Here is a 72,089-nt window from a genome sequence, read left to right on the forward strand (position 1 = left end):
TCTTTTGGTGCAGAAGGCAAATGTTCAGGGTTCAAAAGAGCAGTTTCAGGAGGAGAGTCAGAATTTGGTGAATCCGTGATCAGTTCTGCATCGCTGAAAGGTATGAACCTGGGGACTCGTTCCGTTTCAGAGGCACCGATTCCTTTCTTTACCCAGTTGTCGTAAGGAAGTGGCAGAGGCACACGTTTAGCATGTGTCGTGTGGATCCAATGTTTCCTTCCGGCCACACGAATAGCAGTTCTCGTTGCTAACAGGACCTGGAAAGGGCCAATAAATCTGGGCTGAAGATTTTTCGTTCTTGCAAAATTTCGGATGACCACCTGATCACCCGGTTTCAGCTGATGGCCTGGACTCTCCGGTGGCTTTGGCAATGCGTCGAAAACCTGTTGGTGAATAAGACTCAATTTAGCAGTCAAGTCGAAAAGGTAATCAATTAACATTGGGTATTCCAGCTGCTTAAATTCTTTCGGTCTAGGTACCCCCCAAACATTTGCAGGACGACCGAAAACTATTTCGTAAGGACTAAGCCCTACTCTAGAATGTACAGTTGCTCTTGTTGATAGCAATGCCAAAGGCAATGCGTCTGGCCAGGACAAACCCGTGGATGCTTGTATCTTAGCGAGTTTCAGTTTAAGGGTGCCATTGTAACCCTCGACTAAACCCGCGGACTGGGGATGATTCGCACTATGAAATTTTTGCCTAATCCCTAGGCCGGCACACACACTCTGCATAACTTTCCCTACGAACTCACTTCCGTTATCTGACCATACAATCCGTGGCATTCCGTATCGGGGGAAGTATTCTTTAAGAAGAATTTTGGCAGTGGATAAGGCAGTATTGTCCTTCAGTGGGTATGCTTCGATCCATCTGGAAAAAGCACAAACTACCACTAGGACGTATTTCAGGTTATTACAACGGTCCATGTGAATGAAGTCTAGCTGGATCACTTCAAAAGGGCAGGAAGGAGGAGCGAAGTGACCTGCAGGTGTGGGGATTCCCTTGCCAGGATTATGCATCAAGCATACCATACAATTTCTCACCACTCTCTCTGCACACTTACTAATTCCGTCATTCTTCCAGACCGGAGCCAACATCTTACAAATCCCTTTTGAACTGATGTGCGCTGTTCCATGCGCCATCGTCACTACTGCAAGCACATACGCATCAGGCAACATCCAACGCTGTTGTTCCGACAAATCAATCCAACACCCACTCGAGTCCAATTTACCCGTGCTCTCTCTCCATGCACGTTTTTCCTCCTCAGTCGCCTCTTTCTGGATTTCCTTCACGCTTTCCACTGTGTCTTCACACATTCCAGACTCAGAAATCCATCTTGCAGACGTTGCAACATACATTCTACTCATCATATTTCTAGCTGTCTGTTTTGCGATCTCATCAGCAAAAGCATTCCCACGACCAACATCATCCGTGATTGCTTTATGAGCACTGCATTTCACAATCGCAACTTCAGTCGGTAAGGTTAGAGATTCCAACAAGTCATTAACTAGCTGACCATGTTGAATCTTAGTCCCATGGGACGTAATGAAACCTCTCTCTTTCCACAAGCGGCCAAAACTATGGGCCACGCCGAACGCGTACTGACTATCTGTGAACACATTCACTCTCTTTCCCTTAGCTAAAACGCACGCTCTTGTTAGCGCGATCAATTCTGCAGCCTGGGCAGAATTCTGACTCACTCTTGCAGTCTCTACAATCGTACTCAAAGTCGTTACTGCATAAGCAGCAGTCACATCACCATTCTCCAATTTGAAGCAAGACCCATCAACATACAACGTGCCATCTGGATCTGACAACGGAGTATTTTTTAGATCGATTCGTCCTTTTGTTTCTTCCTCAGTTCTGAAACAACAGTCGTGTGGTTCGGAATCACTCGACTCTTGGCTAGTCGGCAACAATGTTGCTGGATTCAATACATTGCATCTTTTGATCTGAATATGACTAGCTAATAGTGTCAATTCATAGCCTGATAATCTAGCACTGGTAAGGTGTTGCGTCTTGGTTCGGTTCATGAGTGTATCCACAGCATGAGGAACCATAACTACTAGCATGTTGTTCATGACTAAACCAGCAGATTGTCGAATGGAAGCTGCAGCTGCGGCTGTAGCTCTCAAGCAACTAGGCAACGCTCTAGCTACTGGATCTAATGTTGATGAAAAATACGCACAAGGGCGTTGTTTATCACCAAATTTCTGCGTCAAAACACTTAATGCACAACCTTCTCTCTCGTGGACATAGAGCGTAAATGGCTTACTGTAGTCGGGTGTACCCAATACAGGTGCTGAACACAGTGCATTTCGTAACTCAGAAAAACTCTGCTGACATTCAACAGACCATGGTACCGGGCTCGGAACACCTTTCCTAGTCAAGGCTACTAATGGTTTTGCTAAAAGAGAAAAATTTGGGATCCATTGCCTACAATAGGAGGTAATACCCAAAAAGGCACGCACTTCTCTCTGCGTGCTAGGAACATTCATCTGTGTAATTGCTTTTATTCTCTCTGGGGTCAACTTCCTTCCCTCCTTTGACAAGAGATGACCTAGGTAGGTCACTTCTTGGCAGCAGTATTGCATTTTTGAAGGTGACACCTTGTGATTCAAATCTGACAAGTGATGCAATAAAGAAATCGTAGCTGTTTTGCAAGTTTCCTTGTCATCGGCAGCCACTAGAAGATCATCGACATATTGTACTAAAGCAGAACCACGAGGAAGTACGAAGGAATCTAACTGACTTTTTAATGCTTGACTGTAAATGGATGGGCTTTCACAATAACCTTGTGGAGCGCGTTTAAATCTAAAACTTCGTCCTCCTAGAGAAAAACCGAAAATATCTCTGCTTTCCTCGGCTATCGGAATGCTGAAAAAGGCATTTTTCAAGTCGACAACTGAAAACCATGCTGCTGTAGCGGGAATTAACGTTAACAATGCAGTAATGTCTGGTACCACAGGAAACTGTGGGATCACAATTTTATTAACCTCTCTAAGATCAATTACGAACCTATATACTGGAGGCTTTGTAGGGTCAGTTCGTTTCAAAATAGGCAGTACAGGACTATTACAGACATTACCTCTAGTCTCTTCTACAACATCTTTCTTGATCAGGTCTTGTACTATCAGTAGGAGCGCACGCTCACCTTCACTAGAGATTCTGTATTGTGGAATTCGTGGAAGTTTGACATTTGCTTTCAAAGTTACTACATAGGGTGGGATTTCCAATAGACCTACATCATTAGGACCAGTCGCCCAAAGAGTATCAGGGAGTGAACGCAGCTCTGGTGGGAGCGCATCCATCGACAAGTACATCGGGGAGATGATTCTTTTACCCAACGTAAGCTGTACTCCCGCTGGAGAACAGTACAATGTCGCGTACAGGCGTTTTAACAAGTCTAAACCAAGCAGATTTTCGTTACAACCTGTCGTCAAAATCAGGGGTGCTTTCAATTGACGGGGTCCAACAGAAATAGACAAAGGACCAGAAACAGGGTTGTGAACAGGGGCGCCCGAAAAACCTACTGAAACGTTTGTTGAGCCAGACAAAGGTGCGCCAGGGAGTTTTGCATGTATGATAGAACTTTTTGCTGCACCAGTATCCAACAGAAACGGTTCGACTATACCTGATGTTGCTACTGCGACATAAGGCCCACTCTGATCTACTGGTACTGATACTACTCCCTCTCTTTGTCCATGGCTGTCCTAGTATTCACTTTGCTGACCTTCCTCACTAGCTTCATAATAGTCTTCAACATGATACTGTGGAGACCTATTCTGTTGGGCAGATTGTCCATTTCGCTGGTCGAAATAATTAGAGGGGCGATCGCTTGTCTGTGGAGGCATAGCACCTCGTCCTCGACCTCTAGAGTTTTGCATAGAACTACCACGACCTCTCTGAGCTGCCGCATCATTATTTTGTGTTCGAACTGGACACTCACTTTTGTAATGACCTTCCTTTTTGCAATAAGCACATTGATTCCACTGGTATTGTGGCCTTTGAAAGTTATAATCCGTTCTTTGATATGACCCCTGCTGCATATTAGTTTGATTCATGCGAGGCGGATAAGCTTGTTGTAAAAGTACTTTAGTTTTTAAATCTTTCGTCTTTTTATCTGATTTTTCCTTCTCTTCTTTATCCCTATTTTCATAGTACTGAGCAGTCGCAAGTATTTGCGCAGTCGTAGAGACAGCCCACGCACTTTCAGAATTCTTTAATTTACTACTAAGTTCTGGCAACAGATTGTGCACAAATTTGTCGACAAATAATCTCTGACCTCCTTCTGTGCTCATATCCTGACCACTATGATCCACAAAAGTCTCCTCGAATCTTGTGAAAAAGTCGGAGACGCTTTCGTCTTTCTTTTGTTTGCACGCGGACAATTTGTCCCAGTTAACGCGCAATGCTGGCATCAAGGTTTTCATTAAATCGATTATTCTACCAGGCAAATTAGCAATTAGGGGTTCTGGTTTGGAACCACCTATTTGTTGACCATCCGCTGCAATTATAGCTGCCCAGTCACCACCTAGGGCAACTGGATGATTCTCTTTACGAATTTTAGCCCAAATTGGTTGTGGTACTACATTACCAAATAGCAGATCTATGTCAGCCAAATTCAATACACAAGCGTCAACTGTCTGAGCCAACTCTTTGTAGTACCCTGCAGGATTTTTACGCGGATCTGGCAAAGCCTGTTTTACTGCTAATACTTCGGCTCGCTTCCATGGAATATGTATCCATACTCTCTGGAATTGGGCCGGAGCGGCTGCAATACCAAGCGGTGCATTAGCTTGCACAGCTTCGCGCCAAATTGGTGGAACCTCTCTCATTGGATATTGACGATTTCGTTTCGTACTACGTTTCTCTAACTCTCTCGGTGAAAGAAGGGATGAGTCGGATCTATAACTTAGAACCAGTTCCATCGCTTCTTTTATATTTTGTCCAACTATCATACCTGTAGCAAACTCTTTCTGAACATTAATTAATTCTCCTAGATTTGATTCAGGGTCATCCTCTTCCAATTCCTCACGTAGAAGGAAACACATTTCATCGAACACATATCGTTGTGTCGGTTCGTTCCATTGCATAAATGTATCTAAAACATTTTGTACATTATATCTTCCAACTTTCGAAACCCATCTAAGAGCAGTGGAATCTAGTATTCCTCTTTCTTCAGTACTGGGAAGCTGACTACGTCTCTGCACAGAGTCAGAGGTAGGAGTCTTAATCAGAGTTTTATAGAAGGGAGATAGAATATTAGAGACAGAATCAGTGATTCTTCGACGAACAGAAAGCGGAGTCATAATATTAGCAGAGGCAGTGAATAGAGTAGCAGTTGGAACAGATAGATCAGGAACAGTAGGAGTAGCAGGAAAATTAGCTTGTGAAGTAGCAGGTGTGAGCGACACAGGTATAGGTAAAGAAGTCGGCAACCCTAGAAGAGGGGTTGTCGAAGGAACATTAATATTGACCACAGGAGGTACAGGAACTTGATTCAGGGGAGCGAGAACAGGGACACCAGGTTGTCCAGCAACCGGTAATTGAACATTCGGTATAGGTGGAGCCGTAGCACCTTGTGCATACGGTGGGGGTGATCGTAACAAGTAAGACAACAGGGGATCCTTTTCAGGGTCCTCTACTATCTTAGCCGTACTCGATGGCAAAGCAGGATAGCACTTGTCTATCGCTAAATTACGCTCTCTATCGGCCACCTCCATCGCTTTCTCAGACTCGTTGAGTTGCAGCTGCCTAGCAGACTGTTCTAAAGTCAACTCTTGCTCTCTCTGTTCTTTCTTCAACTTTTTAATTTCTCTCTGTTTAGATTCTTTTCGCCAATAACGGAAAGAATCAAACATTGCCGGCCGGGCTTTCTTCTTAAACAACCTTCTTTCTAGATTATCGAGAATTTCAGGTTCAAAACTACCATGTAGTGGCCAACTAAGGACACCATCTTTTTCTGTATAGCGGATCCATATCTCGTTATAAGAGATAGGGCCCACACCAAATTTGCAATATAGATCATAAAGGGGAGTTCCAATCGGAGGAACCAAACACGAGTCCTCCAACTGGGAATCACTGTTGCAACTAAAACAAGACAACATACAATTTTTCCGACTTACCATTTTATAATCCGGAACACAAGACAAACAAAACACAAAAAGATGCGCACTTGAACCGAGAACTTAGGCCTACCAGAACTGATAATTGTATCGATACCTGAACTGAACAGAATGATTATCGTAACCAGAATAACCAGTGATAACCTTACAGAACTGAACTGAACTGAGAACTAAAAGGATTATCCAAATAGGAGCAACCCTCACAAAATAACCAACTAGCAACCACTAAATACTTAACTGAGGCACTGAAGACGTCACCAAGGAGAAACCCGTCACGTTTCGCCGTACTGAGGACTGCACCTCGGGTCCAAGACAGGGCGACGGTCAAGGCAACGGACCACTGCAGCCGTCTGAACGGGAACCCTCGTGGAAGAGGACGTCGGGGCCACTTTTGCGATATGCCGGGATCGATGAAGTGGGGCGCCTCCCTCTGAAATCTTCACACGAAGCTCCTCGAATTCTTCAGGCTTTTGGACCGGTACCGAATGACGTCGCCCCACGTTGGGCGCCAAATGGAGTTCTGGACTTTTTAGTACCGTCCAGAGGTGTCAGGGACAACACCCGAAGACCCCGGAGTTCAACCTGTCTTGGTACACAAATAAACAGAAACACGGGCTTCTCGATGGTGGCGTCAAAGACCAAAGGTTTATTACTGCAGGGACACAGAAGTCACAGAAACTACACATGGGCAGTATCTAGGAGCCTGTTCGATTTGTACAAAGAGGGTTGTTCCTTATATACTAAATATTAGGCTTCAGGCAAATTCTTTACAGGTTACCACAGTTCTAAACATTCGTGTCTTATACAATAAATATTTGGCGTTGCACAGGAATCGTCAACAGTATCTGATGTCAAAACATTGCACATGAGGGGTTCCCACTAGTCCATCATAATCCCATGTCAATTCTTCATTCAAGACCCGGACCGCCTCATCGTAAATTTCGTTACCACCCCCTACTAAAGGCCCAGAAGGAAAGGAGCAGAGCCAGGTGTGGAAGATAGAAAGACAGGATAAGAAATGTTTGTGGGTCGTAAATGGGCACGGTTACCAGCTTCGGCCGCCTAATCATGATCAGGCCAACGAACACGAGAACCAGTATAGCAGGACTGGCCTCAGGCTGGGGAGGCAGCTCTTGCCGAGTCATGCTGCCACAGCGTTGCTGGCCTAAGGTGCACGTGTCACTTGCAAGGTGAATCGCCGGCCAAAGCCTACGTGTCCTTTAATAAAAAGAGGTCATTGCGTGTCCATTGACTATGTGAGGGCAAGGAATACAAAATGGCTTCCGCGTTCTAAGATGGATGCCATGGGTAGATCACAAATGTGTTGGTAACAGGAGTGCTCTTGCTCGTAGCATAGCGAAAACACCAGGATATACTGAATGGATCATTTGCGGTTCACCGATACCAAAATTATGTATTTACGACAATGTTACAAACACGAGTAAAATCGTCACGGAACCTCAGAGTTCATAAATGTCCCTAATGTGCTTAGAGTTTCTATGGGGGACATAATTAAGCAGAATATACCTGCTGATGATTGGGCTGTCCAGGCCATAGAGGCTTTGTTTTCAGATTTGAAATATTATGCTGCCTTTGATGCTGAGGATTTGTATTTAGATTCTGCTAATTACGGTGATTTGTTACCAACACTTTGACAATCACTACCTGCATAAGGCAAACAGAAGAAGGAATACAGTGAATTACACTCAATGGGAACATTAACCCTTCCCTATAGATGGCAGCTCTAATGCTCTTTTAAAGAGATTTACATATTTCACCGATTTCAATCAGTCAAATCCTAATTCATTTTATTTTCAGTTGACAGAAAAGTCCTCTTCCAAGGTTAGACTTACCCACACAAAATGATTGTATTCCAAGTACTTTGTTGACCAATTGGCAATTGGGGGCTATGAACTGTGGAAAGCTATGATTGATCTTAAATCTATTTGGGGTTCTAAAAATTGGCAAGTGCAAGGCACAGAGGATTTGCATCGTGCATGCCTCATCCCGAACCATATGTTGTTTTTGAATTTGACAATTTCTCAAACGACTTGCTTTGGATTGGCTACTTCAAAAATGATAAATGCTCCATCTTTTCCTCATCTAGACGAATATCCCGGCTGGGATAATTATACTAGTATTACCATTTGAGAATTACAGTCCATGTTACTAAATTCTTATTTTAACATATCCGCTTTGGATCCTAATGGTTGGTTGCTTTGGCACAAAAGTGCTGATTCATGTCAATGTCGTTTTCTGGGTTTGTTCCCCAGGGTTAATACAGGTTAGAGTGGATCCCCGGTTTGAAAGTGACCATTCCGTGACTACCTATTCTGTAGGTAAGTTATGCCAGAATTGGCTCAAACATACCACTTTAGCGTCAGTTAAGAGACATCTGTCTAAATTGTCTGACGATGTTTATCTGAATGACTTTGTAAAAGGTCCTTCAACTGGCAGATCCAAAAGATGGATGTATGCTGTTTGGATCACTGAAAGAATATCGATTACACAAACATAGGCTTACCAAAATATCGAGTAAAAAATATAGAATGCAAAAATATCGTTGTGAAAAATCTAGTCAAAATATCGAATTTTTTAAATGTCTTAAAATTAATAAAATCATAATTATAACTAACTTAACATACTTAAAATACTTAAATAACCTTAAAATTAATAAGTAATAAATATAATAAACAAAAAAATGTAATACATATATATATAAACATAGCATTAATGAAAACAATATACAATATATTTACCGTAGGATAGCGTAGCAGTGAAAATTACTATTCCCACTCCAGTGAGTGCAACAGTAGGGAAAGCATTGGATAGTAGGAGGGTAAAAATTACTATTCCCACTCCAGAGATTGCAACAGTAGGGAAAGCGTAGGATAGCGTAGGGGTAACAATTACTTTTCCCACTCCAGTGAGTGCAACGGTAGGGAAAGCGTTGGATAGCGTAGGGGTAAAAATTACTATTCCCACTGCAGTGAGTGCAACAGTAGAGAAAGCGTTGGATAGCGGGAGGGTAAAAATTACTATTCCCACTCCAGAGATTGCAACAGTAGGGACAACATTGGATATAGGGCTGGTAAAAATTACTATTCCCACTCCAGAGAGTGCAAGAGTAGGGAAAGCGTAGGATAGCGTAGGGGTAACAATTACTATTCCCACTCCAGTGAGTGCAACAGTAGGGAAAGCATTGGATAGCAGGAGGGTAAAAATTACTATTCCCACTCCAGAGAGTGCAACAGTAGGGAAAGCGTAGGATAGCGTAGGGGTGACAATTACTATTCCAACTCCAGTGAGTGCAACAGTAGGGAAAGCGTTGGATAGCGTAGGGGTACAAATTACTATTCCCACTCCAGTGAGTGCAACAGTAGTGAAAGCGTTGTTTTGCGGGAGGATAAACATTACTATTCCCACTCCATACATTGCAACAGTAGGGAAAGCCTTGGATAGCCTAGGGGTAACAATTACTATTCCCACTCCAGTGAGTGCAACAGTAGGTAAACCGCTGGATAGCGGGAGGGTAAACATTACTATTCCCACTCCAGAGAGTGCAACAGTAGGGAAAGCGTTGGATAGCGTATTGGTAAAAATTACTATTTTCACTCCAGAGGGTGCAACAGTAGGGAAAGCGTTGGATAGCGTAGAGGTAAGAATTTACTATTTCCACTCTAGTGAGTGCAACAGTAGGGAAAGCATTGGATAGCAGGAGGGTAAAAGTTACTATTCCCACTCCAGAGGGTGCAACAGTAGCGAAGGCGTTGGATAGCGTAGGGGTAGAAATTAATATTCCCACTCCAGTGAGTGCAACAGTAGGAAAAGCACTGGATAGCGTAGGGGTAAAAATTACTATTCCCACTCCATAGAGTGCAACATTAGGGAAAGTGTTGTATAGCGTAGGCATAAAATGTACTATTCCCACTCCAGTGAGTGCAACAGTAGAGAAAGCGTTGTATAGCGGGAGGCTAAAAATTACTATTCCCACTCCAGGAAGTGCAACAGTAAGGACAGCGTTGGATAGCCGAGAGGTAAAAATTACTATTCCCACTCCAGAGAGTGAAACAGCAGGGAAAGCGTTGGATAGCGTACGGGTAAAAAATAATATTCCCACTCCAGTGAGTGCAAGAGTAGGGAAAGCATTGGATAGCGTAGGCATAAAATTTACTATTACCAATCCAGTTAGTGCAACAGTAGGGAAAGCGTTGGATAGCAGGAGGGTAAAAATTACTATTCCCACTCTGGAGAGTGCAACAGTAGGGAAAGCATTGGATAGCGTAGGGGTAAAAATTACTATTACCACTCCAATGAGTGTAACGGTAGGGACAGCGTTGGATAGTGGGATGGTAAAACTGTATATTCCCACTACAGACAGTGCAACAGTAGGGAAAGCGTTGGATAGCGTAGGGGTGAAAATTACTATGCCCACTCCAGTGAGTGCAACAGTAGGGAAAGCGTTGGATAGCATAGTCATAAAATTTACTATTCCCACTCCAGTGAGTGCAACAATAGGGAAAGCGTTGGATAGCGGGAGGGTAAAAATTACTATTCCCACTCCAGAGAGTGCAAAAGTAGGGAAAGCGTTGGATAGCGTAGAGGTAAAAATTACTATTCACACTCCAGTGAGTGCAACAATAGGGAAAGCGTTGGATATCATAGGGGTAAAAATTACTATTCCCACTCCAGAGAGTGCAACAGTAGGGGAAGCGTTGGATAGAGTAGGGGTAACAATTACTATTCCCACTCCAGTGAGTGCAACAGTAGGGAAAGCGTTGGATAGCGTAGGAGTAAAAATTACTATTCCCACTCCAGTGAGTGCAACAGTAGTGAAAGCGTTGGATAGCAGGAGGGTAAAAATTACTATTCCCACTCCATACATTGCAACAGTAGGGAACGCCTTGGATAGCGTAGGGGTAAAAATTACTATTCCCACTCCAGTGAGTGCAACAGTAGGGAAATCATTGGATAGCCTAGGTATACAAATTACTATTCCCACTCCAGTGAGTGCTTAGTAGGGAAAGGGCTGGATAGCGGGAGGATAAAATGTACTATTCCCACTCCTGAGAGTGCAACAGTCGGGAAAGCGTTGGATAGCTTAGTGGTAAAAATTACTATTCCCACTCCAGGTAGTGCAACAGTAGGGAAAGCGTTGGATAGCGTAGGGGTAAAAATTTACTATTTCCACTCTAGTGAGTGCACCAGTAGGTAAAGCATTGGTTAGCAGGAGGGTAAAAGTTACTATTCCCACTCCAGAGAGTGCAACAGTAGGGAAAGCGTTGGATAGCGTAGGGATAAAAATTAATATTCCCACTCCAGTGAGTGCAACAATAGGGAAAGGGTTGGATATCATAGGGGTAAAAATTACTATTCCCACTCCAGAGAGTGCAACAGTAGGGAAAGCATTGGATAGCGTAGGGGAAAAAATTACTAATCCCACTCCAGAGAGTGCAACAGTAGGGAAAGCGTTGGATAGCGTAGGCATAACATTTACTATTCCCACTCCAGTGAGTGCAACAGTAGAGTAAGCGTTGGATAGTGGGAGGGTAAAAATTACTATTCCCACTCCAGAGAGTGCAACAGTAGGGAAAGCGTTGGATAGCATAGAGGTAAAAATTATTATTCCCACTCCAGTGAGTGTAACAGTAGGGAAAGCATTGGATAGCAGGAGGGTAAAAATTACTATTCCCACTCCAGAGAGTGCAACAGTAAGGAAAGCGTTGGATAGCCTAGAGGTAAAAATTACTATTCCCACTCCAGTGAGTGCAACAGTAGGGAAAGCGTTGGATAGCGTAGAGGTAAAAATTACTATTCCTACTCCAGTGAGTGTAACAGTAGTGACAGCATTGGATAGCGTAGGGGTAAAAATTAATATGCCCACTCCAGACAGTGCAACAGTAGGAAAAGCATTGGATAGTGTAGGGGTAAAAATTACTATGCCCACTCCAGTGAGTGCAACAATAGGGAAAGCGTTGGATAGCGTAGGCAAAAAAAGTTATAATTCCCACTCCAGTGAGTGCAACAGTAGGGAAAGCGTTGGATAGCGGGAGGGTAAAAATTACTATTCCCACTCCAGAGAGTGCAACATTAGGGAAAGCGTTGGATAGCGTAGGGGTAAAAATGTACTATTCCCACTCTAGTGAGTGCAACAGTAGGGAAAGCGTTGGATAGCGTAGTGGTAAAAATTACTATTCCCACTCCAGAGAGTGCAACAGTAGGGAAAGCGTTGGATGGCGTAAGGGTAAACATTTACTATTTCCACTCTAGTGAGTGCAACAGTAGGGAAAGCATTGGATTGCAGGAGGGTAAAAGTTACTATTTCCACTCCAGAGAGTGCAACAGTAGGGAAAGCGTTGGATAGCGTAGGGGTAAACATTAATATTCCCACTCCAGTGAGTGCAACAGTAGGGAAAGCATTGGATAGCGTATGGGTAAAAATTACTATTCCCACTCCAGAGAGTGCAACAGTAGGAAAAGCATTGGATAGCGTAGGCATAACATTTACTATTCCCACTCCAGTGAGTGCAACAGTAGAGAAAGCGTTGGATAGCGGGAGGGTAAAAATTACTATTCCCACTCCAGAGAGTGCAACAGTAGGGAAAGCGTTGGATAGCGAAGAGGTAAAAATTACTGTTCCCATTCCAGTGAGTGTAACAGTAGGGAAAGCATTGGATAGCGTAGGGGTAAAAATTACTATTACCACTCCAATGAGTGCAACAGTAGGGAAAGCGTTGGATAGCGGTGGGGTAAAAATTACTATTCCCACTCCAGTGAGTGCAACAGTGGGGAAAGCGCTGGATAGTGGGAGGGTAAAAATTACTATTCCCACTTCAGAGAGTACAACAGTAGTGAGAGCGTTGGATAGCGTAGGGGTAAAAATTACTATTCCCACTCCAGAGAGTGCAACAGTAAGGAAAAGCTTTGGATAGCGTAGGCATAAAATTTACTATTCCCACTCCAGTGAGTGCAACAGTAGAGAAAGCGTTGGATAGCGGGAGGCTAAAAATTACTATTCCCACTCCAGAGAGTGCAACAGTAAGGACAGCGTTGGATAGCCTAGAGGTAAAAATTACTATTCCCACTCCAGAGAGTGAAAGAGTAGAAAAAGCGTCGGATAGCGTAGGAGTAAAAATTAATATTACCAATCCATTAAGTGCAACAGTAGGGAAAGCATTGGATAGCGTACGGGTAAAAATTACTATTCCCACTCCAGAGAGTGCAAGAGTAGGGAAAGCATTGGATAGCGGGAGGGTAAAAATCACTATTCCCACTCCGGAGAGTGCAACAGTAGGGAAAGTGTTGGATAGTGTAGAGGTAATAATTACTATTCCCACTCCAGTGAGTGTAACAGTAGGGAAAACATTGGATAGCGTAGGGGTAAAAATTACTATTACTTCTCCAATTAGTGTAACAGTAGGGACAGCGTTGGATAGTGGGATGGTAAAAATGTATATTCCCACTCCAGACAGTGCAACAGTAGGGAAAGCGTTGGATAGCGTAGCGTTGAAAATTACTATGCCCACTCCAGTGAGTGCAACAGTAGGGAAAGCGTTGGATAGTGGGAGGGTAAAAATTACTATTCCCACTCCAGAGAGTGCAACAGTAGGGAAAGCGTTGGCTAGCGTAGAGTTAAAAATTATTATTCCCACTCCAGTGAGTGCAACAGTAGGGAAAGCGTTGGATACCATAGGGGTAAAAATTACTATTCCCACTCCACAGAGTGCAAAAGTAGGGAAAGCATTGAATAGCGGTAGCATAAAATGTATATTTTCCATCCCAGTTAGTGCAACAGTAGGGAAAGCATTAGATAGCGAGAGGGTACAAATTACTATTCCCACTCCAGAGAGTGCAACAGTAGGAAAAGGGTTGGATAGTGTAGGGGTAAAAATTACTATTCCCACTCCAGTGAGTGCAACAGTAGGTAAAGCGTTGGATAGCGTAGGAGTAAAAATTACTATTCCCACTTCAGTGAGTGCAACAGTAGTGAAAGCGTTGGATAGCTGGAGGGTAAACATTACAATTCCCATTCCATACATTGCAACAGTAGGGAAAGCCTTGGATAGCCTAGGGGTAAAAATTACTATTCCCACTCCAGTGAGTGCAACAGTAGGGAAAGCATTGGATAGCCTAGGGATAAAAATTACTATTCCCACTCCAGTGAGTTAAACAGTAGGGAAAGGGCTGGATAGCGGGAGGGTAAAAATTACTATTCCCACTCCAGAGAGTGCAACAGTAGGGAAAGCGTTGGATAGCGTAGTGGTAAAAATTACTATTCCCACTCCAGAGAGTGCAACAGTAGGGAAAGCGTTGGATAGCGTTGGGGTAAAAATTTACTATTTCCACTCTAGTGAGTGCAACAGTAGGGAAAGCATTGGATAGCAGGAGGGTAAAAGTTACTATTCCCACTCCAGAGAGTGTAACAGTAGGGAAAGCGTTGGATAGCGTAGGGGTAAAAATTTATATTCCCACTCCAGTGAGTGCAACAGTAGGGAAAGCATTGAATAGCGTAGGGGTAAACATTACTATTCCCACTCCAGAGAGTGCAACAGTAGGGAAAGCGTTGGATAGCGTAGGCATAACATTTACTATTTCCACTCCAGTGAGTGCAACAGTAGAGAAAGCATTGGATAGCGGGAGGGTAAAATTTACTATTCCCACTCCAGAGAGTGCAACAGTAGGGAAAGCGTTGGATAGCGTAGGGGTAAAAACTTACTATTCCCACTCCAGTGAGTGCAACAGTAGGGAAAGCGTTGGATAGCGTAGGGGTAAACATTAATATACCCACTCCAGACAGTGCAACGGAAGGGAAAGCATTGGATAGTGTATGGGTAAAAATTACTATGCCCACTTCAGTGAGTGCAACAGTAGGGAAAGCGTTGGATAGCGGGATTGTAAAAATTACTATTCCCACTCCAGAGAGTTCAACAGTAGGGAAAGCATTGGATAGCGTAGAGGTAAAAATTACTATTCCCACTCCAGTGAGTGCAACAGTAGGGAAAGCGTTGGATAGCGTAGGGGTAAAAATTAATATTCCCACTCCAGAGAGTGCAGCAGTAGGTAAAGCATTGAATAGCGTAGGCATACAATTTACTATTCGCATTCCAGTTAGTGCAACAGTAGGGAAAGCATTGGATAGCGTAGGGGTAAAAATTACTATTACCACTCCAATGAGTGCAACAGTAGGGACAGCTTTGGACAGTGGGAGGGTAAACATTTCTATTCCCACTCCAGACAGTGCAACAGTAGGGAGAGCGTTGGAGAGCGTAGGGGTAAAAATTACTATTCCCACTCCAGTGAGTGAAACAGTAGGGAAAGCGATGGATAGTGGGAGGGTAAAAATGACTATTCCCACTCCAGAGAGTGCAACAGTAGGGAAAGAGTTGGATAGCGTAGGGGTAAAAATGACTATTCCCACTCCAGAGAGTGGAACGGTAGGAAAACGTTGGATAGCGTAGGCATAACATTTAATATTCCCACTCCAGAATGAGTGCAACAGTAGGGAAAGCGTTGGATAGCGTAGAGGGAAAATTACTATTCCCACTCCAGAGAGTGCAACAGTAGGGAAAGCGTTGGATAGCGTGGAGGTAAAAATTACCATTCCTAATCCAGTGAGTGCAACAGTAGGGAAAGCGTTGGATAGCGTAGAGGAAAAAAATACTATTCCCACTCTAGAGAGTGCAACAGTAGGGAAAGCGTTGGATGGCGGGAGGGGAAACATTACAATTCCCACTCCATACATTGCAACAGTAGGGAAAGCCTTGGATAGCCTTGGGGTAAAAATTACTATTCCCACTCCAGTAAGTGCAACAGTAGGGAAAGCATTGGATAGCCTAGGGATAAAAATTACTATTCCCACTCCAGTGAGTGCAACAGTAGGGAAAGGGCTGGATAGCGGGAGGGTAAACATTACTATTCCCACTTCAGAGAGTGCAACAGTAGGGAATGCGTTGGATAGCGTAGTGGTAAAAATTACTATTCCCACTCCAGAGAGTGCAACAGTAGGGAAAGCGTTGGATAGCGTTGGGGTAAAAATTTACTATTTCCACTCTAGTGAGTGCAACAGTAGGGAAAGCGTTGGATAGCGTTGGGGTAAAAAGTTACTATTCCCACTCCAGAGAGTGTAACAGTAGGGAAAGCGTTGGATAGCGTAGGGGTAAAAATGTATATTCCCACTCCAGTGAGTGCAATAGTAGGGAAAGCATTGGATAGCGTAGGGGTAAAAATTACTATTCCCACTCCAGAGAGTGCAACAGTAGGGAAAGCGTTGGATAGCGTAGGCATAACATTTACTATTTCCACTCCAGTGAGTGCAACAGTAGAGAAAGCGTTGGATAGCGGTAGGGTAAAATTTACTATTCCCACTCCAGAGAGTGCAACAGTAGGGAAAGTGTTGGATAGTGTAGGGGTAAAAACTTACTATTCCCATTCCAGTGAGTGCAACAGTAGGGAAAGCGTTGGATAGCGTAGGGGTAAAAATAATATGCCCACTCCAGACAGTGCAACAGAAGGGAAAGCATTGGATAGTGTGTGGGTAAAAATTACAATGCCCACTCCAGCGAGTGCAACAGTAGGGAAAGCGTTGGATAGCGTAGGCAAAAAAATTACTATTCCCACTCCTGTGAGTTCAACAGTAGGGAAAGCGTTGGATAGCGTAGGCAAAAAAATTACTATTCCCACTCCTGTGAGTGCAACAGTAGGGAAAGCGCTGGATAGCGGGATGGTAAAAATTACTATTCCCACTCCAGAGAGTGCAACAGTAATGAAAGCGTTGGATAGCGTAGGGCTAAACATTACTATTCCCACTCCAGTGAGTGCAGCAGTAGGGAAAGTAAATACTTCATATATGAATAAAAATAAATGTAATATTAATACCAATTGCAATTTAATTATAATAATTAACAATTTTATATAATATATTAATTAATCAATTAAAAATACAAATAAAAATTAATTGTTAAAAATATTTACCTACTAATACAAATTATTTACCAATTAACAATACATTAATTAACAATTAAAAAATAATTAAAAATGACAACAAAAAAAACAATGAATACATTTACATATTTAATTAATTACAATTGAATTACTTCCCACCCTATTCCCATATATACCCACAACACAAAATAAATTAATATAATTAACATAATTATCAATTAATCAATTAATTACCAATTATATTTTATTTAATTACCAATTACAAATTTAAATGACAATTAATTCAAAATAAATACCAATAAATAAATAAAAAAAAATAATTCAAATTAAATTAATTTCCACCCTATTCCCCTATAAACCCACAACCCGCTACAGAAAATAAATTAATACAATTAACATAATTATCAATTAATCAATAATTAAAATGAATTACCAATTATATTTTAATAAATTACCAATTAATAATTAATTAACAATTAATTCAAAATAAATACCAATAAATAAATTAACATATTTAATTAATTATAATTAAATTACTTCCCACCCTATTCCCCTATAAACCACAGCCAGCTACAGAAAATAAATTAATAAAATTAGCATAATTATCAATTAATCAATTAATGAATATTAATTACCAATTATATTTTAATTAATTGCCAATTAATAATTAATTACCAATTAATTCAAAATAAATACCAATACATAAATTAATATATTTAATTAATTATAACTAAATTACTTCCCGCCCTATTCTCCTATAAACCCACAACCCGTGACAGAAAATAAACTAATAAAATTAACATAATTATCAATTAATCAATTAATTAAAATCAATTACCAATTATATTTTAAATAATTACCAATTAATAATTATTTAACAATTAATTCAAAATTAATACCAATAAATAAATTAACATATTTAATTAATTATAATTAATTTACTTACCCTCCTATTCCCCTATAAACCCACTACACGCTACAGAAATATATTACGCAAAAATTAAAATTGATATTAACTTACTTACCTCAAATTCGATATTTTTGTTGTCTATATTCTGTCCATTCTATATTTTTGTTGTCTATATTCTGTCCATTCGATATTTTGTCCATTGTATATTTTTGATTCGATATTAATGCTATTCCATTCGATATTTTTGTAGTCTATATTCTGTCCATTCGATATTGTGTCCATTCTATATTTTTCAATCAATATTAATGCAAATCGATATTAAAAACTCGACATTTTGAGTGTATACCATGCTGTTTACAATGAAATTTGGAAAATGTCTCAGATTGATGCTGCTTCACGTTTAAGAGCAATTGATCAAGCTAATTTAGAAAAAGTGCTTGCAGTTGCAGATAATAGCATTAACACGCTTTCTTCCGCATTTATACATTAGATAATATTGTTTCATCGGTGGTTGATATTGTGCAGGATGATGTGTCTGTTTTATTTCATGGACAGAACAAGCTGCGTTCTATAATGCAGCTCGTATGGACATTGCAAACGTTGAAAACTGGTTGCGTACCCTGGGACTACATGAATACATCCTCTTTGATCGCACCTTTTATATTAACGGAAAAACAACAGTTCATGTCTATGAAAGATGCAACATTCTCTATGTTACATATTGAAAAGTTAGAACCTTTGCCTTTCTCTGTTGCCGAATATAATTCAGTGGTGTGGCTTATTCATGGGTTAATCACACTCCCTTTTTCGCTTTTTAAAATGGAAGCATGCATGAAGAATTATGCCATAGGCAGATATGAACCTTTAGGTAGTGCTTATCTCCATGAAGCTTGGACTCTGCCGTTTACATACAGATGCCTGAGGGAGGGTAAGGAAGTGTATTTGAATGGTGAGAATTGCACATCAACACCTGACCGCTCATTAATCTGTAGGAATATTCAAATCCATGGCTCGTGTAATCAGACTGCGGCAAATTTGGCCTGTGTATTAAAAGGCACACCTACACCTGCTATCACACCGACATTCACATTACTAACAAACGGTAGTTATTTACTTTTGAATAACGCGGATTGTTGTGGTATGGTATTAGGAATTTCTTACATAGTTATGGTCACTGAAAGAGTAGTCTGTTGCCAAAAACGTCTGGTTTCCTCCTCCACATGGAAAACTGGATGTTTCCACCTGGCCGTCGATTCCGACCTTGAAAGCAGAGTTCAACAAGATGAGTCGAATAAGGGCTCTATTGTCGCAGAAAGAGGTTGCCCTCACATCTGCCCGTACAACATTTGTCCTTCACGTGGCAAACACCCGCACAGAAGTGCATGCTTTGTTAAACACGGATTTACCCTTATATTTTGGGGAGTTAATTCATACTATCTTTAACGCTATCTCAACCACGGAGCTGGCTCCCTTTTTTAAAGTTGTTAGTAGTGGCCTTGTGACTTCCTTCCAAACTATATTTGGTGTGCTCCCAGCGTTTTTCACTCTATTTTTGCCAGCCTCTTTGATGGATTTCCCTTAATGCTCGCATTGGTGGCCGGTGTGCTTCTGTTATTTAGTTTATTTCAAAATGGATGCACTTCCTGTGGCACACGAAAATATGCCCCGACTGCTGTTGCTCCGCAACCAAATGCTTAGCTATTATGGAGCTTTGCCTCTGGCTACTTTAAGTGCAGCTAATGGATTATCGTTTCAATTTTCCTTTTTCACATGCAACCAGCCTTTCTTTCATTGCCTGAGCTGCGATTTTGACAGGGCCCTGGATTTGTGTCTCTGCAGTATGGTGTGTCCCAACGTGGATTATGATCAACTTATTAGCCACTTAGCTGCTCATGAATTGCTTTGTTCTGGCAGCGAGAATATGGCCTTTGCAGCGATACATGGAGTCTTGGGGCGTTGGAATATTTTTGCAGCGGCACATGATTTCTTGGCACGAAGTTATATTGAAGAAAACCAGAGTTGTCCTCTGATAGAGCTAGAGGCGCCAGTGATTGAGAAACATGTCTGTTCATTTTCCTTAATGAATTAGATGGCTGAACTATTTTTAGATGAGAACAATGATTTCCTGTTGGAGTGCGATTTTTTGATTTCCTCTATCTTCCGTCATGAGTTGCACAGCAATTTCTTTCCTTTTTCACCTTTTACGGTTCCTTTCCGTTTATTATCGTTGGGAACTTTTTAATTTATATAACTTCTGTTTAATTCGGAGTTTGCTCCTGTTTTCCTGTTGTGGCAAATTTGAACTTGAATCTGACTCTGCATTCTCCATTTGCCCACATTGCTTACACATGCTCCGATCAAGGGAGGGAGTCGTGGGTACGGGATTTTGGGTTACTAAGGTGAGTTTGGTATACCGTAATTCACTGAGGTCCAAAGTCTCTGCAGTTCTGTATAGGAGCAGAATCCCTGCTACACTGCCTTTGTCTATTCTAACATATGTCAAAGACAGAAATGGAACTGGTCCAATCAATTTTGTCCTGAGCTTGAGAAAGCTAGGAAACATGTCAATAAATCTGTTTTGGCTTTTCTTTCGCGATTATAGGATGGGGTCCATTTACCACAACAATCTGCTTTTCAATATGGATGGCATCTATAGGAGAGATGGTGTACATATTACAGATGAGGGTAACAACTTTAGACTCTGCATAGGTACTTACTTGTAGGTACAAAAATCTCTCAATAGGCACTAGAGCTATTTTTAGAACCACCCAAGATCTAAACATATGAGCTTCATGTATATCTGAAAAATGTTATTTATTTTTTTGCTTGGAGTCACGCACCCAACGCGTCTGAGTCGTGCACCAAACGTGTAGAAGTCATGCACCAAACACGTTAGAATCGCACACTCTACACGTTAGGATTTGTGCATCGAACGCATGCACACCAGGGGCCGCACTGAGCACAGCACTGGGTGGAAATGTTACCGTAAAAAAAAAATAGCCCCTATCACTAATTTCTATTAAGCTCGGGGACCCCATCCCCCCGGGGCTTATATAAAACATTGGGGACTGTGGAGGGAGCCCCAATGCCCCCACAGTCCCTGCTGGTTCCCCGCGTCCTTCAGGACCTGGTATTGCTTTTGCGCATGGGGAGCTGCTAACATGCTGCTCCCAGTGTGGAAAAGCAATATGGTTTGGATTTTGAAAGAGAGCAGGTTTCCCTGCTCTCTCTTTCAGAATCCAAACTAAGTTTGCTATGGAAGGGCGGGAGCTCCGAGACTCCCACCCTCTCAACGCAAACAGCAGTGTCCTGAGGGTGGGCACCCCAGGACACTGCAGGAGCCGGCTCTGGGGAGTGACGGTCCCCAGGGCCCTCAACGGCTCCTGGAGGGGGGCCACGCAGCCTCCCTCCCACAATACACAAAGCCCTGGGGGGTGATGGTCCCCAGGGCTTGGAGGGGTTGTTTGCTGGGGGGCCTTGGAACCCCCTAACCGCTTATTTTTATAGCTCGGGGTGGCAGTCCCCTGGGCTAGGGGGCCCCTCTGGGCCCCCATAAAATTTTATATTTTGCCCCGAGGCACAAAATGGCTGCCAACACTTCCTGGTTTCGAATGTTGACAATCACTGGATAGCCAATTAGCATTCAGCGCTTGTTTGGGACGGTGCGCTTCCGGTGCGCTAAGGATGAGTGGATCCACGAGTCCATAGATATATATGTACATTTCATTGTAATTTTCTCAGGAATTACTGAACGGATTTACTCCATTTAGGCACAAGTCTGAACTAAGGACTACCTCTTTGCCAAATTTGGTGTAATTCTGTTCAGCAGTTCAGGCTGTAGACACAATGAATGGTTCCTACGGAAAAATGCATGGGGAAAACGTGTTTTGGGACACCCTTTTGTCTCAGCCCACGTTTCACAAATCACCCTGAGCCTTTCAGGATAGGAGTGGACCGGAGCTGCCCATTAGTTTTGAAAATGTCACGAATATTCTTCAACCGAAGCCAAAGTTATTCCATATAGAATGTTGCGGATTTCCTATGGAAAATAGGTCCTAACTATAACTACCTACTGCTGACCGCCAGTAGGTAATACACATACATTACCTACTGGCGGTTGCCAGTAGTTAGTTATACTTAGGACCTAGTTTCCATAGGAAATCCACAACATTCGATTGAGAATAACTTTGGCATCGGTGGATGAATCTCTGTGAATTTCTCAAAGAAGATGGCCCGTTACGCTCCGCTCCTTCCCTGAAAGTGTCGGGGGGATTCGTGAAGCGGAGTCCGAGAAAAAAGGTGGGTCCCAAAATGTGTTTTCGATTAGACACAGCTACAGCCCGAGCCGCTGAACAGAATTGCACCAAACTCGGCAAAACGGTAGGGACTGGTACGCAGTAGGGCCTTTTCTATATTTGGTGAAAATCGCTCCAGTGGTTTTTATGAAAATGGACTTTAAAAAAATGTATATATCTATACGCAGGCTACGAGCGCTTTGGGTATGCGTACCGGTAAGCGCACCCGGTGCGCCACGGAAGTGAGGGAGCGGAAAGCTGATTGGCTCTCGGTTGTCTGTCAACATTCGAACCAGTCCTGAGAGTCCGCCATTTTTTGTAAATTTCGCAGAGTAAGCTCAGGGTGCGCGTACATGGACGTTTACAGGTACGCGTACCCTGAGCGCACCACAGGGAAAAACAGTGAAAAGAGTAAAAAAAATAATTTAGAGTACCGATGCAGAGTCTAAAATTCAAGAGGAAGACTCTATTCCTCTCATCTGTAAAATGTACACCATCTCTCCTATAGATGCCTTGCATGTTGTAATGCAAGTTGTTGTGGTATATAGAACCCATACCATAGTCCCTGAGGAAAGCAGAAACAGATTTATTCACATGTTTCCTTGCTTTCTCAATCTGTGGAAAAAATTGGTTGGGCCAGTTCCATTTTTGCCTTTGGCATATATTAGAATATACCAAGGCAGTTTTTGGAAAAAGTGACATCAATTGCACAAAGGTGTCCTTTAAAAGCATTTCCAGACCTACCCCAGTCAAAGTGCCCAGGTCATTGCCACCACAGTGCACAATTATGAGATCAGGGTGTGGTAGATGCATAAAGGATTTTACCAATGGTATCATTTGGTGACATCTCAATCCTGTCTGTCCAATCCACATAATATCCACATTTGGTAAATCAAGGTTGGGAATACCTCTGTTTACTGCATACTTTTCACTCCAGTGAACAAAGCTATGACCCACAATCCAGACTTTAGGCATCTTGAAGGTAGATGTGGTTGTATTCAGATGAGTTGTGGAAATGAAATGGCAGTTTGAAAGTAGGAGTTATGAAAAAAAAGTGGTTGACATTCAGTGCACTTGAAAAAGAAAAAATGATTGGTGGTTTTTAAAATTCTCCACTGAAAATTAGGGTGCCTGCTTCTGTTTTTTTAAAGAAGTAATTCTAATTGTTGAGAAAAAGTCATTGAAAGAAACATTGCACAGGATAAGCTGCTACATTGAGAAGTCAAACACCCTTGCTGCGGTTCATTTGCAACATAGTTTCATGAACCTTTCATCTGTGTGCTCAGTTAGGTGATGTGTGGAGTGTTACCATGGTAACAGGCAGAAAGAGCAGTAGGGGGATGGGTGAATATTATGTGAGTTTCAAAGTGTTGAAATGTAGAACCAATTAAAATGTTAGTTGGTTTTGAATTTGTGTGGGAAGAAATTTCATTGGTTATGTACATGAAAATGGGTCTGAAATTAGAGGGAATCTGTGCCATTATTCTGAGGCTGCAGTGAAAGAAGCATTATTCAGAGATTCTGCATAAATTCAAAAAAGCTTTATTTCGATATAAACTTTGATATCATAAAAGCATACATTTGTTAAAAAAATAGATACAAAACACAACACAAATATAATTCAGAAGAAGCCAGTACCATGTCAATTTAAGTGAAATAGGGGAAATATAGAACTCATTTATACATATAAATACAGTTGAAGTTAAAAACGTATTTGTCTTTAAAATCCTATACAATATAAAAGTTTCTAAAATATATACAGTCAATTTATATATTACATCGAATTCCTAAATTTAACCAGTAGTTTCAAAAATGTAGCTAAAGTATAGATCACTTCCGGGGTTTCCATCCTTTGTAGTCTAAAAAACGCATCTCTACATGATCGGAGACCCCACTCCTTAAGAATAGGTTTAAGAAGGATCTTTCTGGGAACATGATAAAATTTGCAAAATAAAGTGCAGTGAAAGTTAGATGGCAACATCATCACATGGACAAGGCAACATTTGTCTCGGCCAATCATTACAGTTTGGGAATGTAATTAAACGAAAAAAGGAACCCAATCTGAACCTTGAAAGAAGCATTCTAGCATAGCAATTAGTATCACTAACAAGGTACAATTGCAGGCCCTGTTCCGTTGTAATTTGTGTTGGTAGGCTAGGACTGATTTTTAGTTTTTTTCAGTAATCCATCTTTTGTTCGCTAGATGGTCCATAACCATTTACATAGCCCTTTCCTTGATATTATTTCCATGCTAGATGGGTTTTTGAAAAACTCAGGATGGCCAATATCATTCAACATTTTTTCCACCACGCATAGCCATTTAATTTGCTTTACACCGTCAAGTTGTAAACAATCAGATGTGGTGTTGCGGTTAAAGGCTGTTTCTGGGGTTAGCCAGAGCTTGTGCCATAACAGAATGGGTTCAGTCATTATAATATCGGAGATATAGGGGAGACCAAGTTCTATATGTATAAAATAATTAGGAGTTGATTTTGGGACCCCCAGGAGGTACCGAAGGAAACGATTCTCAGTTTGTTGTATAGAAATTGGAGAATCAATCCCCCATACACCGGAACCATAGGTGGCCATGGTGACACATTTAGCCTCGTAGATGACAATCAGCTCCTTAACGGGTCTACCCCCAATTTTGATTGCAAAATTCTGCAGTGCTCCAATCGCTTTGGAAAAAGCTAATCTTCTGGCTATGATAGCATTTTTCCAGGCGCATTTCCTGTGAAAACAAATCCCAAGATAGGGAAATTGATCTATTGTCTCTATCTTTCTGCCTTCCATAAAGATAGGACAGGGTATCTTCTTTACTCCCTGTCGACAGGACATGGAGAAAGTTTTTAAAATGTTGATCTTAAGTCCCTTTTCCCCCATAAAAAGTGTAAACTTTGAGATAGCCCGTTGTAGGCCCACACTGGTCTGGGACATAATCGCGGCATCGTCCGCATATAAAAGCATGGGGACAGGGCAGCCCTGGACTAAAGGGTAATCATAACGAAAGCTGTTGAGATGGTCGCCAATCGCATTTATATAGAGGGAGAAGAGCAGAGGGGCCAAAATGCACCCCTGTCCACTCCCCTCTTAATAGAAAATCTTGGCGAGCACTCTCCTCTTTGACCAAAGCGCACACTTGCTCCAGCATCCTTGTACAATTCCCTAATAAAATTAAGGATTGGAGGATCCAGACCAAGATTCTTTAACATAGCCCACAACTGATTGTGTTCAACACAATCGAAGGCTGAACTCAAGTCAATAAAAGTGATAAAAAGGTTCCCTTTTTTGGCTTCGATGTATTTTGAAATTAAAAAATATAAATTTAGACTCTGCTCAACCGTCCCCATGCCTTGTCTAAAACCATATTGAAACATCGAAAGGATGTTAGCTTCCTCGATCCATTTTTGGACACGTTTTAGAATAATTCCTCCAGCTACCTTCATTAAGGCGTCAATAAGAGAAAATCGGGACCACTATCGCTTCCGACCATGTTTGTATTAATCCGTGGGTCTATTTTGGCTTTAAAGACATCTATTGGTATTGCATCCGGGCCCGGTGACTTACCAGACGGGCTTTCTCTAATGGCCAGACTCACCTCCTCGCATGAGAAAACAATGTCCAGCGGGAGGTTTCTCAGGGAAGATCCGGTGTTGTCAGAAGGTGTAATGTAGCCCTTAGAAGAAGTACAATTGGGGTCTGAGCTACCATACAGGTTTTGAAAATGGGCAACCCAAGTGTCCTCATTTATAGCAATATCTAGCATCTCCGGTTGTTTTCCTCGTACAAAGGGTGCGTTTACAGCCTTCCAAAAGGCAGTTGCATCTTTATTTTTTGAGGAAGAAATTAAAGCTTCCCAGGCCTCTTGTTTCAGAGTTTTCTCCCTATTCTTAATTGCACCGCGATATTGGTGTCTGGCCTGTCTAATCGGCTTTGAGGATCTAGGAATGGCATGCAAAGCCTTTTTTAGGGATTTTAATGCAGAAGTGCAATTTTTATCAAACCAACCTCTGGCTTTATTAGGTCCTGATTTGAGCTGACGGGACAATAGAAGTTTTAATGTCTCTTGTACCTTTGAAAAAGAATCCAACATTTTTAGAGGATCTTCTGATGGAGATAGACAGATGTTAATCTCTGGTTTTCTTTTAGAAAGTAAAGTTTCAAGAAACGTTTCAGGGACCACCTTATCCCATTTAGGAGTGTAACCGTTGGTACGTCCCATGGAGATACGTTGTTGCTAGGTAATATTATTTTCCCTAGTTGGCTGCCTCTCTATATGCTTGTTTATATTAAATACTATAGCATAGTTATCGTCATAGATACCATTCAAAATTTTCCATGATGAGAGCAAGTAAGCATGTAATTTAGAAAACAAAGTGAAATCAATCACAGTATTTGAACCTCTTCCATGGAAGGTTGGGTGGAAAGGCACGGACGGTGGGCATAAATCATTTACATAATCCAAATTAAAATAAAAAAGAAAACTATTTAAAATATCCCCTGTTTTAGAATGGATAAAGTGGTTCAAGGTGTCATCCATAGAAAAATCAAACCACATATTTCCTTTGGGCCATACTGGCAAATATTACAATTAAAGTCACCCAGCCAGGCGAGCATACACTCCCTGCCTGTAGATTCTTTTAATGTGACAATTGTATGACTTAATTCGTTTAGAGTTTGTTTCAGAGCTTCTGGGGCTAGGTTGGTATAGAAGTTTACTAAGATGAGGTTAAGGGAGCTTCCCCACCCAATCACAACTATCTGATAGAATTCTTTAGGTATGTGTTTCAACACAGTTAATCCGCTAGCAATGTTAATATATATGCCTAATCCACCCTTATTTCTTCCCTGGTTGCTCGCCTAGGCCGGGGCATGGAAAGTCTGATACCCTAATAGGTGCACTGGACTTACTGCCCAGGTTTCCTGAAAACATAAGATGGAGTAAATGTTCACTAACTCCAGCCATGATTGTGAAACAATTTTTGTTGCAAGACCAGCTACATTCCAAGTGAGTAATAAATTTGGTGAATAGGCAGGTGTAGATGTAGGAAAATTAGGCACAAGTTAGTGTCTAGCTGTTTTACAGGCGGACTTACAGAGTTTCCAGTGTCTAAATTAATAGAGGTAGACAACATAGAAATACTATTGTATGACAAATTCCCCCCCACAGAACACTCATTTTTTGCCTCTATAGGAGGTAAAGGAGTCACCATGTCTTGCAGTTTCATTGGACTAAAGATAGCATTGTACGTCACATTCAAGTCTATTTTTGCTACACAGTGCCTCCCCTCATATCTTGAACTGGCTCAGGGAATCTACTCGTCGATATAGGAGTGACAGCAAAAAATTCATTTGATATATTAAAGTCACTCATACATTCTCGAGTGATCCCTACATAAAAGTTTGGAAAATTGAGTCATTCATTTGCGTCTAGGCCTGAGAGGGGTTCGAATAGATTGTGTAGCGGAATGTTCCACTACTCATTTGGATTTATAGGCTGGTGTTTATTATTAAATGGAGAGAAATATCTATGTGGGCGTTGGAGTGGAAAAAAGGGGGGAAAGTTGTTGGTGTACTGTGTGGGAACGGTAAAATGTGGGATACGATGGACGAAATTTGGGGGAATAATGTTGCGGCAGATTAGTAGGTGATTGGGGGGCATCAACAGAGCTTCAGGATAAAAATAGCTCAGATTGCGAGATGATACACCCCCCTCACTTCTCCCTGGGAACCAATCACTAATATGCGTAACCACTCTATGGTCCCTGAAATTTACTATCACCACATCCCCCTCAATGTCTTTGGGTCGAGGGCCCACCCACTTGCACCGTCTTACAGAGATTGTGTCTCCATTTAGATGTAAAGGGAGGGGTCTGTTATTTCGCAGCCAATAAATACCTTTATTTTTAAGACTTGTATTAGGTTCAATGTTTCCTACTGGCACGATCGGGACTCCAGTTAAGATGATAACATAATTAGATGACTCTGGGGGTAGATCTACAATGTTACTGAAGTTAGATTTTACTCTGTTAATTTTAGTTGCCTTCATTGGGGGGGCTTTTATATAAGGAGGGACTTTTTTGGGACCTGATTTAACCTTCTCTTTGTGTGTGTCTTGAGCAACCATCGATTTGGTTGGATTAGTGTGAACGGGCATGTTTTTAGATACAAGATTTTTATTTTCTAACCTAGATGGTTTCTGTATTTGATGTTTATTTGTTGGACAGATTTCCTTAGGTTTAGCTGGTTTAGAATTTTCGCTAAGATTTTCACTAAGATTAGAGGCTGCCAAGATACAATCCATTTTTTCCCCCAGCCTTTTGACTCTCTCTATAAGTGGGAGTAGGAGAGATTTTAAAAGACGATCAATTGTCTCCATTGTCTCTTTAGTCGACAAGGCTTCTGAACCTAAAGTTATTTTTATTGGGGACCCTATTAATACATAATTCTCTGATTGGTCAGATGGTTTATTTATTGGGTCCACTGGGGGAGGGGGCGTACATGGAGTTTTTTCCCCTTTTCTAACCCCTCCCTTCCTTCTTCTTTTTTTGGTGGAGAACAATGTGCTCCCAGATGCTTCTTAGTTTGTGACTTATCTTTTATTACACTAACTGCAGTCAGCAGTAGTGTCTCCATAGGAGCTACAGCCTCAACTGGTGCATTAGAAACTGGAGAAGAAGCATTTATATTATGCTGAGAGACTAGATCTAAGACTATAGGGGAATTTAAATCTATTAAAGAGTTAGAGATAGCAGGCGACCCATTTGGAGTAAGATCGTTGGTTATTTCAATGGCAGGTAGAGGTGGTGTCTGATCTTTGAAAATGAGTGGGATGTTATCAGTGCTGAATAGTTCTACATCTACATCTGCAGGCCTATTATTATGGAGTTATGTAGAGAGTACTACCTTCTGGGGGAGATTAGTGGTTTATTTTTAAAAAGTTCGATAGAGACACGGCGCTCCGCACGTTTCTCCGCCAACGTAATATCTTTATCTATTTCTTTGGTAGCCCTAGCAAAGTATTTATCTATGGGCCCAAGTATAGAAACCCCATCAGTAGAGGGTAAGGAATTCGGTACACCTGTAGACATCCTAACTCCTCAAAAAGATGACAATGTAGATAGTAATCCCATACGGTCCGGACCTATACAGAAACGGAATAAGCCTAGTGGCTATGAAATTAGTGTATTCAGTAAATAGAAACACACAAAAACACAGCTTACTACAATGTGCTTCCAGCTAGAGGGTAGAGTCCAAAGCAAAACGTTAGAGGAAGGGCCCAGCCTAGCTTCTTGCAGCCCCTGACGGCCACAGACAGCCCGCCCTTGTCCTGGCTTCTCCCGGCGCACTCCCGCGCGCGTCCCGTGGGACGAGGTTCAGGTCAGCCCTTTAAGCGCCTCCTGGCGCCACGCAATGATGGAGGCGGCGTCCTTGCCGCAGATGGGGCAGCTGGGAAATGAAGTCCGGTGGAAGGGGCTCGGCGGAGCCAAGCCAGGCCGAGAGGAAAGGCGGAGCAATGCCCGGCCCGTAGTTAAGAGCGGAGCAAAGCCCGGCCCTGAGGAAACAAATTCTGCCCAGAAGAAAGATTTTACAAAGGGCACTCGGCCCCGGTCAGCCCTTTAAGCGCCTCCTGGCGCCACGCAATGATGGAGGCGGCGTCCTTGCCGCAGATGGGGCAGCTGGGAAATGAAGTCTGGTGGATGGGGCTCGGCGGAGCCAAGCCCGGCCGAGAGGAAAGGCGGAGCAATGCCCGGGTCGTAGGTAAGATAAGAGCAAAGCCCGGCCCTGAGGAAACAAATGGCCCAGAATTAAGATTTTACAAAGGGTACTCGCCCTGGTCAGCCCTTTAAGCGCCTCCTGGCGCCACGCAATGATGGAGGCGGCGTCCTTGCCGCAGATGGGGCAGCTGGAAAACGAAGTCCGGTGGAAGGGGCTCGGCGGAGCCAAGCCCAGCCAAGAGGAAAGGCGGAGCAATGCCCGGCCCGTAGGTAAGAGCGAGCAAAGCCCGGCCCTGAGGAAACAAAGTCTGCCCAGAAGAAAGATTTTGCATAAGAAAATCTGGTGTGTGACTGACACTGTTCTAAATCTTCAAAAGGATTTTGAGTAATGATTCATTTAATATAGACTATGGGGAAGATTAACAAGCATATTATGCTTCTTTATTCTTGCATTGTGGCTCAAATTTTTTTTTATGGCCAGAAAAAAATTAATAGTGCATATTGGAAATGTATTTTGGGAATGAGTCAGGTTTCTGCACTGTAATGTAGTGCTTATTTATATGGGCTGTGCTCTATCTTTCAAATGATTTATCGTGGTACATGTTTTTAGGTAAAATGATTGTTTTTAACTAGGATCACACTGAGTGTCTGTATAAATTAAAGAATTATATTTGCGCATTTTTTTCTCACTCTCTGCTTGAACTATCTCACATGCAAAGAGAGAGATGACACACACAAACAGAGAGATGATGCAGGCAGAGAGTGAGATGACACACACAAAGAGAGAGATGATGCAGGCGGTGAGAGACATGATGAAGGCAGAGGGTGAGATAGCGCAGGCAGAGAGAGATGACACATGTAAAGAGAGAGATGGTGCAAGCAGAGAGTGAGATGACACACGCAAAGAGAGAGATGATGCAGGCACAGAGTAAGATGACACACGCGAAGAGAGAGATGTTCCCTGTGCCTGTGGCATCTCTCTCTTTGTGAGATGACACACGCAAAGAGAGAGATGATGCTGGCAGAGAGTGAGATAACACACACAAAGAGAGAGATGATGCAGGCAGAGGGTGAGATACAGCAGGCAGAGAGAGATGACAAACGCAAAGAGAGAGATGGAGCAGGCAGAGAGTGAGATAACACACGCAAAGAGAGAGGTGTTCCCTGTGCCTGTGGCATCTCTCTCTGTGTGAGATGACACACACAAAGAGAGAGATAGCGCAGGCAGAGAGTAAGATGACACACACAAAGAGAGAGATGATGCAGGCAGAGAGTGAGATGACACACGTAAAAAGAGAGATGTTCCCTATGCCTGTGGCATCTCTCTCTCTGTGAGATGACACACACAAAGAGAGAGATGGTGCAGGCAAAGAGTGAGATGACACACGCAAAGAGAGAGATGGTGCAGGCAGAGAGTGAGATGACACAAGCAAAGAGAGAGATAACGTAGGTGGAGGGAGACATGATGCAGGCAGACGGGAGATAGTGCAGGCAGAGAGTAAGAAGACACACGAAAAGATAGACATGGTGCAGGCAGAGAGTGAGATGTCACAAGCACAGAGACAGATGACATATGCAAAGAGAGAGATGGCGCAGGCAGAGAGTGAGATGACACACGCAAAGAGAGAGATGACACATGCAAAGAGAGAGATGGTGCAGGCAGAGAGTGAGATGACATACGCAAAGAGAGAGATGACACACGCAAAGAGAGAGATGGCGCAGGCAGAGAGTGAGATGACACATGCAAAGAGAGAGATAGTGAAGTCAGAGAGTGACATAAATGTTGAACCTTGTCTGCACTGCCATACAGTGAGATACAGTACAAAAGGGGGTGGTGATGGACGGAGCATCTGAATCAATAAAAAACACTCACACCCAGTCAAAAGATCTATGTTTAATCCTTCACCGTTCTTTAGCCCACTCTGCCACCCCAGTTCAGACATGGCTATATGCAAATCAGTCTGACCCTGTGCCTCATGGGAACAGTCCAGCCCGAACTGCCAAGACATGTCTTCCCAGGACCGGAAACAAGCTTTCGAGGACTGGTTTCTGGCATTCCAGCCATCTTCAGCCCGGCTTGCTCGAATCCAGTTGCAAAGTGACCAAGGGACTCACCTCTGAGCATACCCTGCCACACTTATGGTGGCCAAAAGCGGTACAAAAGGGGGTGGTGATGGACGGAGCATCTGAATCAATCAAACACTCACACCCAGTCAAAAGATCTGGGTTTAATCCATCACAGTTCTTTAGCCCACTCTGCCACCCCAGTTCAGACATGGCTATATGCAAATCAGTCTGACCCTATGCCTCATGGGAACAGTCCAGCCCGAACTGCAAAGCCATGTCTTCCCTGGACCGGAAACAAGCTTCCGAGGACCGGTTTCTGGCACTCCAGCCGTCTTCAGTCCGGCTTGCTTGAATCCAGTGGCAAAGTGAGCAAGGGACTCACGTCTGAGCATACCCTGCCACACTTATGGTGGCCAAAAGCGGTACAAAAGGGGTGGTGATGGACGGAGCATCTGAATCAATCAAACACTCACACCCAGTCAAAAGATCTGGGTTTAATCCATCACCGTTCTTTAGCCCACTCTGCCACCCCAGTTCAGACATGGCTATATGCAAATCAGTCTGACCCTGTGCCTCATGGGAACAGTCCAGCCCGAACTGCCAAGCCATGTCTTCCCTGGACCGGAAACAAGCTTCCGAGGACCGGTTTCTGGCATTCCAGCCGTCTTCAGCCCGGCTTGCTTGAATCCAGTGGCAAAGTGAGCAAGGTACTCACATCTGAGCATACCCTGCCACACTTATGGTGGCCAAAAGTGGTACAAAAGGGGGTGGTGATGGACGGAGCATCTGAATCAATCAAACACTCACACCCAGTCAAAAGATCTGGGTTTAATCCATCACCGTTCTTTAGCCCACTCTGCCACCCCAGTTCAGACATGGCTATATGCAAATCAGTCTGACCCTGTGCCTCATGGGAACATTCCAGCCCGAACTGCCAAGCCATGTCTTCCCTGGACCGGAAACAAGCGTCCGAGGACCGGTTTCTGGCACTCCAGCCGTCTTCAGTCCGGCTTGCTTGAATCCAGTGGCAAAGTGAGCAAGGGACTCACGTCTGAGCATACCCTGCCACACTTATGGTGGCCAAAAGCGGTACAAAAGGGGTGGTGATGGACGGAGCATCTGAATCAATCAAACACTCACACCCAGTCAAAAGATCTGGGTTTAATCCATCACCGTTCTTTAGCCCACTCTGCCACCCCAGTTCAGACATGGCTATATGCAAATCAGTCTGACCCTGTGCCTCATGGGAACAGTCCAGCCCGAACTGCCAAGCCATGTCTTCCCTGGACCGGAAACAAGCTTCCGAGAACCGGTTTCTGGCATTCCAGCCGTCTTCAGCCCGGCTTGCTTGAATCCAGTGGCAAAGTGAGCAAGGTACTCACATCTGAGCATACCCTGCCACACTTATGGTGGCCAAAAGTGGTACAAAAGGGGGTGGTGATGGACGGAGCATCTGAATCAATCAAACACTCACACCCAGTCAAAAGATCTGGGTTTAATCCATCACCGTTCTTTAGCCCACTCTGCCACCCCAGTTCAGACATGGCTATATGCAAATCAGTCTGACCCTGTGCCTCATGGGAACATTCCAGCCCGAACTGCCAAGCCATGTCTTCCCTGGACCGGAAACAAGCTTCCGAGGACCGGTTTCTGGCATTCCAGCCGTCTTCAGCCCGGCTTGCTTGAATCCAGTGGCAAAGTGAGCAAGGGACTCACGTCTGAGCATACCCTGCCACACTTATGGTGGCCAAAAGCTGTACAAAAGGGGGTGGTGATGGACGGAGCATCTGAATCAATCAAACACTCACATCCAGTCAAAATATCTGGGTTTAATCCATCACCGTTCTTTAGCCCACTCTTCCACCCCAGTTCAGACATGGCTATATGCATTTCAGTCTGACCCTGTGCCTCATGGGAACAGTCCAGCCCGAACTGCCAAGCCATGTCTTCCCTGGACCGGAAACAAGCTTCCGAGGACCGGTTTCAGGCATTCCAGCCATCTTCAGCCCGGCTTGCTTGAATCCAGTGGCAAAGTGAGCAAGGGACTCACGTCTGAGCATACCCTGCCACACTTATGGTGGCCAAAAGCTGTACAAAAGGGGGTGGTGATGGACGGAGCATCTGAATCAATCAAACACTCACACCCAGTCAAAAGATCTGGGTTTAATCCATCACCGTTCTTTAGCCCACTCTGCCACCCCAGTTCAGACATGGCTATAGGCAAATCAGTGTGACCCTGTGCCTCATGGGAACAGTCCAGCCCGAACTGCCAAGCCATGTCTTCCCTGGACCGGAAACAAGCTTCCGAGGACCGGTTTCTGGCATTCCAGCCGTCTTCAGCCCGGCTTGCTTGAATCCAGTGGCAAAGTGAGCAAGGTACTCACATCTGAGCATACCCTGCCACACTTATGGTGGCCAAAAGTGGTACAAAAGGGGGTGGTGATGGATGGAGCATCTGAATCAATCAAACACTCACACCCAGTTAAAAGATCTGGGTTTAATCCATCACCGTTCTTTAGCCCACTCTGCCACCTCAGTTCAGACATGGCTATATGCAAATCAGTCTGACCCTGTGCCTCATGGGAACAGTCCAGCCCGAACTGCCAAGCCATGTCTTCCCTGGACCGGAAACAAGCTTCAGAGGACCGGTTTCTGGCATTCCAGCCGTCTTCAGTCCGGCTTGCTTGAATCCAGTGGCAAAGTGAGCAAGGGACTCACGTCTGAGCATACCCTGCCACACTTATGGTGGCCAAAAGCCGTACAAAAGGGGGGGTTGATGGACTGAGCATCTGAATCAATCAAACACTCACACCCAGTCAAAAGATCTGGGTTTAATCCATCACCGTTCTTTAGCCCACTCTGCCACCCCAGTTCAGACATGGCTATATGCAAATCAGTCTGACCCTGTGCCTCATGGGAACAGTCCAGCCCGAACTGCCAAGCCATGTCTTCCCTGGACCGGAAACAAGCTTCTGAGGACTGGTTTTTGGCATTCCAGCCGTCTTCAGCCCGGCTTCCTTGAATCTAGTGGCAAAGTGAGCAAGGGACTCATGTCTGAGAATACCCTGCCACACTTATGGTGGCCAAAAGCGGTACAAAAGGGGTTGGTGATGGACGGAGCATCTGAATCAATCAAACACTCACAACCAGTCAAAAGAACTGGGTTTAATCCATCACCGTTCTTTAGCCCACTCTGCCACCCCAGTTCAGACATGGCTATATGCAAATCAGTCTGACCCTTTGCCTCATGGGAACAGTCCAGCCCGAACTGCCAAGCCATGTCTTCCCTGGACCGGAAACTAGCTTCCGAGGACTGGTGTCTGGAATTCCAGCCACCTTCAGCCCGGCTTGCTTGAATCCAGTGGCAAAGTGAGCAAGGGACTCACGTCTGAGCATACCCTGCCACACTTATGGTGGCCAAAAGCGGTACAAAAGGGGGAGGTGATGGACGGAGCATCTGAATCAATCAAACACTCACACCCAGTCAAAAGATCTGGGTTTAATCCATCACCGTTCTTTAGCCCACTCTGCCACCCCAGTTCAGATATCGCTATATGCAAATCAGTCTGACCCTTTACCTCATGGGAACAGTCCAGCCCGAACTGCCAAGCCATGTCTTCCCTGGACCGGAAACAAGCTTCTGAGCACCGGTTTCTGGCATTCCAGCCGTCTTCAGCCCGGCTTGCTTGAATCCAGTGGCAAAGTGAGCAAGGGACTCATGTCTGAGAATACCCTGCCGCACTTATGGTGGCCAAAAGCGGTACAAAAGGGGTTGGTGATGTACGGAGCATCTGAATCAATCAAACACTCACAACCAGTCAAAAGATCTGGGTTTAATCCATCACCGTTCTTTAACCCACTCTGCCACCCCAGTTCAGACATGGCTATATGCAAATCAGTCTGACCCTGTGCCTCATGGGAACAGTCCAGCCCGAACTGCCAAGCCATGTCTTCCCTGGACCGGAAACTAGCTTCCGAGGACCGGTGTTTGGCATTCCAGCCATCTTCAGCCCGGCTTGCTTGAATCCAGTGGCAAAGTGAGCAAGGGACTCATGTCTGAGCATATCCTGCCACACTTATGGTGGCCAAAAGCGGTACAAAAGGGGGTGGTGATGGACGGAGCATCTGAATCAATCAAACACTAACACCCAGTCAAAAGATCTGGGTTTAATCCATCACCGTTCTTTAGCCCACTCTGCCACCCCAGTTCAGACATGGCTATATGCAAATCAGTCTGACCCTGTGCCTCATGGGAACAGTCCAGCCAGAACTGCCAAGCCATGTCTTCCCTGGACCAGAAACAAGCTTCCGAGGACCGGTTTCTGGCATTCCAGCCGTCTTCAGCCCGGCTTGCTTGAATCCAGTGGCAAAGTGAGCAAGGGACTCACATCTGAGCATACCCTGCCACACTTATGGTGGCCAAAAGCGGTACAAAAGGGGGTGGTGATGGACGGAGCATCTGAATCAATCAAACACTCACACCCAGTCAAAAGATCTGGGTTTAATCGATCACCGTGAGATACAGCACTCACTGCATAATTTCGTACTCTGGTGAGACACAGTTGCTGTGCTATAAATTTACTTATGTTGTAAACTAGTGTTTATATCGTTTAGTTATTGTAATTGCTATGTAGTATGCTATTAGTGATCTAGAATATGTTATTTTTCTTTACAACAGATTGTAATTATCAAGAAAATTGCAAAAGGAAAACTGATTTATATAAGAAAAAGAAAAGTATAGAGAGGATAGTTGATCAGGCTTTTGAAATGAAAAAAATAATATTTATTTTAGGTAATCAATAGAATTCGTACACTAGACAAGGTAATCAATGTTTTGAAATCAAAAAGTAAGTGGAAAAGAGTAATTAATCTGACTAATTTTTGTGATGTTTTTTATGGAGAATGGAAGCATAGTTTAAGTTGTGAGCCATTATTTAATGAAGAGAGTTATTCTCAGGAAAACGATTTAGTGCATGCAGTTGACACCAGTGGTCGAGGATATGAGGTGAAGGACGGTTGTCCGATTGAAAAAGAAAAAATTGTGCCAAGAAATGCAGAAGATGTGTTAGCTGATGAAGTTTTAGGTAGACATCCTAAGGCTCCAGTGTATACTTGGAATTGTAGTAGTATTTGTAGTGTGCGACAGGATTCAGTTGATTTGTTTCGCAATTTCTTACGAACATATACTAAGAAAAGTCTAAAACAAAAAATTAAAATGTTGCAAGAGTTAGATCCTTGCAGAGTAACAGAAAAACAGGTTTGCATGGGCATTCACTGGCTTGTCTTTCTAGAACAGTATGTCAGAGTGTTTTCATCATTTTAGGATGTTAGCAGTACATCATACTAAAGTGAGGAAATTAGTGAGAAGGTTGTATTATGCAAAAAGTCCAGGACTAATGTTAAACAAGTTGAACAGTGTTCTGTATTAGATGTGGACAACATTTGTGAAGAAATTGAGTTAAGTTACTTTAGTGAAAAAGAGGGCAATGCAGAAACTGATACAGTAATAGAAGGTAATGTGGAAGAGAATGTACAGAATTTAAGTACAGAAAATTTTGACCATCAAATTACAAAGTTTAAAGTCAATTTAAGTTGAAAGGCCAAATATTTCTTGTGTGTGTTGTCGACGAACTCATAATAAGAATCAGACTAGGTGAGTTGATTTATAAGTAAAAAGTGAAAAGGAAAATATTAATGAGTGAAAGGATTTTGCAGCTTATTTGTTGGTAGAGAATTGTATTGATTTGGGTTCTGATCTGCGTATTTGTAAATATTGTTATAATAAATTAGATGAAAAGAAAATCTCTGCTAGAGCTGTACATAATAATCTTGAGTTGGTAAACATTCCTTCTGAATTGATGGATTTAAATACTTATGAGTCCATTCTGATTCAATGTGTGCATCCATTTCAGGCTATTGTTCGCATGGAGCCTAAGACAGGGAAATTGACTCCTTCGGATTTACAGAGAGGAATAAAGGGAAGAGTTGTTTATTTGTTTCTATATTTAAAGAAAAAAATTGATACAATTGGTGTTGAAAAAGTGAAAAAGGAACCTTTAGTTATTCTAGTTAATGGCGTTCCTACAAAGAAAATCTGGCAAGAATTAGTGGATGAAAGGCAAGTCAAAAAGGCAAAGTTGTATTTGGTAAAAAACAATCAGTACTATAAAAATGAATATGTAGAAGAGGACAGTGATTTCTCAGCTGGGCAAATTGAAAAAGTAGATGTGTCTAGAAGTGAAGAAATGTATGAACATTATAGTGTTCATCCTCTGCATTCCAAAGAAGTATAGGGGAATGCTATTGACTTTTTCCAAATGAAGGAAGCAAAATGAAGTCACATTAGTGTATGGGAAGAAAGCTTGGAAGCTCGTTGTTTTCCTCAGTTATTTCCAACAGGTCAAGGTGGTTGATATGATGACCGATCTGTTCAAATTCCTGCACCTGAATACCGGACTTTAAGATTATATGCAGAAGATCCAAGGTTTCGTCAATGTATTCCATATTTGTTTCATCTTCTGTTTGAGAGTGACTTGTCAGGAGTTTATTATGCAGTGAACCATATACTGAAAAGTGGAGTACATCTGCAAAATGTTTCAGCAAGGGACTTTATGGATAAAGTCCAACAGCAAGACACTATTTTGGAGTCCCAGCTAATTAATCTCATGGCATGTCAGCGTGGTACCAACGACTATTGGTACCGTCTTCATCGGGAACTAAAATGTATGCTGAGAAACTTCGGAACTCCTACATGGTTCCTTACTCTTAGCTGTGATGAGTATGCTTGGGAAGACTTACTCGAATTTCTTCGAGAGGCAAATGCAAACATAGAAAATATAGAATACAAGACACCTGGAGAACTGTGCTCTTTGGATCGAGTTAATGTATGCAGGTATTTCAATCATAGATTTGAAGCTATGATGTATTTTATCACAAACAAAACAAATCCTTCTCTTGGAGAGGTTCTGGATTTCTTTAGGAGAAAGGAGTATCAAGCAAGAGGTGCTCCTCACATACATATGCTGCTATGGATCAAAGATGCCCCCAAATTCGGAACAGATTCAGATGAGACAGTGATGAGTTTTATTGAACAATATGCTACATGTGCTGTACCAAAAAGTACAGAAGAAAACAATTTAGGACAAGTGTTACGATTTCAAACCCATCATTGTGGAAAATACTGTCATCGAAAATACAAATCTAAGGACAAGTTCTACACAACATGTCATTTTGCATTTCCACGTCGAGTAACTGTGACAAGAAAATCACCAAAAAATGCATACAACTTAAAAAGAAATGAAGAGTCCAAATACATAACTGACTATAACACAGTCATTTTGTCCATGTGGCATGCTAACATGGATATTCAATATGTTGCTGACAACTCTATTGCTGTGGCTCGATATGTAACGTCTTACATAACAAAATCGAAAAGACAGAACTAAAGGAAATGTGGGAAGAAATTTCTCATGAAAAGAGCCTAAGTAAGAAATTGTACAGTTACAATCTGAAGATGTTGTCGCATCGAGAAATTGGAGCATACGAATGTTCAGATCGGTTATCATCAGCAAGTCTATATGCCAAATCTAGAACAATCATTTGGGTGAGTATAGGTCTTGCTGCAACACAAAACCGAGTTTTGAAATCTGTACAAGAAATTGAGTATTTGGAAGAGAAAGAACCAAACAGTACAGATATTTTGAAGACAAACATGTTGGATACATACTATCCAAATAGAAGTACTTATCTTGACAATGTTTGTCTCTATGAAGTACTGCAAAGCTATACTTTTAAGAGGAATATTACAGAAGATATCAATAAAGGAGTATATGCTGTAATTGGATGTGAAGGATGTCTGGTGAAACAAAGAAAAGGACATTTGAATAATCATCGAAAATTGAGTTGCGAATCTCCCGACGAAAGGGAATTTTACTATTTAGCTCTTTAGCAACTCTTTAAGCCATGGCGTACAGAAAAGGAACTACTTGGAGATTTTCTCAGTTATGAAGATTCTTTCAATGCAAGCAAAAATACTATAGAATGTCCTGGTTTCACTAACTATCTACAAATGTTGAACAATGAAATACAGCAAGAAGCTACAATTGCAGCAGAGATTGCTAGAGACAGTTCTCAAGACAGTCAGAGTTCTGCTACGTTGAGTCAGGATCCACTCGGAGGACCAATTATCCAAAATGAAGCTGCCACTGCCATGGATGCGGTGGAAAGAGCAATGGAACAAGCTCAGGAGGATGTAGTAAACTTAGAAGAATTGGAAAAACAACTAAACATTGAGCAGAAACAAATATATGATGAAGTCATAGAACAGATTGAGCATGGTTTATGTCATGAGAAAAAAGAGTGCTCATGTACGTCATTTAAAACTGTCCGACTGTACGTGATTGGAGAAGCAGGAACTGGAAAACGTTTTCTAATTAAAGGAATTGCAACTTATCTACAGAAAAGAACTGAGTCATCGCTCTCTTGTGTATTTACCGCTCCAACTGGGTTGGCAGCACATAACATTAAAGGGATTACTTTACATCATTTATTGATGCTGCCAGTAGAGCATGATAATAAATTACAATACCACAAGCTATCTGGAGAAGCTTGTTGTGAAGTTTCCCGAGTCCTGAAGAAAATGAAACTTCTTATCATTGATGAGGTAAGCATGGTATCAAATGTAATGCTTGCTTTCGTGCATTTAAGAATGCAACAAATTCCTAAAACAGAGTATGATGTGTTATTTGGAGGCAAACACATCATTGTTTTTGGAGATCTACTGCAGCTAACTCCTTTGAAAGGACAACCAGTGTTTAAAATGCTTACGCATGAAGATACCAGAAAGTGCCTAGGGAGCATTAGAAATGTTAATATATGGTTATATTTCAAATATGCAGAACTGCTTCAAAATATGCCACAGGCAAAAAATGAAGATTATAAAAATATTCCTCAAGATATAAGAATTGGAAAAGTAAGTGAACATGGCAAAGAAGCTTTACAGGCATGATTACTTTCAAATTTGTTTCCAAACGCAAATATTCTCCCAGAGAATATTTATAGGAAAATTGCTGAAAACAAATCTGTGATATGCATGATACCAACTCTGCAAGAATGTTCAATCTTCAACAACAAAATGTTAAAATTAGAAAATCAAGAGATTGTAAAACTGGAAGCTATTGATAAGATAGAGCATGAAGGAGCTACTATTATTTTGTCTGAAAAGTTGAAATCAAAATTGGATTCTTTAGAGAAGACAATATCTAAAACTGCTGGTTTTGAAAAGAGTCTATATGCATGTTTAAATTGTCGTATAATTTTACGATGAAATTTAGATGTGGAAAGAGGTTTAGTAAATGGAGCAATGGATCATGTTGTTGATTTTGTGAATTACCGAAATAGAGATGAAATTGAATTTTTTAAAATTAAATTTGATGGAATTGAAGAAGTACAATAATTGAGTTGTTGTTCTGCTCGACAGTTTCCTGTTCGTTTGGCATATGCGGTAACTATTCATAAATCTCAAGGTTTAAGTGTAGATAGTGCTTTGGTGAATATTGGAAGTTCTGTTGATGTGTTTTATCTAGGACCCCGATCAATATTGTGACCTCATGCCCCTATACGGCTATAATCAATACTTATCCCTATAATGGAATAACAATCGGAGCCATATTTCAGTAACTCGTCTCTGCAGTTCATGACAGTCCATGACACAGCGGAAGCCACTTCCTTAGATTCCTAGATAGCACAACGAGTTCTTTCGACATACCAAACCCTCAGCAACCTGGGAAAGCCCCGCTTGCTTTGTTTTGATTAGTAATAGAACTCCTGCGAGCACTGTAAGAACGACCAGTTCTTAGTGACATCTTTATTGACGTCTTATTTCCAAAAACCTACGTCAAACTCGGCACCTTTCAGGTATAAATATACCAACGTTGCCTTAAGCAAACACACGGTGGTGGTGAATACTGGAGCAGAACAGCTGTCCCCCTGCAGAGAGCCCAGCAGATGCGAGAAGCCCACGGACGCTGCCCCTCCTACTTGACGCGCTGAGAAAGACGCTGTCTTTTCTCCTGCCGAGAAAATCCAGCTCCGGCATTTCCAGCCTACCCTTGCGGGTGACTGGGATATCGGGTCCTGAGAGGAGATACCAGACCTCCTGCATTCTATTCCAGAGGTACGGTGCTGACTAAGCATGGGCGAATTTTTTGAATTCGCGATCCGCGAATTTGCGGATTTGCAAATTCGCGATCCGCCAAATTTGCGAATTTGTGCGAATTTGCGTATTTTAGTTTTTTTGCGTGTTCGCGGGGTTTTTGCGTGTTTGCGGGGATTTTTTGCGTCTTCGCGAGCCGCCTGCATAGCGAAGTTACCCATGCTGTCGTTTATGGGAGAGGGAGAGAGAGATAGATAGATAGATAGATAGATAGATAGAAAGAGAGAGAAAGAGAGGGAAAGAGAGAGGGAGAGAGAGAATGAGAGAAAGAAAAAGAGGCCGGATCTCTGAAGGGCCAGATTCCTGAGTTGCCCCTACAGAACATACAGCTTTTTATTTTTAGCAAAATGCATATGAAAATTGTGCTGTAAAGGTCTCTTTTAGTTTAACCCCTCCTGACAACTCAAAATGGGTGTATTTGCCATCCTCTCCCTTCTTCCTGTTTTTTATATCTGTAAGTGCTTCCTGATGAGGTTTAATTCCTTGGACAGGTGCCTCGTTGCCTACTTGTAACTATTCTCTGACCCTGCTTCAAGGGTCAGAGCAGGGTCAGAGAATAGTTGCAAGTAGGCAACGAGGCGCCAGGAAGCAATTAGCAGCAGGTGTCCAAGTTGAATTTAATTTGTTTGTAACCCTTTTGTAAAAGGTTACAAAGAAATTAGGTTCAACTTTTGCACCTGCTGCTGTAGCCCTTGCTTGGCTGAAAATTCGTCCCCGCTGATTCGCGGATTTTACCGCGATTTCGCGAGATTCGCGGATCACAAAATAGCGGAAAATCCGCAAATTCGCCCGCGAAACGGATTTTACGCCCACCCTTAGTGCTGACTAAACCCTTAGAGAGAATTCTTGAAACAAACTCTTGGCAAAACCAACTTAACTTAAACTGCTACTTACTCCCTCCCATGTATTAGGCTTAGGTCAGGTAGACCGGGGTAGGCGTAGTTAGAAGCACTAGTTGAGGTCGTTAGCCAATGTATATATGAATGTATATATTTTATTAATTTTAACCATCTTATGGCTAAGAAACCATATCAATGCTTTTACAGTATTATTTCGTAATACTCCTTTTACTGCACGCACTCTTCATAATAACAAGTCTTGCAATTGTGGCAATTCATTTCTCTTGCATGAGAAGGAAGACTGCTCAATAAATAATATATTTTATTGAAAACGCCTGTCTCTCTATTCTCTGCATCCTGGTGAAAGTAAATCTGCACAACTGACTGAGTGAAATAGCTGTCTATTGTTTCACACGACTCTAGAGATTGACTCTTATTCTGAGGAGAAAAGTTGTCATGTTTATGCGGTTGTCGGAAGCTGAATCCCTTCTTGACTGAGCCAGGGAAGCTGATCACTTCCTATTCAGTCAAGAAAGTTTCCAGTGACCTCTGAGCTAGCTGGCGCAAACCTAAATTAAGTCTAACATAGTCAGTAGAGATCTAAAAGACCGCAGTCCTACGTCTACACTGCTGTTTCTGTTATTCCATTGCGCAGGGCCTATAGGGAATATAGGAACTACACTACATGGCGCCCAACGTTTGGTAAGGCGATAAAACTAACACAAGACGTTTGAGTAACTCAGTCGTGCTTTTTCACACAGACCCTTTCTCCCGTAAATACTCCAATAGACGTCTGGAGTGGGTGAAAGGTTAAAATCCGCCGGAACTTAGTAGGAAAAGATTCCTATGTAGAGTTTCTGGTTTAGTCAATGTTGAAGGATACAGTGTTCCAAAATATTGTGCACCTAATCTTTGTTTCTGTGGAAACCTGCTCTGCAAACCTTCATTAATACAATGTCAGTAAATGGCAATAACAACGGAACCAATGAAGTCGCAGTAGACGCGAATCAACAGGGTCCCGATGATACAGGAATGAATGAACCGGGTGCAATTATCATCCCGGCAAACATAAGAAAATCTATAACTTCAAAACTTATAGAAAACAGACTGACATCACAAGGTGGTAAAGTCATTTTTGTGATAGAGGCACACGAATATCGGCAAACAGAGGTATTCTATTCTTGGATAAACTTTCCAGCGGCAAACGCTACAACACACGAGTTCCAGTATTACAAAATAGAGGAACCACCGGAAGAGTACGCTCCTTTCAAGGAGATTGAAATCCCATTAAAATACCAAGAGCACCTGCTCCGGTTTAAAGGCGCCCTAACTCATAATGATCACATTACCAGGCTCGGTCCACTAGGTAGACCAGGAGAAACGTGGCCGGTTCTAGCCAGCTACACTCCACATCCAGACATTGAAAAAATGTCAAGAGAAGAACTTTTAGCACAGCTAAAATTATTAATTAAAATACACAGACAGTTAGTCCAATATGTAATGTGGACTGCAACAGTCCAAACAGCTGTTAATATTCCACAGCTAACCCCTCATCAGGGGAACACAAATAAAATCACACCACAGAACATACAATCATGTCTTGGAAAAACTCCCGCAAAACAGGAACAAATTCCCTTCTGGTTAGCACAGAAAATTACTCAGATAGAGGCAGTATTCCGGAATACTACCCCTATTGAGAAACACAGAATTCTGACTATCTGCCTTCCAATGGGGGTCGCACCACATGTGGAGGACTGTGATACTTGGGGTACAGTCTTTGCTTCCATTTACACAAAAACACATGGTGTTCCGTCCATGGCGGTAATACCGTATGTACTGAAACAAATTCAGAATGAATACGGTCCAGAACCTGCTTTAACTCTTGATATGAAATTACTCAAAGACTTCAAGCAGGTCTCGGCTATATTACTAGCCAACATAAAAGGAGAAGCAGCATCTGTGGCGATCCAGCAGAAATTTAAAGAAACAGATATAATAGATCAACCAATTGAGCTTGCCAGAATAATAGAAAAATGCTATGAAGAATTAGGTAGAGATAGTTTGGGTGGGAAACCAGTAAAACCCCAACAACTCGAAAATCCTGAAAAATTATTTATTAAAAATAATCTAAACACTCCTAAAAAGAGCTGGGATGGAAATAAACAATCCACTTCCAAAGAAATTTTTTTCCAGTCCAGAGGAAGGTCTCCTCGGCGGAGGGAAAGAACTCCGACTCAAGAACACCAGTCTCCCCAGAGGGAGCACTCTGAAAAAAGATACAACCTTAGAAATAGGGGTAACTTGAAAAAGCCTGATAGATATCAAAGTATTGATACACGTCCCTCTCGATCTTTTTCGCAGAAATCGGAAATAAGAGGACAGTCAGATCCAAGGGAAGAGCACACCAAGTCCAAAGACAAGGAACCTGCTCAAAGTAAAAAATTACAATTTCCAAGAAAGAAGGTAGCCAGTATTAGAGTAATCGAACATGCCGAGAATACTGAGGACACAGCTGAAAAACGGAGAGTGGGCACAGACAATGCTAGACAGTGCAGCAGAAATCAGCATAGCTCCCAAGATCCTGATGAGTCATCTGGAGACAGTGGAAACGAATGAATATATTCAGGTAGAAACTGCAGACACCAGAGTTAGCGAACCTCATAAGATATACAAAATAACACTGCATATAGTGGGAGATAAGACTAGAAAAAAAGGGGTCTATTTTGGGATAACCTCTCAAAAAGCTATGACATCCTGTTAGCCGAGAAAGATTGGCCCCCAGAGTTTGTCAGGGAGTGCCCTCATGGCGAAGAAATGATTATGCCTGCCTTCTCAAATCACATTCCAATTCACACTAAATATATATATGCAAGGAAATGGGCAGTAGCCCAGGCACCGGCATTATATAAAAATCATTCAGGATGGGATGGGGACTCACAAAATTCAGTTAAAATGTCAACCAACTGCACAAAGGCAGTACCCAATTAAGCAAGAAGCTAAAAAACAAGTCAGGGAGATTTTAGATCAACTTGAATACCAAGGGGTGATTGAAAGATGCACCTCTCAGATGAACAATCCTTTGTTTCCTGTCTCCAAACCGGATGATTCGTATCGTCTAGTCTTGGACTAAAGACACCTTAACTCGTGTTGCAAAACAATTGCAGTACAAAATTCACATAGTGCTGCACTAATGAATAACATAGTTCGCAAAAAATACAAAACAACATTAGACATATCTAATGGGTTCTTTTGTCAAAATATTGCACCAGAAAGCAGGTACTTGACCGCTTTCTCAATAATGGGGTCACAGAAAAATTTCTGTAGGCTCCCACAGGGATTCAAGAACAGCCCAGGACTATTCTCAGCCAGAGTAACAGAGTTACTACAAATGTATGATGATGAGGCATTATCTTATGTCGATGACATCTATCTCACAGACGACGACTTGGATACTCACTTTAAAAGAGTGAACACCATAATACTTGGATTCGCATCAGAGGGTTACAAATTCAACTTTAAAAAGTCAAGAATTGCCCATCTGACAGTCCTCTTTTTAGGTTACAAATTATCAATTGAAGGAAAATGCCTAGCGGACAACTTCTTAGAGAAGTGCGCTGTTCTCCAAGCACCGAAAACGCTGAAGAGCTTACAATCAATTCTAGGCTTCCTGAAATTCAGAAGAACTTACATTCTAAACTATGCAGAGAGGATTAAACCTCTCTACGAATTAATAAAACCTGATTTTAAACCAATCAACTGGACTCAAAAACACACAGAAATTTTGAGATCACTACAAACAGAGATGTTAGCTAAAAACAAAATTAGAAACGCGTGACAATACACGTAACCTTGTAATCCGGGTCATCCCAGGAAGATGCGGATTCACGTACCTGACCTCTAATGAGGGAGAAACGGTACCAATAGCTTACAAATCACATCTGTACACAAAAGCTGAAATAAAATTCAGTTCAACGGAAAAAATTCTAACTGCGGTTCAGACTGCTGTAGCAAAAGAAAGGGCCCTAGCACAAGGTAAACGAATATTAATCGTTACACCTATACCTGCTTTAGAGGCGGTAACTAAAGCGAGCATTCCAAATGCTAAAGCTCTGAATCCAAGATGGATCCAATGGGTTAATTCTTCTACTGCAACAGACGTAGTTTATGAATTTGATCCTAACCTAAAGACACAGGAATTTTTACAATATGAATATGAATGTCCTCTGCCAATTAAAATCCTGCCTCTAGAACAATACGGAAGTATAATATATACAGACGGATCGGCACAACCCGCAGTTGGGGGTAATCAAACTTACAGTGCTGCGTGCGCGATTGTTAAAGGTCGTTGGCACAAAGGAAAATTTAGACCACTGGTCACTAAGACGCAATCTCTAGGAGATTGTACAGCTCAGCGAGCTGAACTATTAGCATTTAAGATGGCGCTTGAAAATACCGATCGCGAATTCCCCACACTTACAGTGTGCGATTCATATTATTGCGTCCAATCTTATAATGAATACTTGCAGAATTGGGTTGAAAATGGGTTCAAAGATGCAAAAGGTGGCACAATCAAGCATAAAATGCTTTGGGAACAAGTAGTTCTTTTACAGAAGGAACTACAAAAGACTCACGTGATACACACTCTGAGTCATCAACGTGATGGCGTTCAAGTTGCAGGGAATTAATTGGCTGATGAAGCTGCGAAGGCAGCTGTTGAAACGGCTTCCGTAGCTGCCATCACCCGGTCAAAAAAAAAAATACACAGCGATATACTACAAGCTGTCAGTGCGTCAGTAAAAGATGATAGAAAAACACTCCCAAAAGGCTTTCCAGTAAAGTACTTACATCTAATAGATACGAATAATGTTCCTTTTGCTCGAATCCCTGGAGTGGGGGATAGAGTAATTCCAAACATGGAACACAGGTTAGGACTAATTACAGCGGCACACAAAGGGCTCGCCTCTGCACACGCTGGCGTTTCCGCTACAAGATCATTATTAAAACAGAGATATTGGTGGCCCGGCATGAGAATACAAATGAAGAAATATGTACTAGAATGCAAAATATGCCAAAAAATGAAAGTATCAACAGTGAAACGACCAGCGCAGACACCCCTTCTCATCTCAGATAAACCATTAGCATGTGTTTACCTGGACCACTGTGGATGGTAACTATAAATATATAATGGTCGCAGTGGATTCCTGTACGAGATTCATATGGATGTGGCCCCAGCGCTCGGCTGATGCCAGAACTGTTATAAAAGATTTGTGAGTCTTTATCGGCACATACGCAATTGCCATGCTACATTCTGACCAGGGTCCTGCTTTTAGCTCTCGAGCTTATAAGGAGGCCATGACCAGCATGGGCATTGAATTGCGATTCTCTTGTCCCTTCCATCCTGAGGGAAACGGGGTAGTGGAAAGAAAAAACCGAGACATAAAGCAATCTATAACAGCAAAGGGATTAGGTTCGGGTGATGGGTGGGTGAAGCATTTAATAAGTGTCCAACGTAGTCTTAACAACTTGCCAAGAAATTCTCTAAACGGTTTCAGCCCGTACAAACTATTGTTTGGCACTAGGATGTATGTTCAGGACTTAGATAGTCTTGCTTCAGTGGTAGAAGATAAGAATAAAGACTTTGACATCAAAGATCGTTTGGCTGTTTTACAGGACTTAAATGAAACAAGAAAAGCACTGAGCAACATAAAGTTAAAGCAACAGCCAACCACCACTGAAGACACACCACCTGTCCCAGCAAGACCTGTCTGGATTCCAAAGATTGGGGATCTGGTCAGAGAGAAAATAGCGGTGAAGAAGGAATTTGGGCCTTCTTACAGAAAAGCAGTACGTGTTTTAGCAATCAACGGAACAAGATCAGTAGTACTACCGCCCCTTGCTGTTAAAAAGGAGAACCGAGTTGTAGCCATCGACCTGGTGAAACCAAAATCATGTGGCCTATAATAAATAGTAGGCCCAGTGGACTCCCAAGAAGTAACAGAATACCCAAATTTGCTAGTATCCAAGAGGTTCAAACTGAAAGACTAATCACATTTGATAAACCTGCAGTGAATAAAAGAAGACTAAGCAGAAATGACATGGAACTTGTGCCTCTTGAAACACAGATTGAAACAGTTCGTCAGGAAACACCAGTCTACAATGATGTGGCATCAGAATGTGCTAATGATAGCCATATGGGAAAAATAATTCCAACAATCGACAGAACTGCATCTGGCTACTTCATCAATTTTGACAACTTTTCTGAAGATGAAAGTAACCCTGAAGTGACGCCAGAAACAAAGACTTTTAAAGAAAAAGCAACAGAACTCTTTCATCAACTCAAAGAAACCTATCTTATTTCTCCATGGTTAGAATTTTGGATTGGGCTAGGTGTATTTTTCCTCCTGCTTTGGCTCATCATGGTACTTTGTTTGGGAAAATTCATTGAGGGAAAATACAGTTCAATGGACACAGCAAGTCAGAACATCAACTTAGTTCTGAAGCCTCACAAATCATCTCACATCGAGAAAAGAGAACTATCGACAGTGAATGTCACAGCCATTCCAATACCCAGCGGGGTAGTTTGGGACAAAACAGACAATGAAATATATGGACCGGTCGAGATCTTGAAATATCCTCACCAGTTTAAGGTTTCATTAAGTGACTTTGTAAAATCAAGTACATTCTCTGATGATTGGGATTTTGAAAGTATAAATAATATGATGTCGGATTTAGTGTTGTCAGCAAAATTTACAGAACATGATTATTTACAAGGTTCATCTAATTATGAACAGATGTACTGTTTTACACATTACGCAGACCACTATTTACATAAATCTGCTCAACCTAGAAATGTTTTTAAATATAACCAATGGGAACATTGTGCTACTCCACCTAAAAGCAGTTCGAAAACATTCTATGAGAAATTCCAATACTTCTCAGGGTTTAACACGAGTAATGCAGAAACATTTTATTATAAACTTTTGGATAAAACAGGGACAAAAACAATGCTGACAAATACTAAATTAATATATTCAGAAGCATTTTATGAAAAAATGATTACATTTGGTTATGATTTCTGGAAAAATAACATTGAAACAAAAACCATCTGGGGTACAAAAGATTGGCAGGTACAAGGCCTAGAAGCATTATTTCGAGCCTGCATGATCCCAGAACAAATAATGTTCTTGAATGACACAATTCAACAAACAACCTGTCTTGGCCTAGCCAAGATTAAAGACCTTAACAAACCGTCTATTCCAAAGCTAATACCTGATAATGCAACCACAGATATTGAAGTAGACGTATCCCAAATGTTAAATGAAAACAGAACACATACTGATTGGAAAAAATGGTTAAACTGGCCTACAGACACAAATAACTGTCAAGATAGATTCCTGAACAAAATACAGGGGTTAAAAATGACATGACCAGACCCTAGATACTCCCAGAGACAACATCCAGGGATAGTTACAACTTACAGTGTTGGGAAACGATGTCTTGAATGGCTACAAACATCCACACTGGCACAAATTAAGCAACATTTGTCTTTACTTAAAGATGGTGCTGATTTGCGAGATTTCATTATGGGACCACGCAAACAGCGTCAAAAACGTTTCATAGCGGCCAGCATATATGCGGCTTACAACGAGGCATGGAAAGAAACTCAAATTGAAACGGCAGAGAAAATACGAGAAATTGATCGTATTAATTTGGAAAAATCACTTTCTGTTGTTCGACAATGGGTTAATGACTCTGTCCTCCAGAATCTATTCAGTAGACAGTATTGTATCATCTGCTATTGATATAATAGACCAGGACTTGCTAATGTTACAACATGGCCCGTCCCAATGGCGTTCTATTGTACAGCTAGGCTGGACGTTGCAAAATCTTTGTTCAGGCTATGTGCCATGGCGTTTAATCAGCACAACATCATTATTTTCCATCTTTAACCTTACTGATAAACAAATCAGTTTGGCACAAAAAGGAGCAGACTATACAATCCTGAGCATCGAAAAATTTGAGAGATTACCATTGACAATGTCAGAAAGACCTGTCATTGAATGGATAATACACGGGATTATCACAATTCCGATAACAACTTTCCAGTTTAAAAATTGCCTTGAGTATATACCGGCAGGCCAGTATGAAAAGTTGGGTAAAGGATACATTAAGTCATCATGGAAATTACCTTATACACACACATGTTATAGTGACAACAACAAAAATGTATTTCTTAGTGGTAGTGAGTGTAAACATTCACTGAGCGGTATACTTTTGTGCCAAGGTATTAACTTACATGGGGCCTGTGAGGGTACTTCGAATAACCTTTCATGCCACCAGCACGGCACACCTGCAGCACAAATAGAGCCATTCTTTAGGCATCTTTCTAACGGGAGTTACGTTCTAATAACGGATCACAGCTGTTGTGGCTTGGTGCCAGGGAAGGCATATCTCTTAAGCGTGAGTTCCATGGTCACTTGCTGTATGCAAACATTGTATCCAAATGGCCCTGGAGAATCGGTGGCTTCGATTTGGCCTCCTTTGAATATCTCTTCTATACGAATTGATACTTTAAGCAGAATGAAGTCTGTGCTTTTGCAGACAACAGTGCCCATCTCGTCATCAAAAGAGACGTATGATCTCCAAGTTGCAAGGATGGCGGCAGAGATACATACACTTTTATCAACAAATTGCCCGGTGTATTTCACAGAAATGCTCAGCCAAATCCTAAATATGTCGAATGCCAGTGGTATCTCGAATGTATTTAAGACAATTTTTTCGGGACTGTTAACACCATTTGAAGCAGTCCTGGGTATCTTTCCAAATTTTGTCCATTCGATCTTTGGTGGCCTACCACTACTTTTGGGACTCGTAGCAGCTATTTTATTTTTGACCATCGTGCTCCGATATGGCAAACCAAAACGCAGACATGACTTCGGCAAGGATGGAAGAAACGATCCAAGCAATACGCTACCGGGACCGCATAACTAAAGTCCTTGGGATAGCCCGGCTCAGAGATCTGAATATGACCTGGTTTCTTTCATTCAGACCTATATGGCAGACCTGCATCTTACCTGTGCTTCGATGTATGCTATGCGGAGAGGAATGCGTGTTAGACACCTGTCTTGCACTACCATCAGCAATACCAATGGACGTCGATACTTTGCTAAGTCCAGTAACGGCTCACGCATCGTGTTGTCCCCAGCGGTTACCAATCTTGATGACGGCATTCGTTGAGACTCCTGCGCTACGACTAGGTGTTGGCAGTGAAGCAAGAAATGAAAGCAGCATCACCCAGGTACGACCTTCTGTGAGCATTGCTGATCCTGAGATCGATGATAGCAATCATTCTCACAACTGCCAAGTTACAGCATTATCAAACTTGGTCGAACTGTCACCTGAATATGTAGACCAATTCTTTGCGAGCCTGTCTGAAATGATGTTCTCCCTTGAACAGAAACAATAACTTTTGGAAAACAATCCGGCACATAGCGTCCCCATGAACTCTGAATTCGGCCTTCAGCTTTGATAAACAAAAGCTACTGAAAAACGTTTTGAACTATATTTTTTTCCCGCTCATCATGAAAATATTTTTTCCAAAATTCCAAAATATTTACCTTTTTTCTGGCACACGTACTTTGCTTAAAGTAGAGCTATTCATAAAGAACAGAGCTTCTATTTTTAGCAGATCTAGAGATAAAATATTATCTCAGCCTCTAGCACATTTTACAGCAATTGTATTTATATGTGATGAAATAGTCTCGCCCTTCTTTTCTGTATTAAGAGACATTTCATGTGTAATTCTTGCAAAATCGTTCAACTGATTACATATGCAATATTTTTGAATGATTACTATGCTTGATAACGTACAGTACCTCTTCATTTTCATGTATTTCATATACGCCATTTCAAATGAAAAATGTATTTTGTGGTGGGTAGGAATACACGTGCTTCTTATTGCTTTAGTTTTTAGTAATTTGATGGACATAAATTCGTGGAGTGGGTGATGTGTTTTATCCAGGACCCCGATCATTATATAATATTGTGACCTCATGCCCCTATACGGCTATAATCAATACATATCCCTATAATGGCATAACAATCAGAGCCATATTTCAGTAACTCATCTCTGCAGTTCATGACAGTCCATGACACAGCAGAAGCCACTTTTTTAGATTCCTAGATAGCACACCGAGTTCTTTCGACATACCAAACCTTCAGCAACCTGGGAAAGCCCCGCTTGCTTTGTTTTGATTAGTAATAGAACTCCTGCGAGCACTGTAAGAACGACCAGTTCTTAGTGACATCTTTATTGACTTCTTATGTCCAAAAACTTACGTCAAACTCTGCACCTTTCAGGTATAAATATACCAACGTTGCCTTAAGCAAACACACGGTGGTGGCGAATAAAGGAGCATAACAGCTGTCCCCCTGCAGAGAGCCCAGCAGATGCGAGAACCCACGGACGCTGCCCCTCCTCCTTGACGCGCTGAGAAAGACGCTGTCTTTTCTCCTGCCGAGAAAATCCAGCTCCGGCGTTTCCAGCCTACCCTTGCGGGTGACTGGGATATCGGGTCCTGAGAGGAGATACCAGACCTCCTGCATTCTATTCCAGAGGTACGGTGCTGACTAAACCCTTAGAGAGAATTCTTGAAACAAACTCTTGGCAAAACCAACTTAACTTAAACTGATACTTACTCCCTCCTATGTATTAGCCGGGGTAGGTGTAGTTAGAAGCACCAGTTGAGGTCGTTAACCAATGTATATATAAATGTATATATTTTATTCATTTTAACCATCTTATGGCTAAGAAACCATATCAATGCTTTTACAGTATTATTTCGTAATACTTCTTTTACTGTACGCACTCTTCATAATAACAAGTCTTGCAATAGTGGCAATTCATTTCTCTTGCATGAGAAGGAAGACTGCTCAATAAATAATATCTTTTATTGAAAACGCCTGTCTCTCTATTCTCTGCATCCTGGTGAAAGTAAATCTGCACAACTGACTGACTGAAATAGCTGTCTATTGTTTTACACGACTCTAGAGATTGACTCTTATTCTGAGGAGCAAAGTTGTCATGTTTATGTGGTTGTCGGAAGCTGAATCCCTTCTTGTCTGAGCCAGGGAAGCTGATCACTTCCTATTCAGTCAAGAACGTTTCCAGTGACCTCTGAGCTAGCTGGCGCAAACCTAAATTAAGTCTAATATAGTCAGTAGAGACCTAGAAGACCGCAGTCCTACGTCTACACTGCTGTTTATGTTATTCCAATGCGCAGGGCCTATAGGGAAAATAGGAACTACACTACATTGTGTTCAAGGAGGGTATGGCATATGTTGCTTTATCTCAAGTCAGAACTTTATCTGGATTATACTTGATGGATTTTGACGAGACAAAGATTAGCGCAGATCTAAATTGTGTAGAAGAATATAATAGGTTAAGAAGAGAATATGCTCCAAATTTACCTCAATATCCTTTATTTGAAAAGCGTGTCGTAGACCAAAAAAGAAGAAATGAGAAAAACTGTAGCGAGGTTGTAGCAAAAAGAAACTAGATGAACCAGTAATTGTAAGCAGAAAGGAAAAGAATTCTGTTGAAGATGTTGTTGGACTTCAGTTTGAAAACAGTTCTGGAGTCAACTGCTTTGCTAATGTAGTGGTTAATGTTTTTTTTCTCCAAACTTTACAAGAGCATATTGTAGAAAATCGGGATCAAAGTAAGCACGGGCGTAAAATCCATTCCGCTCGTGGAATTTGCGGATTTTCGGCAAATTCGCAATCTGCGAACTCTCGCGAATTTGCCAAAATTTCGCTAATTCGCACGCTGCAGATTTTTTTGCTTTGGTGATACAATATTGCGGCGAGCGGCGTTCACTTACCGTCATTCAGCATTTGCAGAGTTGTTTTTCTCCATATTTTGCGTGTGCTGCGTCATTTTGGATCTTGCTGCGGGATCCCGCTGGAGTTTGGCGACCGCGATTACATCATCGCGGCTTGCCACCTTGCACAGCACGCATCGCGAGAGCTCGCAATTGCGAACACGTAGATGCAGTGGGCAGCAACAATCTCGCATTCGCGAAATTGCAAAATTTGCAATTCTGCACAAGAAATCCACCAGCAAGCAGCATAAACCTTCTGAAAATGATGATTTTCATCAGAATAACTCCTAAGGTTGACATTTGCCTGCACTTTTGTTTGCAAGGAGTCCATTTTGGGGGGGGGGGGTGGGAGGAAGGAAGTGCCCCACAGTCTCCAACTTCCTGTTCCTGTCCAGCAGGCTGCTTCCAGTGCTTTCTTCATGTGCTGGTCACTTTCATTCGGATCTTGACCTGGAAGGATTACTTTTTGTGGATGCTGCTGGATATTTGGGTTTGAGGCCTTTTTTGACTTTCTTTGGATCACTTTTGGATTAGAAATTTCACAAGTAAGTTTGTTTGGGGCATTACAGTTGCTGCAACTACAATTTTGGAATTTTCGATTTTTGGGCTGTTGTTGGGGCCTTTTGCCCAGGGGTACTCAGTGGTGGATGAACTGAGTCTTTCTGTGGGGTCTCATTAATGTAAACATCATGGAGGGCATGGATGGCATTGGATTGTGGTGATTTTTGTGTGTTTTTCGATTTTTTGGGGTGTTGATGGGGACTGGCCATGTGGGCAGGGGATATTTTGAGTGCTGGTACAAGCAGGCCCTGGCCATGTGCTGGGGGGCAAGGGACCGTTTTGAATGTAGGCAGTGTTCTCAGGCCTGCACCCATTTTGCCTAGCTTTCATCCATTATGCCCAGGGGTAGTGAGTGGTGCATGGGCCTAGTCTTTCTGTGGGGTGTCTTGAATTTAAACATCATTGAGGGCATGGATGGCATGGGATTGTGCTGATTTTTGTGTGTTTTTCAATTTTTTTGGCTGCTGTTGAAGCCTTTTGCCCAGGGGTAGTGACTGGTGCATGGACTGAGTCTTTCTGTGGGGTCTCTTTAATGTAAACATCATGGAGGGCATGGATGGCATTGGATTTTGGTGATTTTTGTGTTTTTTTTTATTTTTTGGGATGTTGATGGGGACTGGCCATGTGGGTGGGGGCCATTTTGAGTGCTGGTACAGGCAAGCCCTGGCCATGTGCTGGGGGCAAGGGGCCATTTTGAATGCAGGCAGTGTTATCAGGCCTGCACCCATTTTGCCTAGCTTTCATCCATTATGCCCAGGGGTAGTGAGTGGTGCATGGGCCTAGTCTTTCTGTGGGGTATCTTGAATTTAAACATCATTGAGGGCATGGACGACATGGGATTGTGCTGATTTTTGTGTGTTTTTCGATTTTTTTGGCTGCTGTTGGGGCCTTTTGCCCAGGGGTAGTGAGTGGTGCATGTACTGAGTCTTTCTGTGGGGTCTCTTTAATGTAAACATCATGGAGGGCATGGATAGCTTTGGATTGTGGTGATTTTTGTGTGTTTTTTGATTTTTTGGGGTGTTGATGGGGACTGGCCATGTGGGTGGGGGCTATTTTGAGTGCTGGTACAGGCAGGCCCTGGCCATGTGCTGGGGGGCAAGGGACCGTTTTGAATGCAGGCAGTGTTCTCAGGCCTGCACCCATTTTGCCTAGCTTTCATCCATTATGCCCAGGGGTAGTGAGTGGTGCCTGGGCCTAGTCTTTCTGTGGGGTGTCTTGAATTTAAACATCATTGAGGGCATGGATGGCATGGGATTGTGCTGATTTTTGTGTGTTTTTCAATTTTTTTGGCTGCTGTTGAAGCCTTTTGCCCAGGGGTAGTGAGTGGTGCATGGACTGAGTCTTTCTGTGGGGTCTCTTTAATGTAAACATCATGGAGGGCATGGATGGCATTGGATTTTGGTGATTTTTTTATTTTTTGGGATGTTGATGGGGACTGGCCATGTGGGTGGGGGCCATTTTGAGTGCTGGTACAGGCAAGCCCTGGCCATGTGCTGGGGGCAAGGGGCCATTTTGAATGCAGGCAGTGTTCTCAGGCCTGCACCCATTTTGCCTAGCTTTCATCCATTATGCCCAGGGGTAGTGAGTGGTGCATGGGCCTAGTCTTTCTGTGGGGTATCTTGAATTTAAACATCATTGAGGGCATGGACGACATGGGATTGTGCTGATTTTTGTGTGTTTTTCGATTTTTTTGGCTGCTGTTGGGGCCTTTTGCCCAGGGGTAGTGAGTGGTGCATGGACTGAGTCTTTCTGTGGGGTCTCTTTAATGTAAACATCATGGAGGGCATGGATAGCTTTGGATTGTGGTGATTTTTGTGTGTTTTTCGATTTTTTGGGGTGTTGATGGGGACTGGCCATGTGGGTGGGGGCTATTTTGAGTGCTGGTACAGGCAGGCCCTGGCCATGTGCTGGGGAGCAAGGGACCGTTTTGAATGCAGGCAGTGTTCTCAGGCCTGCACCCATTTTGCCTAGCTTTCATCCATTATGCCCAGGGGTAGTGAGTGGTGCCTGGGCCTAGTCTTTCTGTGGGGTGTCTTCAATTTAAACATCATTGAGGGCATGGATGGCATGGGATTGTGCTGATTTTTGTGTGTTTTTCAATTTTTTTGGCTGCTGTTGAAGCCTTTTGCCCAGGGGTAGTGAGTGGTGCATGGACTGAGTCTTTCTGTGGGGTCTCTTTAATGTAAACATCATGGAGGGCATGGATGGCATTGGATTGTGGTGATTTGTGTGTGTTTTTTGATTTTTTGGGGTGTTGCTGGGGACTGGCCATGTGGGTGGGGGCCATTTTGAATGCTGGTACAGGCAGGCCCTGCCCATGTGCTGGAGGGGCAAGGGGCCATTTTGAAGGCAGGCAGTGTTCTCAGGCCTGCACCCATTAAGCCTAGCTTTTATCCGTTATGCCCAGGGGTAGTGAGTGGTGCATAGGGCCTAGTCTTTCTGTGGGGTGTCTTGAATTTAAACATCATTGAGGGCATAAATGGCATGGGATTGTGCTGATTTTTGTGTGTTTTCAATTTTTTTGGCTGCTGTTGGGGCCTTTTGCCCAGGGGCAGTGAGTGGTGCATGGACTGAGTCTTTCTGTGGGGTCTCTTTAATGTAAACATCATGGAGGGCATGGATGGCATTGGATTGTGGTGATTTCTGTGTGTTTTTCGATTTTTTGGGGTGTTGATGGGGACTGGACATGTGGGTGGGGGCCCTTTTGAGTGCTGGTACAGGCAGGCCCTGGCCATGTGCTGGGGGGCAAGGGGCCATTTTGAATGCAGGCAGTGTTCTCTGGCCTGCACCCATTTTGCCTAGCTTTCATCCATTATGCCCAGGGGTAGTGAGTGGTGCATGGGCCTAGCCTTTCTGTGGGGTGTCTTGAAGTTAAACATCATTAAGGGCATGGATGGCATGGGATTGCACTGATTTTTGTGTGTTTTTCGATTTTTTTGGCTGCTTAACTGATGTTCCTCTATCTTCCATTGCTTTTAGGTGCACAAGAGAACCACCAGTGCCAGGAAGAAGTCCTGCAGCGGTGTGTGCAGTATAACGTCACGCGACGTCACGTGTGGCCACAGACAAGACAACTCTGCAACTCGTGCAACTGCGGCCTGCTGTTCTGACATCTGAAGAAGATGGCCCCAAAAAAAGTTCCCCGTAGCTCCTCTAGCAAGAAAATTGCCAGTAAGGAGCTGAAGAAGCAAGTGCCGCCTCTTACCAAGAAGACTGGTGTGCCGACCGCCACATTAATTTTTTGGGGAAAAAAATAAGTACGCCTGCAGCAGCAGCGGGGTCTGCTGGGGACCAAGCTGCCGGGAGAAGCACCCCCGCTCCATTGGGCTCAGTGCCACCACCACCATGCCAACTTAAGTCCAAGCCCTTGAATGCTTTAGAGGCCGCCAGTATAGTTGTTCAATCACCATCGACCAGTGATGGTGGCTCATCACAAGAAAGTAGCAGCAATATCCCTCAATCAACACAGGTTGTTGTAACTCATCTGACGAGTGTTCAACAACCACAGCCGCAACAACAACCACATGTGCAAGTACAAGCCCAAGTACATGTGGAAGGAGAGGCAGCACAAGGAGATGCGCAAGCAGAGGTGCATGGAGCGGCACAAGTGCCCACAATAATTGTTCCTCCCGAAGTAGGGGCACGTCAGGAAATCGACCTAGGTATCATTTGAGGAAGCCACTCCTCCTGATCATTCATTGTCTTCCACATCCCTAGCAAGGAAAAGATCAAGGATGGTGTCTACATCTTTTTCAAGCCCCCTTCCTTCTGATGATATGGATCAAAATTGGGAACCACCACTGCCGTCTGAGAGTGAGGCACACCATGATCTGACAAAGGTAGCTAAGCGTAAAAGGAATGTCCCCGGAAGTCTCGTACTTATGGAGTGTGATGATGACGCTGAACAAGAAATGGCATATACTCCTGCTGATGAAGACTCCTACGACGACGACGCAGTCATCATAAACGTCACTGCAGCCCCAGCGGGCATGCAGCAAACAGACATTTTGACCCTAGCCCGAGAAGCTGCTGAGCATGATGTTGAAGACGAGGCAATGGGACCACCACAGTTAACTAGTACACCACCACCTACCGCTTCCATATTTTCTCGCCAGAAGGTACCTCCATCCACCTCGGCCTCCATTTTCTCAATTAGTGGTGCTGCAAGTGCACAATGTAGTAATGTTCGGCAACACACATCCTCCACTTCATCTGGCATTAGCATGACCAGTATCGCCTCCTCCGCCCCCCACAGACATTTGAAGTCCGCAGTTTGGGACTTCTTTAGTGTTAGCACAACAAGGGAAAACATAGCCATTTATAGCATTTGTAATCTTGGAGTTAGTCGTGGTAAGCTTGGTATCAACTATGGTACCGGAGGCCAGAGAGGTCATCTTGAGAGACAGCACACTGTCAAATGGCATGCGCACCTAAAGGAGATCAAGGAAGCCGGAATTGCAAGTCAACAAACTGTATCCGTTGATGTTTAATCTGATGATGACGAGGAGGAAGAAGCATCAAACATTTCACTTACACCCAGTACCCCTGTCAGCAGCACACCCCCTGTGAGCCACACTAAGAGTGTGGGAGAGAGTAAGATACCAATGCAAAAAAGTTCATCATCACCGAGCGTAACTGGGTCGAAGAAGTCATCATCATCATCATCCCGTAAAATCATGGTCCAGCCCACCTTTAGAAGCATGTTGTTTTCAGATGCGCCATTTGAACGCAACCACCCAATGACGGGTCTGTATAACATTAAGCTGGTTAAAATGCTAGCTCTGGACCTTCTCCCTTTTTCTTTTGTGGAAGGGGTTGGTTTTCTTTAATTAGTGGCAACGCTCTGCCCTAAATGGAAGGTTCCTAGCCGGTTCTATTTTGCCAGAGTTGCGGTTCCAGCACTACATTAGGATGTGCTGGAGGTGATTGGGGCAGCTTTACAGAAGAGTGCTGTTCACACTATACATCTGACAACAGACATGTGGACCAGTGGCGCAGGCACTGATTACATGTGCAACACTGCAAACTGGGTCTCTTTTTTCAGGAGTTACAGCAAAGCTAAGGGCAGGTGTTGACCCGGACAACGTTTTTAAAGCTGCTCGGAAACACTTGCCATGTTTGGCATGGAGACAAGTCATACAGGAGAAAACATTTTGCAGGAGTTTAACACAAAGGACTTTCAATAGCTGTCCCCAAAAAAATGCAAGATTGGTTATGTTTCCACGGATAATGGCGCCAATGTAGTTAAGGTCATGGATATGGGCAACTATTTCAGAGTGCCGTGTTTGGCGCACTGTATTAACCTGGTTGTTAAAAAATTTGTTGAGTGAAGAAAGTCCAGTGTGCAAGTTACTGACCACCTGCCGAAGAATGTGCACACATTTCGGCCATTCTTTTAAGGCCCGGAAGCATCTGAGGGGCCTGCTACATCAACGTCGACTGCCAGTGAAAGCACTCATCCAGGAGGTGGCAACACGTTGGAACTCAACCTTCTACATGTTTGAGCGTCTGTATGAGCAGTGTGCGGTAGTAGATCAGTATTTCTTTACACAGGGTACAGCTATGAAGGACCTGAGGATACATGCGGAGCAATGGAAGCTAGTTAAAAGCCTGACAGACATGCTTCGTCCTTTTGAGGTCTTCACTCGTGCAGTCAGCAGGGAGGACTGTAATTTGGGAAAAGCTATCCCATTGTTGCGCATGCTAGAGCACCAACTGAAGGCGGTGTCTTCTACATTTCAAAAAGATGAAGAAAAGCCAGAAGCTTTTGATTTGGCGGAGAAATTATTACAGCGCCTACTTTGCGATGAACGTCTTCAAAAGATCCACACAGAACAGCATTACATTTGTGCTACTATTCTGGATCCACGCTACAAAAAGGCACTGGCAGGAAGAGCATTCTTTCCTTTTGGTGACACAGAAGTTTCAAAGTACAAACGTTGGCTAGCTCTGTCAGCCAAAAGGGTTTGAAAGAGAACGGCAGGAAATTGAAGGAAAAGGTAGTACATCAGCATCAGCAGGCCATCCCCAGTCAAAAGAATCCACTTCTGCACCTGTGGCTGTGGCAGAAGTGAGTGATTTTCCCTCTCAGCCATTAAAGACACCAGCAACCGGATCATCTGCACCAGACACAACAGTAACATTGTGTGAAGAAGAGGATTGGCTAACTCAGCTTGGGTTTGCTTCTCAAAAGGTCCAAGCAAAAAGTAAGCAAAGTGGAGGAACCGTGGAGAACCTTGAATTGATGGTGCAGGACTATCTGAATGACTCATCAGAGGTCTATGTTCATGATGACCCATTGGCGTATTGGCATGGGAAGAAAGAATTGTGGCCAGAGATCTCCAACCTGGCTATAAATTATTTGTCTTGCCCACTCGCAAGCGTGTCTTCTGAACGTGTTTTCAGTGCTGCTGGTGGCATTGTAACTTGCAAAAGGACCCGCCTCTCGGCCAAAAATGTGGAGAGGTTAGCAATGATCAAGATGAATCAGCACCTCATACCACCAGATTACAAAGTACGAGAATACACGCTGGAAGAAGACGAGGAGGACACCAACTTAGATGAGGGAATTTCTTCTCTGTTAGGTGACCTACTCCCGCCTGAATTCGCAGAGTATGAGGACAAACTCTTCTTCCCTGACACCGAGCCCTGAAAATGAGCCAATCAATCAATAACATGCTCCTCTACCCTCCTCCTCCAGACTCCTATTTCCCTCAAAGCAGATGGCTGGATTACGCCCAATGAAGAAAGACTCTGCACCCAGGGGGGTCTTCCACTTCTTTGCGGGTGAGTTGACGGCTCTGGGGCCATTGCTGGGAAGGTCTAATACTGGATAAAAGGGGTTTGGACAAAATCGGAGGCGAAAAGGTTTTTGCCTTTTTGCTCACTATCATGTTTTCGGGGGCCTAATTGGGTGGGTTCCTGGTGTTTGGGGGTGGGTTTTCGGGTCTGGGAGCACTGCTGGCACAGTCTAATGTTGATTGCATTTGTTTTCTAGGACATCCATGGTGGAAAAGTGGAGTCATGACATAGCTGCACAGCGCGTTTGGACAGAAGGCCGAAAAATATTGTAAGTATGAGATTTTCCATTTTTGCTTTTTGCCTGTTTGAGGGTGTTGTGCTTTTTTGCGTGTGGGTTGGCGGGTCTTGGGGCATTGCTTGGAAGGTCTAATATCGGATAAAAGTGGTTTGGCGAAAATCAGACTTGAAAAAGTTTTTGCCTTTTTGCTCACTATCATGTTTTCGTGGGCCTGTTTGGGGTCTTCCTGGTATTTGTGGGTGGGTTTCGGGGTCTTGGAGCACTACTGGGTATGGATACTTTTGATTTCAAGAGGTTTGAAGCAAATCCATGGTGGCAAAAGGGAGTTCGGGCCTAGCTGCAGAGCGCGTGCGGAGTGATTCAGGAAATTTGCCTGAAAATTACTAAGTCCCCATTTTTGTAGTTTTGCTTTTTGGCTGTTTGGGGGTCTTCTACTAGTTTCCGCCTGGGTTGACGGCTCTGGGGCCATTGCTGGGAAGGTCTAATACCGGATAAAAGTGGTTTGGACAAAATCCATGAGGAAAACGTTTTTGCATTTTCTGACATTTCGCTCAATTTAGCGTTTCGGGGGCCTGTTTGGGTGGCTTCCTGGTGTTTGTGGGTGGGTTTCGGGGTCTGGGAGCACTGCTGGGTATGGATACTTTTGATTGCAAGAGGTTTGAAGCAAATCCATGGTGGAAAAAGAAAGTTAGGGCCTAGCTGCAGAGCGCGCGCGGAGTGATTCTGGAAATTTGCCTGAAAATTTCTAAGTGCCCATTTATGAAGTTTTGCTTTTTGGCTGTTTGGGGGTCTTCTACAAGTTTCCGCCTCGGTTGACAGCTCTGGGGCCATTGCTGGGAAGGTCTAATACTGGATAAAAGTGGTTTGGACAAAATCGGAGGCAACATTTTTTGGGCGTTTTTGCTGAATGCTTGTCTTTGAGGTGCTGTTTGGGGGGATTCCGGGTGTTTGTGGGTGGGTTTTGGGGTCTGGGAGCACTGCTGGCACAGTCTAATGTTGTTGTACATTTGTTTTCTCGGACATCCATGGTGGAAAAGTGGAGTTGCACAGCGCATTTGGACAGAAGGCCGAAAAATATTGTAAGTATGAGATTTTCCATTTTTGCTTTTTGCCTGTTTGGGGGTGTTGTGCTTTTTTGCGGGTGGGTTGGCGGGTCTTGGGGCATTGCTGGGAAGGTCTAATACCAGATAAAAGTGGTTTGGCAAAAATCAGACTTGAAAAAGTTTTTGCCTTTTTGCTCACTATCATGTTTTCGTGGGCCTGTTTGGGAGGCTTACTGCTGTTTGTAGGTGGGTTTTGGGGTCTTGGAGCACTGCTGGGTATGGATACTTTTGATTGCAAGAGGTTTGAAGCAAATCCATGGTGGCAAAGGGGAGTTAGGGCCTAGCTCCAGAGCGCGCCGGGAGTGATTCTGGAAATTTGCCTGAAAATTTCTAAGTGCCCATTTTCTAAGTTTTGCTTTTTGGCTGTTTGGGGGTCTTCTACTAGTTTCCGCCTGGGTTGACGGCTCTGGGGCCATTGCTTGGAAGGTCTAATACCCGATAAAAGTGGTTTGGCCAAAATCGGAGGCAACATTTTTTTTGCGTTTTTGCTGACTTGCTTGTCTTTGTGGTGCTGTTTGGGAGGGTTCTGGGTGTTTGTGGATGGGTTTTGGGGTCTGGGAGCACTGCTGGCACAGTCTAATTTTGATTGCATTTGTTTTTCAGGAAATCCATGGTGGAAAGGGGGAGTTAGGGCCTAGCTGCACAGCGCGTTTGGACAGAATTGAAAGAAGGCCGAAAAATATTGTAAGTATGAGATTTTCCATTTTTGCTTTTTGCCTGTTTGGGGGTGTTGTGCTTTTTTTGCGGGTGGGCTGGCGGGTCTTGGGGCATTGCTGGGAAGGTCTAATACCGGATAAAAGTGGTTTGGAGAAAATCCATGCTGAAAAGCCTTTTGGAACTTTTTGTAACTTAGGGTTCGTTAGGGTTAGCAATAGCAGCAGGATTGCATGTGTTTCAGGGTGTTCTAGATGTTTGCAACTGAGTTCTGGGGTCTTAGAGCACTCGTGGGAATGTGTAATTTTGGTTGCAAGTGATTTGAAGAAAATACATGGTGGGAAAGGGGGGATTTGGCCTAGTTAAAGAAAGTGTTTGCCACTATTCTTAACTTAGGGCTCGTTAGGGTTAGCAGTATTGTAATGCATCCACCGCTGCGAAAAAGGGCCCTGCTACACCATCAGTCCCAATCCCAACCCAAGTCCCAGCCCCAGCCCCAGCCCCTACTCGTACACAAATTCAGGCTCCCACCCTAGTATAAACTCCAGGAACCGCAAAAGGCCGCATACAATATAAGACGGAAAGGTAGTCGTTCTTTCCTCCTTCCCCCAGAAGCTACCCCGTTCGTTGTCATCATGACCGGGGTCCCCGAGTTAAACCCAAACTCAGAGGAACCAGGCTGGTCCCTTAAAAATAAAGTGTTACACTGGCTATCAGCCAATAGGCCCCTCCCTCCCTACTCCAATAATAGAGTTACAACGGTCCGTAGGGTCCCTTGGGTAGGTAAAGAGCCAAAAACAATTCACGGGGACTGTATAATCATTAATTTTGAAGATCCCCAAACAGTCGAACATATTTGCTCCTGGGGTTCCCAACTCACACCAGACGGAATAGGCACCAAAAGACTGTCATATTTCTATCCTCCCGTTAATCACTATGCCTCAGGTCCTGAATGGAACTGGACCCAGGTAGGAAATTGGAACAGAAGACCTGATTGGTTAGACTGGGCGGGTCATGGGGGTAGAGAAACCGCGCCAACTTTTGGCTGGAGGGGTGTTCCTTTGTTTAATAGATATGATTGCCTGGAGATGGTGGATTGACCACCATCTGTTAACGCCCAGGATAACGTGAATCCCCCTTCCCCAAGATCAAAATCACCTACTTCACCTAAACTTTCATTATCTCCAAACCCACCTCCCAGTTCGCCGTCATCATTTCATATTGATGAAACTCTTGCACCAGCAGAAATCCCCCCTCATTTATGCTTTGAAGCCCAGCCCGCCCCTGTCACTGAAGATAACCATACTACTTCCCATATTCCATTCCAATTAGGAAGCCCAGTTGTTAACACCTTAACTCCTCATACTTTGTCATTATCTGTATTATACTGGAACGTAGCAGGTCTTCGTTCTAAGATCATTCTTAAATCATGGTTGGACTTTGTATATACCCACCAGATAATTTGTCTACAGGAGACCTGGGCAATAGATCCAATACATTTACAATGTTATAAAACATATCATTCCCCAGCTAGCACTACCACCCATGGCAGATCTAAGGGAGGTTTAGCAGTGTATATCTCAAATAATTTGGCAGTAAAGAAAATCACTGTTCTCCATACCACTTTGAACTTTCAAATAATAATGGTTATTTTTAATAACTGTACATCATACTGTTTTAATAATTTCTATAATAACCTATCCCCTGTAGACTGTGTGAAAACTGTATCTGTTATTTCCCATCTCACAAACAAACAACGATCCAGGCAGCCATCTTCTGCCTGTAACGTAGTATGGGGGGGAGATTTTAACGCTCCACTGTGTGTTAACTACAAGAAAGGTATTTGTGGGCTTCCAGATGAAGAGGATAGTCCATTGACTCATTTTTCGCACTCTCAATTAGGTGACTCCCTCAATGAAAGCCTCATCTCATTAGAATTGATGTACGCAAACGACCTTGTAGACCCCCCTGTAGATTTCAGACCCACTTTCCACGGAAGGGGCTTGTCAAGTACTATAGACTTTATTTTATGTTCTTATATTTTAAAGGGTAAACTCCTTAAGTTCACCACAGGCTCAGACATCTCAAGCGACCACTTCCCAAACAGTATCATCCTTATGATTACCATGGACGACTCTCAACCTAACAGAATGAGTTTACTGACTCAGAAATCTTTGGCCATGGACAGAACCAATGGTTTTTCTGTGAAATGGTCCAAGATTGAACCCACAATAACTACCAGTAAGGTTATATCCAAGGCTCTTCCTTGGATAAACAACTGTTTGGCGGATGAATCCCCACCTGAGCTGATCTTATCTAGCTTTCAGGAGATTCTGAAAATTACGAAGGCAGAATTATTCCGTTATCACAAACCCTGTAATCAGATTTCTCCAAGATGGTTTAACTCGGCCTGTCATAAAGCATTATCCGCCTTAAAAAAGGCATTACATAATCCAGTTAGAGACAAAAATGAAATAGCTAAACTTAGAACAGAGTATAAAAAGGCTCAGAACAATTGCAAAAAGGATCACAAGAAACAATTATGGGCCCAACTACATGCGATTTGCCGAAGTAAGGACAGCTCTCAGTTTTGGCGTGTAGTTAAATCCCCCTTCCTGGCTGATGTAAACTCACACCAGCACTTGGATGTGGCTGTGTCTGCAGACGAGTGGGTGACCCACTTTTCAAAGATCTTCGGTGGTTCCCCCGTGGCCTGCACTACACAGGCCAAGCCGACAGCTGATCCCTCCAAGACGCAGGTATACCCGATAGACCTCCACTTTAGCCTAAGTGAGATTGTACAAGCTCTATCGTCCTCAAAAACCGGAAAGGCCCCTGGCCCTGACGGAGTCCCTCTTGATATCTTTGTCCCCAACATAGATCTGTGGTCCCCCATCGTCACCCAGGTGATGGCGGCGGTATCAAAAGTTGGTTTATTAGACTCCTGGTCCTCTTCTATACTCCTTCTGATTTTCAAAAAGGGCGATCGAAACAACCCCGCCTGTTACAAGCCCATTTCCCTCATGGATTCCATGGGGAAGGTCGCGGGTCGTCTGATCCTGGAACGTCTCCAGGACTGGGCGACGGACAACAACATCGTGACCGACCTCCAGTACGGGTTCCAGGAGGGGCTTGGTACTGTTGAACAGGCTCTAAACTTAACCCTCCTAATATGCAAGTACGTGGGGGCAAAAGGGGGCAACCTGTACCTGGTTTACGTCGACCTCAGTGCAGCGTTTGACTGTGTGATACACGCCAGGTTGTGGTCCATCCTAGAAGAATTGGGTGTTGATCCCTCACTCATCAAGTTTTTACGTGAGCTCTACTCCGATGCCTCGGCCTGTGTAAGATACGGGATAGGTGGCAAACTCTCACCCTCATTTCCAATAACAAGAGGAGTTAGGCAGGGTTGTGTCCTGGCTCCCTTCCTCTTTAACCTATACACCAACGGACTGGAAACAGCCATGTTAGCAAGGAACCAGGACCTACCTACTATTAACCATCGCCCTATCCCTGCATTACTCTATGCAGACGACTCTGTCATATTAGCCAGAACCCTAGTCCAGCTACAAATGCAACTGGATAAATATTGCCAGTTCATGCTTTCTTTGGGGCTAAAAGTGAACAAAATCAAAACCTTTGTTATGTACACCGGACCCAAGGTAAAAAATCCCAAACCCCTTTATATTGAGCAAGTTAGATTAGAACGAGCCAGGGAATATCCATACTTAGGTATTTTAATTGACGACCAATTGTCTTGGAAAAGAGCCACGGCAAGTAGGAAGCTGCTCTATCAGAGAGCAACCTCGGCGCTTGTCTCTTTCTCTAGGAAATTGGGCAAACCTGCCCCATCTGAGTTGCTCAAAATTTATCATGCCAAATGCCATAGCATAGCAACATATGGTGCAGGCGTCTGGGGCTATGTACCCACAGACGAGTTGCAAAAAGTCCAAAATGGCTTTTTAAAATACCTACTGGCACTTCCACAAAGTGCTCCAATTTACGGTTGCCATATCGAGCTTGGCATTGACTATCTATCAGATAACATCAAATGTCAGCCAATCATCCTATGGCACCGTATCTGGAACAAGCCACAATGCCACCTAACACGCTCTTTGATCTCTGACTGCTTAAATATGGTATGCTGGAAGAAAATTCCATGGTTAACGTATATTTCTAATTTTTTAGAGGACCTGAACCGCACATCATACTTCACCGAGCCTTCCTCATTGGTTGATATCAGCAGAGGTGCTCTGAAAAACCTCTGTCTAAATCACCTAAGGGAGTTACGCCTCTCTTGTGAAGTAACCAAGCAAACAAATGTGCAAGTATTGATGGTCCAAGTTTCCCCTGGTATCCAGCCCTACCTTACCTTTTACCTTTCCAATTATGAAAAATATTTACTAACTAGGTTTCGTTTTAATTTATTTTTTCGTCTTGTCACTTTCCCCACTGTGTCAAACTGGTCTCATGACTTGAATAAATGTCCATGCGACAGAGTCTCTCCCCAATCGACCATCCATCTTATCTTGTTATGTCGATACTACGAGCAAGCGCGCAAACGTTGGATTATTCCACTTTTGCGCCAAATGGGGCTGAGGACCTGCCGACCAGCATTTCTGGCACTTCAGCTGCTAGACTCACAATACGTGGCAAAAAATGTAGCCCTTTTCTTAAAATCATGTTTAACGACTCGCAGAAAAATGGGGCTATCGTCTCACTGAATTTATTTTTATCAGAATCAATTTGTATATAGATTTTATGTAAAGTCTTTTTAAATGCTACTTTGTAATGTAATAATGTGTTTTTATGCAACTGTATTTAATTGTATGATGTACTTTTTATGATTACCAAAGTGTTTATCGAATAAAAGTTTTTGAAACTGTATTGCATGTGTTTGGGTGGGGGGCTGTTTTTGGGCGGGTTTGCGAGTCTTGGAGCGATGCTGGGTATGGATACTTTTGCTTGCTTGCAAGTGGTTTAAATACAATCCACGGTGGGTAAGGGGGGATTTGGGACTACTTTACTTTCAAAGTACGTTTTGTCACCATTTTTCTACAAGGCCTCGTTTTTTGAGATCTGATTGGGGGTCTTCTACATTTTTGCGACTGGTTTTAGTAAGGGTCTGGGAGCACTGCTGGGAAGGTCTAATTTTGATCTAAAACACAGTCTACAGTAGGCATGGGCGAAATATGCGAATTCGAGTTCCTCGAATTTGCGGATTTTCCCGTGAAATCGCAAACAAATCTGCGAATTCGCAAATGTTCCAGCGAAACCGCAGATTCTTTTGTGATTTGCCCTGGAGTACTTTCTACTGGCTAATCCAGTAAGTTCTCCCTCATTGGGTAAATGTATAGTGCTTTTACTACACTGCAGCTGCGTAAAGGGCCGAAGATGTGTCTCCAGTGACCATGTGTGCCTGTAGCACAGGCATAGGCACATATGGTCACTGAAGACACATCTTCTGGCCCTTTACGCAGCTACAGTGTAGTAAAAGCACTATGGGGCAGATTTACAAGCTGCTTGTGCCTCTTTTGTGCCGCAGTTGCGTCCCTTTTGTGACACAGGGGCCGCACAAAAGATGCACCATGGTGCTGGGTATTACCAACGTGACGCATCTGAGAGATGCGTCACGTTGTAAAGCCCTGTGCCATCAGGAGGCGCCTCCTATAAAGTGGCTGAGTGAAATTTACAAGATTTCACTCAGTCACTTTTAGGCCAATGCTGCGTCAAAACCCTGCGCCTGCTTGAAGCAGGCGCAAGGCTTGACGCAGCATTGGGGAGATAGGGCCCCCAGAGCATTGCTGGAGCTGCGTCGCGCTTGCTACGCAGCTCCAGCAAGGTGCTGCTTTTACGGCACAGATGCATGACGCATCTGTGCCGTTTTTGCCACATGGTGCGCCGCATTGTAAATGCGGCGCACCATGGGTGGCGGAGCTGCGGCGCACAATAACTGGCACATCCCTGGGGATGCGCCAGTTATTGTAAATCTGCCCCTATACATTTAGCCAACGAGGGAGCACTTACTGATTAGACAGTAGAAAGTACTCCAGTTGAGTAGAGGTATTGCACAAAAAGGTGGCAGCTTTGTGGACAAACACGCAGGTTCGGATTCATTCTGCCCCCTGTTAGACTCGCTTTTTGTGCCTTTCTGCCCTCTGTTAGACTCATTTTTCCCTTGTTTTTCTGCCCTTCTGCCCTCTGTTAGACTCGTTTTTCCCTTGTTTTTCTGCCCTTCTGCACCCTGTTAGACTCGTTTTTTGTGCCCTTCTGCCCTCTGTTAGACTTATTGTTCCCTTGTTTTTCTGCCCTTCTGCCCTCTGTTAGACTCGTTTTTTGTGCCCTTCTGCCCTCTGTTATTCCCTTGTTTTTTTGCCCTTCTGCTCTCTGTTAAACTCGTTTTTTGTGCCCTTCTGCCCTCTGTTAGACTCGTTTTTGTGCCTTTCTGCCCCCTGTTAGACTCATTTTTTGTGCCCTTCTGCCCTCTGTTAGACTCATTTTTCCCTTGTTTTTCTGCCCTTCTGTCCTCTGTTAGACTGTTTTTTTGCTCTTATGCCTTCTGTTAGACTCGTTTTTCCCTTGTTTTTCTGCCCTTCTGCCCTTTGTTATACTGCTTTTTGTGCCTTTCTGCCCTCTGCATCAGCACATCATCACTCAGAGCGCATTGGTATCCAGGCAAAGGACGCTATTCAAAGATGAAGACCCGGACGAGCCCCGGACAAGGTAAGTGCTTTTAACTTGTTTTTATCCGTGCAAATGTTTAAATAAAGTATCTAGTGGAGGGCGGGAGGGAGGCGGGTGGCGGCCGACTCGGCTACGCTCACGGAGTGGGCGTAGTGTTGCCGGCTACGCTGTCTACGCAAAATGCGTAGAAGGCAACACTACGCCTACTCCGTGGGCGTAGCCGATTCGGACGCCCACCCTTAACAATAACCAACAACACTAAAAAGTTTCCTACTACATTAACCAGTCATTAAAATACTCAAACTATCAATCCACCACCACTATTTCTTCTTATTTCCAGGTGTACAAAGGAAGGACTGGACATGAGTCTGTAGGGGCAGATTTAGAAGCCCCTTGCGGCTCTTTTGCTCCATTGTTGCGTGACTTTTGTGACGCAGCGGCAAAACAAAGGAGGCGCCATGCTGCGGCGTATATTAACAACGTGACGCATATGGGAGATGCATCACGTTGTAAAGCCCTGCGCCATCAGGGGGCGCTCCGGCGCAAGGGAGGGCGTTCCTGCGCAGGAACGCATCCTAAAAGAGGCTGAGGGAAATCTACAAGATTTCAATCAGTGACTTTTAGGACAATGATGCGTGACTTAAACCCTGTGCCTGCTTGACGCAGAAGTACGGCTTGACGCAGCATTGGGGAGATAGGGCACCCCAGAGCATTGCTGGAGCTGCGCCATCGTTGCGACCCAACTCCAGCAATGCGCCGCCTTTACGGCACAGATGCATAATGCTTCGATGACGTTTTGGGCCTATGGTACGCCGCATTTTCTGAATCGTTTTTGGCCACTATAGGTGTGGCAGGGTATACTCAGACATGAGTCCCTTGCTCACTGCACCATCAGGATTCAAGCAAGCCGGGCCGACGATGGCTGAAATGCCAGAAACCGGTCCCCGGTAGCTTGTCTCCTTTCTGGTGAAGAATTGGCTTGGTAGTTTAGTCTGTCCTGTTCCAATGATACACTGGGCCAGGGACAGACTGATTTGCATATAGCCAGGTTCTGAGCT

The sequence above is a fragment of the Lissotriton helveticus genome, chromosome 2_1 (assembly GCF_964261635.1).
Source record: "Lissotriton helveticus chromosome 2_1, aLisHel1.1, whole genome shotgun sequence".
NCBI lineage: Eukaryota > Metazoa > Chordata > Amphibia > Caudata > Salamandridae > Lissotriton > Lissotriton helveticus.